Consider the following 72,089-nt stretch of genomic DNA (forward strand, 5'->3'; position numbering starts at 1 on the left):
CCGCCTCTACCTCAGTCGTGAGAGCCGAGACCACTACCCCTTTCTGGAGGATGGGTACCGGCTCTTCCCGAGGTTCTCCCCCCGGAAAACACCTAGACAAAGCATCCGCCTTGGTGTTTTTAGCCCCGGGACGGTACGTCACAAGAAAATTGAAACGAGTAAAAAACAATGCCCAGCGAGCCTGCCTAGGAGACAGACGCTTGGCCGACTCCAGGTAGAGCAGATTCTTATGGTCGGTGATAACTGTGACCTGGTGAGCCGCCCCCTCCAAGAAGTGTCGCCATTCCTCAAAAGCCAGTTTGATGGCCAACAACTCCCTGTTGCCGATATCATAATTCCGTTCGGCCGGCGACAACTTCTTGGAGAAGTAGGCGCATGGATGCATCTCGCTCAAGGACGAGCCTTGAGACAGTACTGCCCCCACTCCCACCTCCGACGCATCAACCTCTACCACAAAAGGTTTAGACACGTCTGGTTGCACCAGAATGGGGGCTGAAGCAAAACTATTCTTCAGACGCTCAAATGCACGTATAGCCACCTCAGGCCAGTTCGCCAGATCGGCACCCTTTTTTGTCATGTCCGTGAGCGGTTTGGCGACAGTCGAAAAGTGTTTTATAAATTTCCTATAATAATTCGCAAACCCCAGGAACCGCTGGAGTGCTTTCAGACTCTCCGGCCTCTCCCATTGCAACACCGCTTGCACCTTAGCGGTGTCCATTTTAAAACCAGCTGCGGACACAATATATCCCAAAAAGGGCAACTCCTGGACAAAAAATAAACATTTTTCCAGCTTAGCATAGAGCTGGTTCTCCCGGAGCAACTGTAACACCTGCCTAACATGCTGCAAATGAGTGTCCCGATCGCTAGAATAAATGAGGATATCATCCAGGTATACAATCACAAATCTCCCCAGGACATGAGCAAAGACATCATTAATAAAATGTTGGAAAACGGCAGGCGCGGTGGTCAACCCAAACGGCATAACCAGACTCTCAAAATGACCCTCAGGAGTGTTAAACGCCGTCTTCCACTCATCCCCCTGACGGACCCTTATGAGGTTATACGCTCCCCTGAGGTCCAGCTTGGAAAACCATTTTGCCCCCGCTACCTGGTTGAACAAATCCGGGATCAACGGCATTGGGTAGGGATCACGGATAGTAATCTGGTTTAACTCTCGGAAATCCAGACACGGGCGTAACCCCCCATCTTTCTTCTTAATGAAGAAAAACCCCGCTGCTACAGGCGAGGACGAAGGCCGGATGTGACCTTTGCTCAGACTCTCCGCGATGTAGTCTTTCAGAGCTTGTCTCTCAGGACCAGAAATATTAAACATCCTGGCCTTAGGTAATTTGGCCCCGGGTTTTAGCCTAATAGCACAGTCATAGGCTCTATGTGGAGGCAGTTCTGAGCAACCCTTCTCAGAGAAAACATCCGCGAAATCCTGCAAAGCCTCCGGCAGGCTGGGCGTCACGGCGGACACACATGTGGCCAAGCAATTGTCTTGGCAGAAACCACTCCATTGTACTATGTCCTGAGTTTTCCAATCAATTACCGGGTTGTGCCTGGACAGCCATGGAAAACCCAGGACCATTTGAGCTGGGAGATTACGGAGGACCCTACATGTAACCGACTCAGAATGTAGGACCCCAATGTGGAGTTTCACCTCTGCCACAAACTCAGTAATCTCCCCTTGAGGGAGGGGAACAGCATTAATGGTCACCACCTGTATGGGGTGAGGAAGTTTTTCAATCTTAAACCCGGCGGTGTGTGCAAACTCCTCATCTATGAGATTGGTGGCGGAACCGCTATCCACAAACACTGATATAGGTAGCTCTCTGCCGGCGACAATAACCTTGGCAGGGAGCATACAATGAGATACCATCATGGAGGATATGCATACGCTCAGTTGGGTCTCCTCCATACCCTCTGAGCTTAACAGTTTTCCGCCGGTGTGACCCTCTTAGGTAGTACCGGGCAAACGTTAACATAATGACCACCTTTACCACAGTAGAAACATGCTCCGGACTTCCGGACTCCCGGAGCGCGAGGCTGAACCTGTGCCACGCCAGCAATCTGCATAGGTTCAGGGGACTCATCTACTTCAACCACACCTGCACCTCTGTTTTCCCCCAGAGGTAGCGTCTCCTGTGCCCCCTGACGAAAACGGCGATCAATACGTATCACCAAACTCATGGCAGACTCCAATGATGCCGGAGTCTCATACATCAGGAGGGCTTGTTTCACCCTCCCTGATACCCCATGCATAAACTGGCTCCGCAGTGCTGGGTCATTCCACTGTGTGTCTACGGCCCAGCGGCGAAATTCCGAACAATAGTCCTCTGCCAAGCGCTCCCCCTGGCGGAGGGCGCGGATTTTAGATTCCGCTAGAGCCAGTCGGTCAGGGTCATCGTAAATGAGCCCGAGGGCAGAAAAAACATTATCGACCGAATGAAATGTAGCAGAGTCAGGTGGTAAGGAAAATGCCCATGCTTGGGGGTCACCACTCAGTAATGACAACACCAGCCCTACTCGCTGGGCCTCATTACCTGAGGATATTGGCCGCATGCGGAAGTATAATTTGCAGGCCTCCCGAAATACGACAAATTTGCTGCGATCGCCTGAAAATCGTTCTGGCAGCGGAAACTTCGGCTCTGCACCGATACCTGCAGATGCCGTTTGCACCTTTGCTACTACCAGGCCCTGCTGCTGAACTGCCCCATTCAACTCGGAGACCTGTATGGACAGCGCCGCCAACTGGCGGGTTATGGAATCTAATGGATCCATGGACTCCTGAAAAAATGTGGGCCGATTATAATGTCACGGGGGCTTAGTTCAACTAAGGCTGAAAGACCCGGGGCCCCTGTGGTGTCCCTTTACTAGGGGAAACCCTGTCTGACCCTCAACCCAGGGTTTTTGCTGAAGGTGCAAATGCCTGAGCCTCCGACCTTTCCTTATCTCCTGCTCAGCCCTGCACTTAACCCTCCACCCAGTGAGAAGTCACCACCAAAGCTCCCACACAAATAATGACAGACAGGGAGAACTTAAACTGCACTGCGCCGCACACACACAGGAATAAACAGTAATGTGAACAGGGCACAACTAAACACAAATATGGGAAGGAGAAAGGATAACGACGGATCATACGACACCAGATATGAATCTCTCTCTCTTGAACACCTCCACTCCAGACCGGAACCACTTGGTATGAAACACAAGCTATAATCGGCGACGCCCATAGGCCAGCATGACTATTTAAAGACCGTGGGCGTGACTAACCATCCAACCTGGTCTCCAGCAGGATTAACCCCCGAGAGCCTGAAGATCAGGCCGGCGCCACTGAGGCTATAGTGGCTGGAGGTGGAACTACCTCTGCCTGCCGGATGCTGTGGTGTGAACAGCGTCCGACATGACACCTCTTCATAAAAGCTTATCAGATTAGTCTGACAGGAACGGAACCTTGTAAACCCATGTTGACATTGGGTCATGAGGTTATTCTTCTCCAGATACTCCAGTATACTATCTCTTAGAAAACCCTCCAGGGTTTTACCCACAGTTGAGGTTAAACTTACTGGCCTATAATTTCCGAGTTCAGTTTTTGTCCCCTTTTTGAATATTGGCACCACATTTGCTATACGCCAGTCCTGTGGTACAGACCCTGTTATTATGGAATCTTTAAAGATTAAAAATAATGGTCTATCTATGACTCATCACTACCTACTTGCTTTAATTCTCTAAATGCTTTATTTTTATCTCTTATTGCTCCCCTTACAGCTCTATTTAGCCATAGTGGTTTCCTCCTATTTCTCGCATGTTTATTCCCATACGGTATATATTGTGCACAGGTCCTATTCAGGATGCTAATAAACGTCTCCCATTTTCTTTGTGTATTTTTATGTTTAAGGATATCGTCCCAGTTAATTGCACCAAGATCACCTCTCATCCGTTGGAAATTTGCCTTCCTGAAGTTTAGTGTCCTTGTAACCCCTCTACTACACATCTTATTAAAGGATACATGAAAACTTATTAATTTATGGCAAACACCGTAAGAGATGCCATGGGCACATTCCTTGAGGACTTTTTCTCCTAAGCCCTCCATACACAAGCATTATAATTGGATGAGGGGCTTTGTCTATGACGTTGGCTTAAATGTTCGGGAGATAAAATGTAATATGCCCAGTCCTCATACTCTGCAAGGGGATAATCGGGAGACCCCATATACATAAAACGGCCCCGTTGAGATTGGCGGGATCAGACGACCTTGCACTAATGTATATGGGGCCATAAGTTTTCTTACACTATCAATTAACTAAGACTCACAGCTGCTTTTTTATAATAATAATAATAATAATAAATTTTATTTCTATAGCGCCGACATATTCTGCAGCACTTTACATTTCAGAGGGGATTTGTACAGACAATAGACATTACAGCATAACAATAATCACATACAGTAGATTATAACAAAATACCAAGAGGAGTGAGGGCCCTGCTCGCAAGCTTACAGTCTATGAGGAAAGAGGTAGACACGAAAGGTGGGTGGTAACAGTTGCCCTGATTGTTTGGACCAGCCATAATGTTAAGTGTGTAACAGTACAGACACAGAGGGCTGATGGATGCATAAAGCATGTGGGAACATGATGCGGGGAACCTGGTTATGGTAAAACTTTTGGCTGTGCCACACAGGGATAGATTAGGTTAATGTGTTGAGGCGATAGGCCAGTCTGAATAAATGCGTTTTCAGGGCACGCTTAAAATTGTGAGGATTGGGGACTAATCGTATTGACCTGGGAAGTGCATTCCAAAGAATTGGCGCAGCACGTGTAAAGTCTTGGAGACGGGAGTGGGAGGTTCTGACTATTGAGGATGCTAACCTCAGGTTATCAGCAGAACGGAGGGCGCGGGCAGGGTGGTATACTGAAACAAGGGAGGAGATTTAAGGTGGTGCTGAGCTATGGAGGGCTTTGTGGGTGAGGGCAATAAGTTTGTACTGGATTCTGGAGTGGATGGGTAGCCAGTGTAATGACTGGCACAAGGTAGAGGCATCGGTGTAACGATTGGTGAGGAATATGATCCTGGCTGCAGCATTCAAGACAGATTGGAGAGGGGAGAGTTTGGTAAGAGGGAGACCAATTAGAAGAGAGTTACAATAGTCCAGACGAGAATGAATAAGAGAAACAGTAAGAGTTTTTGCAGAGTCAAAAGTAAGAAAAGGTTGGATTCTAGAAATGTTTTTGAGGTGCAGATGACAAGAGCGAGCCAGTGATCGAATGTGGGGGGCAAAGGAAAGCTCGGAATCAAGTATGACCCCAAGACAGTGGGCCTGTTGCTGGGGAGTAATAGTGGAACCACACACAGAAATGGCAATGTCGGGTATAGGTACATTAGAAGAGGGAGGAAACACCAGGAGTTCAGTCTTTGACAGGTTCAGTTTCAGATATAGTGAGGACATGATATTAGACACAGCGTTTAGACAATCGCCGGTGTTTTCTAGAAAGGCTGGCGTGATGTCAGGAGAAGAAGCGTATAATTGGGTGTCATCAGCATAGAGATGGTAGTGGAAACCAAATCTACTGATTGTTTGACCAATAGGGGCAGTGTACAAGGAGAAGAGGAGGGGGCCTAGAACCGGTCCTTGAGGAACCCCAACAGTAAGGGGAAGATGAGAGGAGGAGGGACCGGCAAAAGATACCGTAAAGGAGCGGTCGGAGAGATAGGAGAACCAGGAGAGAACGGTGTCCTTGGGGCCAATGGAACGGAGCATAGTGAGGAGGAGCTGAGGATCCACAGTGTCGAATGCTGCAGAGAGATCCAAGAGAATTAGCATGGAGTAATGACCATTTGATTTAACTGTTAGTAGATCATTAGAGACTTTAGTGAGGGCAGTTTCAGTGGAGTGTAAAGAGCGGAAACCAGATTGGAGAGGGTCGAGAAGAGAGTTATCAGAGAGATAGCGGATAAGATGGGAGTGGACCAGGCGTTCCAGGAGTTTAGAGATGAAGGGAAGATTAGAGACAGGTCTATAGTTAGCGGCACAGTTTTGGTCGAGGGATGGTTTTTTAAGTAGTGGATGTATGATGGCATGCTTAAATGATGAGGGAAAAATACCAGAAGAGAGAGGTTAAATATTTTAGTTAGGTGAAGGGTGACAGCAGGGGAAAGGGACTGGAGCAGATGTGACGGAAATGGGTCACTGGTGCAAGTGGTTGGGCGAGAAGATGCAAGGAGCCTGCTTACTTCTTCTTCTGTGACTGGTTCAAAATCAGAGAGTGAGTTAGATGCAGTGGGGGAGGGAGGACAGTGCATGGTATGAGGTGATTGGGAGATAATTTCCTGTCGAATCTGGTCAATTTTTTCTTTGAAGTAATTGGCCAGATTTTTAGATATAAAACTAATGAAGGGGGGGAATCAACACAGGTAAGCCTAGTTCTAGATTATTCATAGGATTAAGGGGTTATCGGGACCACAGAGATGAACATAGGGTGTGCCTAGAAACACCCTAATATAGTCCAACATAAGTCCTGTATGAGCAGAGGCAGCTCATTTCCTGGGTGCTCATCATCATCAAACACACCTATGCACACCTACGATCGGGATTATTGTTAGGTGACACTTCTGTGTTTCTTACCATTTTATTAGTACTGGGGAAATGTGCACGTCCGCTGCGTGCTTCTCTCAGTGCGGCAGAAAATGGGTAGAAAAACAGACCAAGTTCAATTCGACAATGCCCAATGCAGATGGTGCCCCATTTTTAAATGATGAATCTCCTGGTGCTGCCAGGCGGCAATGCAAACCACTGACTACAATATATGTGTGAGAGTGGCTGCACAAGATAAATGTGTCTGGTATGTGAGCAGCGTGTGCCCACCGGATGCCCGTCCATCAGCGCCAGCTCCACTGCGGATACGCACACTGTACTATTGCATTGTCAGGGGGTAAATGGATGTGTGCACCTCGCCATAACTCACAGGATGGTGTATACTTCCTGGCACTTTGTATAAAGTACTGATATAGATGTTCTTATTGATGCCAGTGAATAATGTCATCTCCCGCTAAGTGTTAGTGAGAGTTATAGGCGCAGCGCCACCTGCAGGATCAATTCCTAGAATAAAGAACTAACATACCTGCTCCAGAAAGAAATAAAATATCCTTCTCCCCATAAATCTCCTTTTAACCCTTATTTAAACTCCTTTTGTTTCCTCTCTCTAGTTACCTACCTATACCCAATATTGCCATTTTCGTGTGTGTTTTTACCATTATTCCCCGCCCGATGTGTTGGGGTCATATTGGACTTAGATTTTTCATTCAACCTTACATCCGATCACTAGCTCACTTTTGTCACCTACACCTCAAACAGATATCTAGAATTCTACCTTTTCTTACCTTTGACTCTGCAAAAACTCTTACTGTTTCTCTTATTCATTCTCATCTGGACTACTGCAACGCTCTACTAATTGGTCTCCCTCTTATCAAACTCTCCCCTCTCCTATCCATCCGTAATGCAGCATCCAAGGTCAAATTTCTGTCCAGCCGATACACCGATGCCTCTACCCTGTGCCAGCCATTGCACTGGTTACCCATTGTCACGCTCACGCCTTGGCTGAATGGCGCGAACCGGGGGGTTGTGGCCCCACTGTGCCACAAACCAGACTACCCTGGAAGGGGCGTGACTACGACAGCTACCTCGGTCTTCACTGGAGCCTCTGATGGTGAGGTCAGGCTTGTGCGGCAGATAGCTGTCGGGTGCCACTCCAGGGTGGTGTCTGGCTGTGGCTGCTGGTCCCACTCGGGGACAAGTCACTTTGACAGAGGCTAGACAGGCAGGCAGGTAGACACGACAGGCACGGCTGGGACACAGGGCAGGCGGGCACGGCTTGGAGACACAGGGCAGGCGGGCACGGCTTGGAGACACAGGGCAGGCGGGCACGGCTTGGAGACACAGGACAGGCGGGCACGGCTTGGAGACACAGGACAGGCGGGCACGGCTTGGAGACACAGGACAGATTGGCCTGGTATGAGAAGGAGCAGGTAGGGACCTGTTCACACAGCAGGTGTAGACAGGAGGGAGTGGTGTATGCTGAAACAGGATCTGGACCTGTTCACACATGAGGTGCAGGTATGGATATAGGCAGGAAGGAGTGGAATATGAAGGAACAGGTTTGGACCTGTTCACACAGGAGGTGCAGGTAGGCAGAGCCGCAGGAGTGTGGAGCAGGCAGAGCCGCAGGAGTGCGGAGCAGGCAGAGCGGCTAAGGAGCCGTGCAGACAGAGCGGCTAGAGTGCAGATGCACAGATAGAGCGGCTAGGGTGCAGATGCACAGATAGAGCGGCTAGAGTGCAGATGCACAGATAGAGCGGCTAGGGTGCAGATGCACAGATAAAGCGGCTAGGGTGCAGATGCACAGATAAAGCGGCTAGGGTGCAGATGCACAGATAAAGCTGCGAGGGTGCAGATGCACAGATAAAGCTGCGAGGGTGCAGATGCACAGATAAAGCTGCGAGGGTGCAGATGCACAGATAAAGCTGCGAGGGTGCAGATGCACAGACAGGGAGGACACAAGGAAAGACACGGCAGAGAAGGAACCACAAACAAGGAGACTGACAGACAGAGGTAAGACTGAGTTCAGACAGAGACACAGGGACAAAGACACAAGGACCAGGATATTCTGCCTCCTGGCAGGCGGACAGAGAACAGACAAGGCACTGGGAACAAGACTCAAGGGCCAGGATATTCTGCCTCCTGGCAGGCAGAGAAATGCTAGGCAAGGTACCAAGGCACAGGAATACGCAGTAAGAGCCTTCAGAGAAGGCAAGACATAGGACAGGGCCTGGCTGGCTCAGCAGCAAGGAGCTAACTAAGTTTAGACATTGCACAGGCCAAGGTCAGTGGGTGTGGCGAAACTAAATAGTCAAGGGCTCTAGGCGATTGGTCAGGGACATATTACACAGGTGCACCCTGACTGCATAAGAACCAGAGAGTTCAGGCGCCGCCCCCCTATACACACAGTCAGGAAACATGGAGAGCAAGCAGGAAAACAAGAGGCATAGCACATGGAGCTCAGGGCTGGCAACAGACAGAATTCACAGCATGGCTTGAAGCAGAAAGTAAGTTGGTGTGCGGGGGATGGGAGGCCATGCAGTGATACCAGCAGGGTTGTTACACCCATCCACTACAGAGTCCAATATAGAGTTATCACTCTCACCCACAAAGCACTCCACAGTTCTGCACCACCCTACATCTCCCTCGTCTCAGGCTACCACCCTACCTGTGCCCTCCATTCCGCTGATGACCTAAGAATAACATCTTCCATAATATGATCCTCCCACTCCTATCTCTAAGACTTCTTTTGTGTTGCTCCAGGGCTCTCAAATGCTCAGAACATGTCGGCACTATAGAAATAAAGATTATTATCATTATTATTTTTTTGAAGAACAGACTTTGGGGAATGGTATGATGGTTTCCAGAGACAATACTTTCTTAATAGACACTGCAGATTAAGATTGGTGGAGGCTCCGGGGTCCGAGCATCGTGTTATGACCCTCGTCCGAGTTATACTGCCGTCTGACTCTTCCCTTAGTGTCGGTGTTTCTTATTCCAGAAACGTTATTCCAGTCCACAAAAGGATTAACACTTCGGAGGGGATCTACTAATAAAATGCGTCAAATTCATAATGAATTGGGTCCATCTTATTCCGGCACGCCCCTCATTAAAACTAGAGTACGAAATGCCCGTCTTATTGGGGTCTATAAGTTTGTCTCTTGCCGTTATTTGCCATGTGATCCTGAAGAGTAATGTGTGAAGCGCGTTGGACAAAACTCTTTTGTAATTAGTGATGAGAACGTGCTGGGATAAGGTGTTAGCTGCCATGCTCGTGTGGCAACCGAGTGTCTTCGGAGTGCTCGAATAATATGTGCGAGACCCCACACCTAAAGATGGCACACGAGCATGTTCGGATAGCGCCTTATCGGGGAATGTTCGCTCATCACTATTAGCTACCATGCCTCCTTTTCGGGCCTTGACTGTAGCGCTTGGACGTTGAGGGCAGGGCTGCGGAGTCGGAGCCCATTTTGGTGGAGTCGGTGTCATGGAAATTGAGGACTCGGAGGTTTGGCTTACTGACTCCACAGGCCTGGTTGAGGGACCAAAATGCTACATAAAGAAAACCTCCTGAGGGCGCTCTGGAAATTTTCCAACTCTTCCCTTTTTTTCTGAAGGCCGCAAAGATGTGTCGGAAGAGTGGAGTCCATGGCCAGCCGCCTCCAACTTGTGGCTGATACGGACGCTCAGCGTTTTCTCACCGCCACAAGACGCTGCACTAATAATCTGCGTTATAGGATTGTTTGTCCTCTAAGCCTTGGTTCACACTGAGTTTTTCGGAGGCGGAAAAATCTGACAAGTTTTTTTTTTTTTAACCCATTTTTACTAGAATTGGTACGAATCGATTCGTAGGCGCCCGCCGGTAATTCGTGGCGGCTCGTCTTCTTTCGATTGGCGCGATGCCACCTGCGTCACACCGCGACGTCACTAATCAAAGAGCCACGGAGGCCACCCGGTAAGAGGCGGTTCTCAGGGGCTACCGTCCAGCGGCCACGGATTCCTGCCAATCGATTCGCCCCCAACTCTTCCTTGTAGCCTGAGACTTATTATTATCAACCTGTAATAAATATTCCAGCAGCACTTTCCTGTCTCTCGGGGAGACAAAGATCTTACAGACAGAGCCACAACAATCCCTTCCAGGCGCGAAAGGGTTAGCCCTCTCCCAGTGCGGCCGTACAATGCCGCCGCGCCCATCCCCCTCTCAGGCACGTTAGCAGTTCGACCCTCTCGGCGGCTGTCTGCTTTTGCCTGGCGCGGTCTGGAGGAGGGAGAAAGGCGCGGGTTGGGGGAGTGGGCGGGGCTACGGCTGGAGGAGGGCGTGGCCTGGCCGTGTAGGAGAAGGAGGCAGCTCGTGAATATTAATGAGCGGCATTGTGCAATTGGAGATGAGACGGTGAGGCTGGAGGAGACGGGGAGAGGAGAGAGGAGGTGGGTGATCGCACTGCAGCATGGGGCTCCTTATTGTCACTTGATTGCTCCGTCTATCTCTATATCTGGCTGGCACTTCCCTCTGCCCCTCCCCCACTCATCCTCCCTGCACTGCACCCTCTCACTGCATGCACTGCACCGTCCTCACTTCCCTGTGCACTGCACGCTCGGCACCTTCTTCTTTGTGCCAGGATTTACCCCCTTCTCTCTCCCAGTTCCTGATTTGGGATATTTTGGGGGCAGGACCCCCTCCCCAGCTCAGATCACTGAGTAGTATGGGGAGATGAGCTTGTATCCCAGCCTGGCACAGCTTCCTGGGCAGGTAAGTGCCCTCAGAGGGGCTCACATTGTGCTGTGCATGCTCTGGGGGGCTTGTAGGGACTGGGCACGAGCCGTGGGCTGCCCCATACGTGGGAAACGTGTAGGACGGCGTGTGGTGGTGTGATCTGCAGATCGCCCGGCATGCTACGTCCTAATGTTTTATGCCCTACCTGACCACACGAAAGTCCAAGCGGCGTGTGGTCAGTCCGGGGGTCTGGTTATGTCTCTTCCATGGGCAGCTGAAGGCTGAGACAACTGCACTTGTAAGGCGTGTGGCTGAAACGCGTGTGGTGTGTGATCAGTCGATGGGTGGCTTTTGGTTAGGCATGGTCAGATCTCATGGCTACTACAAGTCAGCGGGTATGCAGGCTTGGGGTATCGGACTAACACCACAGGCAGCAGACCCCATCCGTCCACGCGTTTTAGTCCCTTGATCCGGTGTGTGGTCAGGATATAGTTGGTTGTGTGTGCATTGTCAACAACAGGGGCCACTATGGATGGGTCAGTTAGATGGAGGGCTTGCTGAAGGATCTCTCGTAGAGGTGGATCTTATCGACGTGTTTTGTGAATTGACGACTTAAAGAGAAGTAATTATTGGTTCGTGTGTAGGAATTGTGAATGATTACGTTTCGTGCCATTGAGAAGTTTGGAAATCATTCATGGTGTATCTGTTGGAGGGTTGCGTTCTCCAAATGTGTCCATAGGGTTATGTGCAACAGATGAGTGCTGGAAGAGTCTCCTTTTATTGGCCAAATAGGCCCAATTGACTTATGATGGGGTACGTCTGGTCCCGCCGAGCTCCACAAAGCATTGACTTTTGTGATTGAGCATCCAACTTGGATGTGAACGTAACATTAGTGATGCCGAGCCCTCCAGAAGGGAATCTGTTTCTGACGGTTCTGGGCTTTGGCTAATTGGGAAGGAGCCCCCTCTATGACGTCTGTACGTCCTCATGGTACGAATGGAAGGCGCTGTCTTAGTAGGATGTCGCCATTGATTGATTTGCTCAATTACTTGGATGAATGATGTTGTCTCCTCCTTGTAGCTGGTAATTAGGAGGAAACACTCGGGTAAAATGTGCTGAGGTTGCCAATACATCCTTGCACTTCACAAGATGGCTGTGCCCGCCGGTGGTCGGGGCTGTGCCCTGCCGGTGGTCGGGGCTGCGCTCTGTGTCCTCGGTAGAAGAAAGGCTTGGAATACTCATGATGTTGGTGCTATTTGTGCCGCTCTTATACATCTAATGTGTGACCCATGTCAGTGAATCCTGCCCAAATCATTGGGGACTGTAAGAAATAATTTGTGTAGCTGCTCAGTTTACAAATTTTGGGGAGTTCACGTTGGTAAATCATTGTGGACAACTCTTCTAGGAATGAAAGGTTATCATGAACGAACGCTCTTGAGAAACATCGTTCACGATAACCTTTCTGTCTAAATAGGATACCCATCGGGGTGAAATGATCTTTTGTGCTGCACAAATAATCATCGTTCTTGGCGGCACATCTTCCTGTGTAAATGGGATCAGTGCTGCCGAGAGCAATGGCAGGTTAATAGAGATTATTCAGTGCACATTGACCATGGTCAGCCTGTGTAAACGACTATTAAACGTCGATTGGTAATTGTTCACCTGTTGGCGGTCATTTAGGGTCTCTGGTTGGTCTGCGAGAACGGACGTTCAATGATGCATCGAGGCCTATGTTCTCATGAACCTGGCGGAGGTGGGCGCTCTGTGTTTGGGGCTTCTGTACGTCACCACGTTGGGGAGAAATTCTTGACTGTGGAGCAATGATTGGGCGGAACCTGTCAACCATGGGTATGGGAGCAACTTGATTCTGTATGTCGGGGTCAAAAAGGTTGGACGTTTTGAATTGTAACTTTCAATCTTTCTCCACTGGAGGCGTCTTGCTTTCCTTTTTGAAAGTGTATTAACCCTGCGTTGATAATGATGGAAACTATAGTGTCGTACACCATTACCATACACACTTGGACCCTGTTAATGAATAGTAATTGATTGGAGACCCCCCCCCCCCCCCCCTTATTGCAGCCTTCTTGCAGGTTCTCGGGCCCCATAAAATCTCAGTGTTGGCTGCCGGTACTATCACTGGTTTTCATGGCCGCGTACCTGCAGTACGGAGCTGGCGGAAGCTCGGACTTGTATCTGTTATTTCCTTGTATCTCTTGCTGGAGTTGTACCTCTGTGACCTTTGTGATTCTTTTCTTTTTCCTTGTGATGTTTTTGTAAGTAGCTAAGGGGCAGGTCACAACAACCCTGTGACAAAGGTGATCAGCGGAGGCTTTCCTGAAGTCCGGTAGCGCCGGCGGTAAACATTAGCTAGAAATCTGCCTTTGCACAACACGGCCAATCAAATTCCAACTTTCTCAAATGTAGGTTTAATCAGTGTCCTGATTGGTTGTTGTGAGTGACTACTTTTTTATTTGTAGGTAAATTTACCGGTGTACCTTCCTTAAAGGGGGTTTCCAGTGCGTGACAAAACACTCACAAATGGTTAAAAGAAAAAGAGAAAATGAGTTTCTCACACATTTTCCTTCCACTTCAGCTTCTTACTCAGTGACGTGACCACTGCAGCCAGTCACTGGCTGAATAGTTGCCATTGTTTCTCAGGATGCTTAAGTTTCTTTCCTGGCCCACCCAGAAAGCCCATTTTTGGGCACTATCTACATCCAGTAACCCTCTTCTGGCCCAATAGTCACTGGAAATACCAGTTTGCTGCTACGATGGCATGAAAACCACAGAAAGAGGAAAAATCCTCCAAAAAATTCAGTTACAAACCAGACAGGCCCAAATGCATCTGCACTAATCCGGGGTGCAGCGGACCCAAGTAACATGGCAGCTGTACAGGTGCATAAATACCAAATGAAACAGCCAGTGCAGATGCATTTGCTACGATGGCAGTAGCGGCTGTGCATGGTTGATCGTCTGCAGGTGTATGAACGGCAGCCATATTGCCTCTGGGACACTTTTCTTCCAGGTGTGGCTGACATTTGTCGATTTCCTGTCAGTAATTGCAGAATACATCAGTCAGCTCTGCCCTGGCCTGAAATGACTGATAATCGCAGGAAAAAACAAAACAGATTTCATTGACTTTTTTTTTTTTTTTCCATTAAATGGAAAGTGAGATTTGAGGTGGAGCTTCCCTCACATTAATTATAGATGGTGGAGCGCCCTTCTGCCCCGTATACTCAACCATCTTCTGTTACCTCATAAAGCTTGCACAATCCAATCAGTCTCTGTGCCAAACTAGCTGCCAGAGCCACATGAGGACATGACAGTCTGCCGCCATGACCTACTTTATCTATAGAACCTCTGCTCTGAAACGCCACAATTAATAATTATACAATAGATATGTAATAATTCATCGGGCCCCATTTTCCTTGGTTTGTTCTAAATACACTGCTCCAACAAAAAATAAAGGGAACACTTAAACCACAGAATATAACTCCAAGTAAATCAAACTTCTTTGGAATCGAACTGTCCACTTAGGAAGCAACACTGATAGACAATCAATTTCACATGCTGTTGTGCAAATGGAATAGACAACAGATGGAAATTTTTGGCAATTATCAAGACGCCCTCAATAAAGGAGTGGTTCTGCAGGTGGGGACCACAGACCACATCCCAGTACCAATGCTTTCTGGCTGATGGTTTGGTCACTCTTGAATGTTGGTTGTGCTTTCACACTCGTGGTAGCATGAGACAGACTCTACAACACACAAGTGGCTCATTTAGTGCAGTTCATCCAGGATGGCACATCAGTGCGAGCTGTAGCAAGGTTTGCTGTGTCTGTCGGCGTAATGTCCAGAGGCTGGAGGCGCTACATACACCAGGAGGTGTGGAGGAGGCCGTAGGAGGGCTACAACCCAGCAGCAGGACCGGTACCTCAGCCTTTGCGCAAGGAGGATGAGGAGGAGCACTGCCAGAGCCCTGCAAAATGACCTCCAGTAGGCCACAAATGTGCATGTGTCTGCACAAACTGTTAGAAACCGACTCCATGAGGATGAACTGAATGCCAACGTCCACAGATGGGGGTTGTGCTCACAGCCCAACACCCTGCGGCCGTCCAAAGAAATGCCACCCCACACCATTACTGACCCACTGCCAAACCGGTCATGATGAATGAAGTTGCAGGCAGCAGATTGCTCTCCACAGCGTCTCCAGACTCTCACGCCTCACATGTGCTCCGTGTGAACCTGCTTTCATCTGTGAAGAGCACAGGGCGCCAGTGGCAAATTTGCCAATCCTGGTGTTCTGTGGCAAATGCCAAGCGTCCTGCACGGTGTTAGGGGTTGAGCTTACAGCCCATCTGTGGACGTCGGGCACTCAGACCATCCTCATGGAGTCGGTTTCTAACAGTTTGTGCAGACACATGCACATTTGTGGCCTGCTGGAGGTCATTTTGCAGGGCTCTGGCAGTGCTCCTCCTGTTCCTCCTTTCACAAAGTCTGAGGTAGCGGTCCTGCTGCTGGGTTGTTGCCCTCCTACAGCCCCCTCTGCATCTCCTGGTGTACTGGCCTGTCTCCTGGTAGTGCCTCTAGACACTACGCTGACAGACACAGCAAACCTTCTTGCCACAGCTCGCATTGATGTGCCATCCTGGATGAGCTGCACTAACTGAGCCACTTCTGTGGTTTGTAGAGTCCGTCTCATGCTACCGCAAGTGTGAATGCACAACCAACATTCAAGTGACCAAACCATCAGCCAGAAAGCATTGGTACTGAGATGTGGTCTCTGGTCCCCACCTGCAGAACCACTCCTTTATTGAGGGTGTCTTGATAATTGCCAATAATTTCCATCTGTTGTCTATTCCATTTGCACAACAGCATGTGATATTGATTGTCAATCAGTGTTATTCCTAAGTGGACAGTTTGATTTCACAGAAGCTTGATTTACTTGGAGTTATATTCTGTTGCTTAAGTGTTCCCTTTATTTTTTTGAGCAGTGTATATTTTGTTGCCCCCCCTCAGCATTATAAGAGTTTTTCAAGATTCTTCTTTTTACCTCATGATTTGTAAAAGAAATTGTAGTAATTTAAACGACTTTCTATAAAGTCGGCGACCCTGTTGATCAGCTGTTCCCTAGTTGGCGGCCAGGTGTGATCAGTTGCGATCTTGCTCCGCCAATTGTATAGCGGCCGGGTACTGAACATCTGTTCCCTAATGGATGTGCGGTACGCTGCTGTGCTGTTCCACTCTGCAACTGATCACATCTGTCTGGCCCCGGGAAAATCTGATCAGGTGTCGCACCACCACCGATCTGGTATTGATGACCTGTCCTCGGGATAGGCCATCAATATAAAAGTACTGACCAACCCCTTTATGAGACGTTTAGGCCTTATTCCGACATCCGTGTATCACAGTCTGAGGATGAACCATGATGCACGGACTTGGCCACAGGTTTTCTTACCTATACTTGACAAGGTCATGGATGTCTGAATTCAGCCTAGTATTCATTTTATATACTTTTTAAAATGGACCCTACACCTTAAAGTGAACCAAACCTTTTGGTTTGACCAGCCAGCATCTAGGATGTCTCAACTCTTCCCCCAATTGCACTTGATGGAGAAAATGAAGGGCTAGACATGTTGGCTTTCAGCATGCCCAGTCTTTTCCTTTTCACTGGACCAAAGCCACTGCTAAAGGTCACCGGCAGTGGCTTACTCCTCTTGACCAAGTCAAGGGTGCAAGGTAATTTGGGGGGTATAGCAGTCAGTGGAATGTGTTTTGCTAGATACTTTTTTACCTGTTTGGATCCAATTAAAAGCTGACAACTTACAACCTGGCATATAGCTTGTTGTTCTGACACTATAGAGTGTTATCTATCGTCAGACTTGTGTGCAACAAATAAGAACCCCCCCAATGAATGTGGCGTAGGGCCTAGGGAACATTAGGGTCAATGGCTTTAATACTCAGCACGCTTCTGTCCATTAGTTATCTTTTGGTACGTGCTGTAATTCTGAGTGGTCCTCTAGTTCTTCGGCCTTCTTATATGAGAAGTGTGGCCGGGAGCATGTATGTCTTCTGCTGATTTGCATCTGGAAATATGAGTAAGTCCCGTCTTTTTCTGTCAGGAGCCTAAAACTGAGCAGCTGACCATACCTGTCATAATGATTTAGCATTTTTCAGTTCTGTATCTGTAATGCGATATATTGTCATTGTTTTTGTTTTTTTTGTTTTGTTTTTTTTTTTTTGGTACTTTTGAGTTGCGGTACAGTGGTCCATCCTACTAGTTCAATTTTTAGGGAGTTGGTCACAGCCTTCAGGCAATGTAGCGTAAAAATAGTTGGGGTCCATTGATTAGACCCCCCCCCCCTCAGTTGTAACTAGGGAAATGGGCCATGTCTATGGAGACCCCTTGGTTCTCGAGAACTAGCACCTCAATTGGAAAGCATGGATGCCGTTGGAAGCTTTGGAAATGAGAATTCGATTTCTGCTCCCAAAAAAATATATACAGCCTCTCTAACTGTACTTCCAAATAAATGTAATACGGCGTTTGAGGCCTCTATAATGTCTGCAGCCACCAAGCCCTACGTATATTGGAAAGGAATGACTTCTCTGTTGAACATTGAAGTCCATTTCATGGGCATAATGTAGTAAACTGCAGTAGCACAAATGCTCTGTCATAGTGACCTTCCCTTGGAAGCCGTAAGAATGTCCATTGTCTGTTTCAAGCCTGGCTCTTAGGCCTCATCAATATGGCCGAATCATAACTGTGTTTTGTACGTGCACCATATATGACCTTCATGTGCAATGAGAATGTTAGTTTTTCTTCTCTTCGACTCTATACGCTTCCTAAATATATAAAAAAAAAAAAAAAAAAAAAAAAAAAAGTGGTGTATTATAGCGTTCTGTTTAGATGGGAATCTCTTCATACATGGGGTCCTTTGGTGTTGACCGGTCACAGTTGAGCCTTGTTGTCCAGGATTTGTACACGGGCCTTGTTCTGTGTGATTCAGTTGCAGGAAATGACAGACTCGTTAACACTCACAATTAGAACATTTTTTTTTTTTTTTACTGTCAGACTATGGCCTGACTTACTTTCTGTGAGATTTGTCATAAATTACATAGTGTTCATAGTTTGACTGGTTTGGGTGGTGTTCGTCAACTGTATTTCTTGGAAAGTCTTCCACCTTTGTTATTAGAGAGGGCACGTCCCAATATACGGTACTCGCTATGTACTATCTGGAAAGAGCCATAACTCCCTGTACTCTTGGGGTCCTGGAGATTAGTCACTTGATAGGTCCTCTGACACTGAGTAATATCTGTTCTTTTCCCCATGAGGGTCAGCATGAAGGATCTCTAGAGATGAACTTGTGGTATGAATCTTCAGGTCCTTATTTACCATAACTTCCTGCCTTATTGATCTCCTATTAGGTCAGGGCTGGAGAAATCCCAGGAGCCTTAGTGCAGAGTAATATATTATTGGGGTCTGTTTTGGCTTTTCTTCTATTCATTAGTCTGCTGTAGAAGACATGTTTGCTCATGCATGGGTTGTACCTGGCTACAGAGGTCTTATGGAGTCTTTCCCCGACCTTTGAAGGACTGTATGATTTGGGTGGTAGAAGAACCATCAATCATTGTGATGGTAATAACCATCAGATTCCCCTTATTATACCAGAGTTCGTTTTGGGGTCATTTGATATGTTGTCCAAGGAAGATGGACCTCTTGTGCTTTTATGACTCTATGATCGACACATTTGTGGTTCTGTATCTACCATATCAGAATTTTTAGAGGCAAGTTTGTTCTCCAGATTTCACCAACTTTTTGGCATTGCTTTTTTAACGGGGTTTGTAATTTCTCCCTCCTGCATGGAAGAACTTCTAAACTTGAGAATACTCAAGGCAGGCAGGTATCAGAGATCTTCTTTATATGGAAATGAGGAGACTATCAGGAGGAATACCTGCTTGGTTTCAATGGGTAGAGATCACAAAATCCCTTTTGTTTGAGGAAGGATTGAGAAATGTCTGTCCAGGTAAATAGTAGCTACAGATTAGGAGCTTGTGGGGGGCAAGACTTCTTGTTGTGCTCTCTGATATATACAACTTCTTCTAGGTTGGTGTAGATCATAAAAATGTTCTACAAAAACTGACGTTGAACTAAATCCCAATTACAGCTCTTAAATTGAGGTCCTTGGTCAGTAATTTATTTTTTGCGTTTGGCCCCTTTTCGCATTAACAAGACTGCTAAAGTTCAGCGATGGGGACATGCGATTGTCCACAGAGCACCTTGTCTACATGGCCTTTTGGCTATTGACGTCATCCCAGCTGTTGAGTCATGACCTCTAGTTACCTTTTTGTTGACTTGCTCTGCAGCAATGTTAATTACTGCTTGTTTGCTGCCAGGTATACGGCTTTATTAGAACATGACATCTTATATTACAGATGGCTAATTTGTTCTTGGTGGCAGTGTTTCTAGAAGTCCGTGGATGTGGTGCTGGTCGTGTCGGTATGGATCATATTCTCGTATAATGTTGCCGTTTTTTTGCTATCGTAGTCGCTTGTAAATGTTTATCAGGTGACTCCTCTCTAAATATTTATCAGCAATCACTGGCCTCCATGCAGGTTTACTCCTCACCTCCTGTGGAGGGCAAATGTTTGCTAAATCCCCCCTCCAAGACCCTCTGTGCATGCATAAATGATTACCAGGTAGGCTAACATTTACCCACGTCCTGTACTTTTTCACACTGCTACCGATTGAGAGTTTATCATGTGGACCGTTTTTATTTCACAGAATCTGCTCCTCAAATATCACATTTATGGAAGAGGTCTTGAAAAGTTACACGCAGTAGCGCCACCTGGTGCTCATGGTGCATAGCAACGTGCGCGTCCATCACCGTATGTGCTGCAGGACACGTATGCTCAATCACTCTCCCCACGGCAAGGTCCTGACAAAATATTATCACTACACATGCAGACGCAGTCTGTTTTGTTTTTCTTTTAAAGGTCACATTAGATTATTTCCAACCAGATTCTTCAATTTTGACTGTACCAGCAACTAATTTTATGTATATTTGGACCTTTTAGCAGATGTGTAGTGGGGAGAGAGAAGGTAAAACTGTTGGCCAAATGTGCATCGTTGACTACACACTTGCACTCTTTTGGCCTCTTTTAAGGTGTGTGTTTTTGTTTTTTCCAGGATACATGTAAAATATACTTCACAAAGGTAGTTGAGCTTGGCCTTTTGTACCTTCAGGGGAAGGAAGGAAGACTGTGTTGTCAGCTGCCAGAGGGAGAAGGAGATTGATTACGCTCATAAGCCGCAACCTGCGGCAGTGATCAGCAGCAGCACCAAAAAAATGAGATATATTATATAATAATATTTTTTCCACTTTTGGCTAAGAATGAAATTTTCAATAATTCCTTGCAAACCATGCTTAAAGGGGGTTGTCCTGTTTCAGTGCCTAATCAACAGACATGGTGGAGCAGGATCCCCCTGCTGGTTCCTTGATTTGGACTATTTTGTATTGGATGGCATTCAGTGTACATAAGTAGAGACGATTAGTAAGGGTACCCATTAATTGGTGCACCAAATAAATGAGGCACTAAAGAGATCTAGTACATGTGGAGAAAGGTAACTCTTTGAAGGTCTGTCCCCTGGACTGTGCAGTAGGCTTTCAGGCCTTTCGCACATATATGCATGGCTGGCGTTAGGTGAGCAGACATGTTATATTTGCGGATTCGTAGTATTACCACATAGCTTTATAAAGCACACATAATAGATGCGTACTTCAGGCCTTAAAAGGGAAACGCTGCTGCTAGGAATAAAAATAACCTACACTTCGAGCCCCTTCTATATCACGGATAGGACTCGTGGATTTTTGTTGTCTTCGGGGAAATAATGTGGGCGGTCATCATTCTGCAAATAGCTATAGATTCTTAGATAGGAGTCTTTTCATGTGAATTCCACCGGCTTGGAAACGCTGTAGCGGCTGCTCTTTATATTTTGTTCCCTATATGGATTGACTTCTTGTATCGCAGCAGCAGGATCCCACACTTTGCCTTGCTGCCCCTATATAAAGCAAGGAATACCCCAGTGTGCCCACCGCGCCTAATTCCCATACATGCGGAATGTAGAATTCCGCGCACAAGTCTAAATCTTGCGTTCCGTTGCCTTTCTTGGGGACATATTTCCTAAATTGCTTCCCACTGCCTTGTTACTGGGACTTAGCTAGTGAAAAATCGCTATTTTTGATTAGTATTATCTACATTTTTCTTTTTACAAAAAAATTGCCTTTGGATGCAGTTTATTTATTTTTTTTATTTTACGTTCCTAAAAGATGAGACCATGATGCTGAGCAGCTGGCAACGCATTCCAGATTCTTTTGGGAAGGGCTTGAAGGACTCCCGTATTCCCCACCAGTGACCATTTTTGACATGGAGATAAACCATTGCTGACGTGTGTCACGAGGTTGAACACCATGAACTTCCACATTTGTTACAAGAAAATCCTGTGTTCTCACCACTTGAAATAAAAGGGGATTTCCAGGCGGAGTGGGTTATTTTGAGTTTTTTTTTTTTTACGTTGATGTAATGGAAGCAGAATCTATGGGCGAGTGGAAAGGTGGCTCTGCGCATTGGGGTCACTGCCCGCTTAAACCCCTATGTCAGAAAGACCAGTTGCACCTTTTATTGTGTGGTTGGTGGTGGGGTAACCCTAGCCTTCCTCTCAACATTAGAGGTCCGAGGTGGAAGGGTGGTAATGGGATCAGACATGTTTAAACCAGCCCAATCTTTTGATCCCAGGGATTGTGGCAAGAGGTGCCTGGAAGTGGCTTATTTCCCCTTTCCCAAGTGTGCATGTACATGGGGAAAAGGTCAGATGAGCGAAAATTTTCGTCGAATGAGTGTTAAGACTGTCTGATAGCCAGCTCCTTTAATGTCGTGTCTGGTGGTACACCGGGTAAAAAACTTGAACGACTACAGATTTCTGCTGGCTCCCATATGCAGGCAGAAGATATATCGGACCTATACTATTCATTTACCCCTCTAGTTACCACAATTTGGTTTTAATCTATTGGGTTAGTGCATCTCCAGAATGGCAGGTCTTGTGGGATGCTTCCACTATGCAGTGGTTAGCGCCTAATAAGTCATTCAAGGAAGGACAACAGGAGAACCAGTAATGGGGTGATGGGCACTCAAGGCTCATTGATTGGAAGCTACAAGGTTAGTGCCCCCTGCCACTTTGTCATGTCTCTCAGTTCCTTAGTTAACAACTTCGGCTCCAAATTCCCAAGATCTTGGACTACTTGGTGTTTGTCCAAGTAGTCATGAGTGGAACAGGGCCCCATTGGGGGGAAAAAAAACCCAAACAGCTGATACTCCCCTCTCAGACCGGTGACGTTTTGGTGATGTTGGCACCACTTGGTCTCCCATAGCAGTCGTGTGCCGGCCATCACTCCTCCTGAGAACAAGGATTGGCTGCAGCGGTCATGTGCACGTGGTTGGAAGGTCACTTTCAGAGAGTTGAGTGACTGGTGATCTAGTCCTTTTTACAAACTTTCAATAAATATTAGACAATCCCTGTAGCGCTCCACCATACCTCCAGATGGGATCCTTGCCAGCAGCATAATGCCCCTCTACCCTTATTCCCAGTTTTGTTTTGTTTCTATGATTTGTGCTTTATCTTATATACAGTATATATGTGTCGCTTGATCACTGCTTAGGTGCCAGCAGGTTTATGACCTGTTCTAAAAATCAGATCAGCAGGAAGCCAACTTCTGAGACCCCCCCCCACCCCCTGCCCCAGGGTTTTAGAAAGGTGGAGTTCCTGTTCCCCTGCTTTCTGTGGAGGGGGTTGCAACATTTGTGTGTGGTCCCTTTATGTTGGTAATTGCCTTTTTTGCATTCCTAATTTTTTTTTTCACTGTTCTCTAAATTGCCAGGAAATAGAATTCCTTTTGTACCACAACAGTCGGAGCAGCAAAGTTAGCTGAATGTTTCTTAGTGGCCGTAGAGAGGTTGGATTTTGGGCCCAATTTGAGATGTTAGGCACAAAACGGGTAAAGTGATTTCTTTTTTTTTTTTTTTTTTTTTTTAAATAACCTGAAGAGGAAATGTTGAGGACTCTTGCAGCGTAACGGGCCTGACCATGGTGAGAGTTCATGAAACCTGCAGAACACTTTTATGTAGGTTACTAAAGGAAACCACATCTTCAGATTAGGAAGGTGTACCATCTGTGATGTTGGCCTCGTCCTCCTCGACTACAATTTGAGTCTTAGTGGAAGACCTGAACAAAATTGGAATTCGACAGATTCACTTAAATTCGGATGGGAAATTCGATTCCAACGTAACTAACACCACCAAATGTTCATTGATTGCTGTTTTAAATTAAAAAAAATATATATTATAGTACAAAGAAAATGAAGGCAGCAGTCCTCATCCTTAGAAAAAATATAGTTCTTTATTAGCCCATAAGGGCTCCTGTGACGTTTCGGCTCAAGGTGTGAGATTTTCTCAAGCCTCGCCCATCTGCTGTCTTGCTGCAGCAGCTGCATGCCCGGTCTTCTTGTTAACGTTGTTACTTATGACTTATGTTTGGAACTCTTAAACTGGTAAGCGCTGCGGAATATGTTGGCGCTATATAAAGATTATTATTATTCTACTGCCTCTCCCTTTGGCCTTCACTAGGTGACTTTGTGTACAGTCAAATCTGCAACAGAAGGAGACCAGAGCCGGTGGGGAACTGTGGTATAGCTTTTTTTTTTTTTTTTTTTAAATTCCTTGTCAGCCCTAAAAAGAATCCGGCAAAGTGGCGGCCATCGGCCATTTTACTTAGTTCAATCAATTCACAGAAAAAATGTTTGTTTTTTTTCTTGTGTGTATGAAATTGGAAGAGCTTGTAATCGATTGGCTCATTTTTACCCAATTGTGATAGAGGCTAACTTCTTTATAAATCAAATGATCCATCATTGTTGTTTTCTGTTGGCGTTCCCAGGAGGCCATATTGTCATTCGTGAAGGGGTTTCCTTAAGATTTTGAGTCACTCTCACACCAGTGTCCACATGTGGACAATTACTTGGGTTCAAGTATTTCCAGGGAACCTGTTACTCGATTTCACGCAGCCCAAGCCACGGGAAGCACGAATTCGAAACTAGCTGCATAATTGGAGCCAGGTTTTTGTTTTTTTTCTCAAACTCTCTGGAGGTTTCTGAGAACAGTTTGAAGATCCAGCTGGGCACCATGGGGAGAGATGAGACTACTCCGGCACCACCCCGGCTGGCTTCTCCCAGTGCTGGGGGGTGGTAGAGGGGGTTGTTGACTAGTCTCTACCATGTGTGTGTTTACCAAGATGCCTATCAACCATGAGATATGGGGAGAATCCAGCCAGTGGGGGCTGTACCAGACTAGTCTCGTCTTTCCCTATGGTCCTTCAAACTTTGTTTTTTTTTTCATTAACACTGGAGTGTTTTGAGGGGAAAACCTACTTGGATGGAATCGTGCAGCTCAGGTCTATGGCTACCCGTGGTTTGGGCACCATGAATCGGGCGAATGGTTCTCTGTAAACACATGGATATTTATTTTGCTTCAAATTTGGGAATTTGAAGCAATTTTTAAGTTTTAATTAGTCAGGGACCTTTCATGGCAATGGAGATATACTACTCCCAAACACATCCAGTAGGCCTTCATTTTCCTGCCATGCCAGTATGGCATGTATCAGTAAACCGTATAGTTTGCAGTGACAAATGGCGCGTGTGAGACCAGTGCAGGTGAAGCGCTTTCTTGCTGATTTTTATGCCATAAAACTGTTCCCTCCAGGACCCGCACTCGGTCATTAATATGGTACATTGGTAAAAAGTAGAAATGTCCGTGTGCCACCTCTCCATCTTGTGTCTTGTACAAAACGCCCTGTCACAGCGTACGGCTCTCCTGCTCCGAGTCACAAACTGTGGCCTCCTCCTGTGCCCATGTCGCCATGATATGATGGACTACCGCCTTTCCTCATGATACTACATGTTTGCCCTGTGGCACTGACTGACTACAAAGCTCCTCATCCTGCTCCTGTAGTGCCTGTGTGACACAGATAGGGCTGAGACGGGGGAGGTGTGACAGGCTACCTCAGGCAAAGGCTTTGCACAGCAGGTTGGACGGGGAGGGGGCAGGGAGAGAATTGGCAGAAATCTTGTGGATTTAAATAATTGGGAGAATTCCAAGTATCTCGTGTGACAAGCAAGAGAATCGTTGAAGGAGGGAAAGATGGGGGAGCAAAGGGGAGAAGCGGGACTGAGGGAGCGGAGATGAGAATGAGCTTGGAGGAGCATAATGGGACAAGTGTGGATATTGGGGGTGGTAGTCTTGATATAGATATATTACGTTAATGACATTACATGCGTAACTTTTTTATTGTGGAAAACAAATTATATAATTTTTTTTCCGCCACAAATAATACAAATTATGCATGTATTGTAATGTAATTTCTGTGCTTTTTTTTTTTTTTTTTATAGGACAATCTTAGTCTTGGTGTCCGGGAGAGCTCCAGGATATGCAGTGTGCCGGTTTGGCTTGGGGATTTTGACACCAGTTGCTTATAATGTCTGCATATTCATGACTACTGCTTCCATTTCTCACCCTACCGCTATGGAGGCACAGAGTGTTTATTTCTGACCCTATAACAACGTGGTTTCCTTCCATATTCCGGCTCCTGGCTAAATTGTCCCGAACGGTTGGACGTGTGTGTGATGGTGCCGCTTATCACCAGGACTGGGGAGATGAAATGAATATTTACCTAGCCCTAATGTGGTATTATATCTATCTGCACCATGAAAGATAACGTGTTCTCGGAAAGCATGGGATCACAAGGTGCGGGGCAAAATGGTGGCCCGCTGTGTAGTATATGTCTATAATCTATGGGGTGGGGGCATTAGTTCTAGATGTGCTGTCTGAAATGGCAGAAAATAGATGTGTTCCATCTATTGACAAACCATTTGCACACTATGCATGGAAAAGGTCACAAAAGCTTAAAGGGGTTGTTCAGTACCGGCCATCCCCTTAGTAATGTGCCTAAGTGGGAAATGTGTCTACGGTATGTATGTACCTACTAGACCGGCCTCATTCCTCCAAATTCTGCATTGCGTTCCCCTTGGTATTACCATCCAACACACAGGCTGCAGTCAAAGGGCCTGTCAATTATTCCGTGAATGAAGTATATTCATTGTTTAGTGAATTTTTGCCACTTTCTATTTGTTTTTCACCATTTTCAAGATCTCTGCCTGTTGAATGGAAGCTTCCTACCTTGCAGTCCTGTTTACTTAGTGTCTTTCGATCACCAAATTAAGGTTTTGTAAGGTGTTCAATTTGGGACATGTTTCATTCGTGCAACTGGTAATATACTAGAAATACTGGAAGTTTGAGATTCCCAAGCACCATTCTGGCTAGGGTTGTGTTCACACAGGGTTATTTCACGGTCTGTACAGACAGCGTAATGCCTGGTCTAACTGTGGGGTTCTGAATTACACACATGCGGTTGTAAGTTCGGGCCTGAAGCCCTGAGGTCAAGCCAGGACCATAAAGTCTTGTTTTGGGAAAGTGGTGGTCCCAGCGATCCTGCTAGTATTTATTGAAGGGTCACAAATTACTGTGTTGGGAAAGCGTTAGTAGGACACCCACCCCGATCAGATAGACTTTAGGCCTCTATATACAGCTTTCCATTCATTGACAGCAAGTATAAGACTTCTGCAGATGGATGTGGATGATGTGTGAGCTGTAATAATACAGAATGTACCTAGAACAATTGTCAGCATTGGACAATCCCTTTTCTGTCCTCTCCTAAGCTCGTAACAGGATGTCCTGCTGCAGGAAAATCCAGCGGTCAAAGGCTTGATCTCCTGCTAGCGCCACCGCAGGGGAAATTATGTATTACGCAGATGTCATTGAATTCACTGGGACCTGAGTCAGTGTGATGGATGAAAATATCAGGTCCCTCGGCACGATGGATTCAGAACTTATTAGCTGGATATTTAAAAGGTTCTCTCTCTTTTTGAAATAAGGTTATATAGTTTGAATCCCTGTATGATCTAGATCCTAGTGGTCTGACTGGGAGTGAAGAGGTGGCAGCACTGGTGTAGTGGGACATATAGGCGGGCTGATCTCACCCAAGTGCTCGTTTTCTGGCCTGTGACGGAAACAGAACGACGCTGTTGGTAATACGATAGTTCTGTCCCCATACAGCATGGTGTCGGCAGCACGTCCGCTGTATACTGCGGGCGATGTATGTGGCTGCGCCCATCCTCTCCCAAGGCTTCAAACGGAGGCAGCTTGATCTCTGCAGCATCGGAGGAGCACAGGGGCGCTGAGCTGCTTCAGAGCTTCCCTTGCAAGCGTGGCCGCCGCTGGTAACTACAGAGGTGGCCGAATGAGCAGTGACCCTCTGTCCTTAGAATCGGAGACTTTGTAATCAGAGGGACGTTGCTTGTTTTTACACATTGCAATTTTACCGTGTGTACAGATATATTCACATCTGTATGTATACGTTTTCTCTTTTTTTTTTTTTTTGTTAGTGTTTCTGCATGAATCATTAATGTACCGTATCTATTCTAGGAAGTCTTTTTGCGTTATAGCTGCTCGTGGCGCTGAGATCCAGCCTGACACCCACACTAGAAAGTCATGACGCCGCAACGGGGTCATATGTCCATGAGTCACTTGAACTTCAGAGCTGGTGGAGTGGTTGTGACAGCGCACAATCCAGGTTGTGTCACACTATGTATGGCGAGTACAATCATATATTGTATTGCGGTCACTGCTCTGTATGTTCAGGGGCTTCAAAGTCCCAGTGTGCTCTCTCCCCCCCCCCCCCCCCCCCCCCCCTCTTTTAAGCTTCTGTTCAGCTGTACCCATCTTTTTCTTGGAAAGCTGGGTGATCTTTATGGTTGTCATAATCACTGCTTCCAAAATTCGTTGCTGTTTCCCATTATTCTCATCTGCAAGTAAAATTCTCATTATCTTAGCAGGATGACTGTATTAGTTGAACACAGTCAAATTACGGTAGTTGTCATCCAGTTTTTTTTTTTTTTAGTAAGTGAACCCTGCCCCAACATGTCTTTCTATTCCCATAGAGGGACAGAGAGAAGCCGCTGCTCTTATTCGGTGACAGTAATGGAAGCTGGAATCCTCCGGAGGACCTCCTTATCGTTGGGTGCAAATAAAATATCTGTCGCATGCAGTAGGGGGCAGAGCTTGTATCCGTGCCAAATCCAGAATCCCCCCCCCCCCCAATAAGTCTGTTGCGTTTTACTTTGCTTAAAAAAAGCAGCAAAAAAAACGCAGTGTGTGAACATATACTCTATTGTAAAAGAGAGGAAAGGGTTATAATATCTAACTATACATATAAGTTGTATTTTTTAAGTCATTTATTTTTTGCTTTTTTTTTTTTTTTCATGGTGGCCTCTTGGTGTGAGGATTGGATGAGGTGGTAGTTCTCGATTTGCAGATGTGATGTGTAAAACAGATGCCGCTCTGGATGTGTGGGGTATGGTGAGGATGCTGCGGCACAGGAGAGAATACACATTGTATTCATTGTGGATTGCAGCATTTTTATATATATATATATATATATATATATATATATATAATAATTTTTTATTTTTTTTAAGTAAGCATTTGGTTTGTGTGAAGTGTAGGGAGGGGTTGTGAGGGATGAAGGGGTACTGTGCTTTGAAGGGGGGGGGGGTGCTCGTACATTTTTGTGTTTGGGTTGGACAGCGAGATCCTGGTGAGAGAGAACAAGACAGAACCCGATGTTCCAGGGACATGACGGCGAGGAGGAGGAGGGAGGGGGAGCATCATGAGGATTTGTGTAGAGATGCCAGCCCTACATACTGCAATACAGCTATTAACCCTGTCTTACTTGTCTTTGGAGACTTTTCGCGATTGGTTCTTTGGCCCAAACTTCAAGACTTCTTAGAATTCTTCTTCATAATAATCTTTATTTTTATATAGCGCTAACATATTCCGCAGCGCTTTACAGTTTGCACACATTATCATCACTGTCCCCGATGGGGCTCACAATCTAAATTCCCTATCAGTATGTCTTCATTGTCTCCTTTTCCAGGAAACGATGAGGGAATTGTTTCACCGATCTTGTACCTATTCTCTTATTCTATAATTTGATCTGTCACGTGGAATGTCCTGCCGTGCAATCCATAAATGACCATCATGTCAAGTGCATAAGGATTCTGGGGTCTACTCTGCCTTTAGGAATCCATTGGGATTTATGTTGGATAAAGAAATCGCGTTGACAACCGATACGGCCCTTCATATCCACTCCCAAAGAACATTCATGATGGCTAAAAGGACAATTTTTCTAGATCTGTATCTCAGTTCTGAAAAAAACTGGGTGACAACCACTCAAGAAGCGTAAAGGTGGCCATACACAAGATAGCTGCCAGCCGAGCGTTTTGTTTATCTGACAATTATCTCGCCCAATCCCCCGATTCATATGAATCCTCGGACTGACTGAGCGTTCATCTGTAGTCGAGGAAAGGGTAGGGTGCCACTGCAAAAGTCCCCTGAAAACGCATGGAAAATGAAGTCCTACTCCAGTGAATAAAGCTGAACTGCAATGCTAGACTGAAACCATGGAGAAAAGTGGCGCTGTTTCTAGAAAATATTCACATGTGCAAATAATTATGTGCGGTCATCACAGGAATTGTAGGTCGTAAGCGCATTCAGCCATATCAGCCCCCACCAACTTTGGTGGTGTTCTCATGTATGGCTAGATGCGTCTACCGTATGGTCGACAACATTGACCATGGTGGATCCATAGTGGTGGAGTGGTTTTTTTATGAAGTCTCCCTCAGACATTCTCTCGTATTTACTCTCTGAATAGGACTCTATTGACGTAAAATTGGCTGTAGACTTGAGGAGAATTCTGCTGACCCAACTGAATGTCAGAAAATATCCTTGCAAACGTACCAATATTGCATAAATATACCTCTGACGGGAAATGTCTGCTTTGATACCCAGCACACACACACAAAAAGGGAACGGTGGGGTGGGGAAAGGTAATCCATAAAAGTGATTGATCTCTTAGTAGCTGAGCGTTTGTGCACAGCAACGCTACAGAAGATGGATCTCATGGGGAAGATAGAGGGAAAGTGGAGCATGTCCATCTTCTCCATGAAGGTCTATCTTTATTAATGTCCTTATCTTGATCGTGATTAGTGATCTATCCATTCCCTGCTGTCAAAAATACAAGAGAGGAGGAGTGCGTTAAGGTTTAGAAAGGATTCTTCTTTTTTTTTTTTTTTTTTTTTTTTTCCTTCCCCTCCTTATTACTACCAGTCATGTTGTAAAGAGGCAGACAGCAATGTTCTTCAAGAGGATGACTGGCAGGAAGTGTGGGGGAAACAAAAAAAAAAAAAAAAAAAAAAAAAAAAAGTGCTGCCATGATCACTCAATCCCATGTGTCTGCAGTTCTGAGAACCTTACACAAGATGTACCTCTGCATACAAGACCAAAAACTAAATGTGCCGACCCAGTATGTGACTGGAACTTTATTTGGCGAGGGAAACCCTAAAGATGCTCTCGAATTTAAAAAAAATAATGAAAGGGCATTTGTAACGTGCTGAACGTGCATTGCCGCACCACTATCTTGGGATTTCTGTGCTTCAGAAATATTCACACGCAGAGTCATAACTAATATGGTTTAGGGTTGGAGCCTTTCATGATCCAAAATATTTACTTGTCCCATTTGAGAATATCAATACTATTCAAGTCCTGTGACAGTTCGGAGCCCTGTAGGACGTTTTGCATTTGAGCCTACGTGCTTCAAGTGAAGCCACTGGTCACACTTTTGTGGCCAATACATTTCCCAAATCTGGTAGTAGGGAAATTGCTTCATTAGTCAGGCTGTAAGACTTTTATTTGTTAACTCCTGATGGTGGCCAAATTATGTTTCTTGTGCTTTCTGGTGAGACAAACCTCTGGAGATGTCCAGCAGTTGCTTATTCCCCTTGTCCTATTTAGAACCTGATGGTTGGCCAAGCTGAACGTCGATGTAGAGGTCGGCTGAATGAGCATTGGCCTGATGGCCATCTAAAGCTCATGGCCAACTTAAAGGCCGCCATACATGGAACAATGAACACTCTCAATCCGCATCAACTGTGTAGGAATTTTTGGGAACCAATGATGTAGCCAGTGCTCTTCATCAGTCGAAAAAATGCCAACATGCTAGACCAATGTCTTGACCGATAACAAGTGTTTGTTAGCCAGTTTGTTTAAATGAGACAATCATTTGTTATAATTGACATCAGCCATTTTGGCCAACTATCTGTGCCGAGTCCTTTAATTCCCTCACATTTACCCCACTAAAGATCAAACTTGCTGTTTTGTAAGTTTTCTTGTACCGGAGACTATCTCAACTTGAGTTCCCTTTATAATGACTAACCGCTTCTTCTTGAACCATCATTGTTTTAAGTGTGGACTGGGATTACTGACCAAGATGGTCCATACCAGCTGTGGGTCTCCTAACCTGAACTAGTCCGCCTCATGTAACTTGGAATTGGAGTTCGAATCGGGAGACCCGCGGCCAGTATGGACCTCTGTCTGCACTTGAAAGTGTGGAATCAAATCCACCACTTTTGTATACTTAGGTTAGGTGGTTGATTAACGCCATGTTTCACAATCAGTCGATGACCACTTTCTTTCCCCATATTCCTCAGTGTTGCCCACAGGTTTGATGTGCACCAGAACTTTTTACACCCAAACTGTGGTTTTCGGAACAGTCCATGTTGGTTCCTATAACTCTATTGTTACTATGTGTATCTTTTGAAGTGGTAAAAAGGCACAGGGGAGAAATGTGTTCACGCCCCTGGTGCATCACATGAGGACTGATTGGTGGTATCTCTTCCTCCCTTCTCTCCTGGCGAAACTATCCAGGCAATAGATAACCGTGTAAGGCCGTGACCGATAATACATGAAGAGAAAGTGATGACTTTGAGGAGAAGTATTCCAGGAATCACTATGGCATCTGTCAATAAAATGATTATATCTGTCAGCGCTCAGACCATTTTTTTTTTTTCTTTAGAAGGCTGATTTATCTGTCATCTGAAGGTGGACACCTATTGACCACCATGAATGAAGATAAAAGGTCTTCACTGTCTCATTGACAGTATCAGATTAAATATGGCTGACTCTAATAGCTCTTCAAGGAGTCTTCTGCAATGAGTTCTGTAAGTGTTGTTCATATACTGCCTACATGGCTTTCATTTTGGTTTTTGCCGTATATATAAAGTTTGTGACGCATGAATAGTTGAAAAAGACCTATCAATGGAGATAAATATGTAACTTATGTGGTGTAATTGCTGCTGTTCCTCTGAATCCAGCGCGGTTTTTCTTTTGTTCCTGAGATATGGCCTCCTCTTCTCTGTATGGAAATTTGTCGTGTTTTTTTTTTTTTTTTTTTTTTTTTTTTTCCCAAGAGGGTGTGGTTTTCAGGAATCTACCCATAGTGTAGAGTTGGGAACCAGCCCACATGGCTAAAGAAACTGAGATTTAAATACAGGAATAAGGGGTCAATATTTCAGGAATGAAGAGGCGCAGAAACAAAAGAAAAAAACCATCTCGGATTTGGGAGAACAGCGGTAAAGTAAGAAAATTACACATTTATGGCAAGTAACAGGTCCCCTTTAAAAAGTTTCAGCTGTTTCTCAAAACATGACGTTGATTCCCACGGGTCGTGAATAGGGTTTTATGAAAATTCTTTCACACATGTAATGGATGGCTACTACTGCAAATTGCCACAAAAACCGGGCCTGAAGAGAGCCTTAAAGAGGTTGTCTTTTTACATCTAAAAATGTGCTATTCAGTAGTAGAATCCCCAATAAAGGTAACGGCGCATACTCTCCTCCCTGACCAGCGCCGTTCCATCATTATCACCGCTATCTTCTTGGGTGGTCCCGTGACCTAATCGATAGCCGTTGATCAGCTGCAGTGTTAACTGTTGTCAGATGGAACGGTTTCTCGTGACTGAAGTATGACTACTGCATGCAATCTGTGGCTGCTGATTGGTTGCAGAGCTCACGTGACATTGTCATGTGACAGGCACATGGCGCCAACATTGCAGAAACTCCGCCAGTTCTAGAGGTAGGTATTTTTTGCTTTTATTTTTCTATTGGGGCCACTATAGTATGTAAGAAGGTGTGGTCCAGAAGTGGGCAAACCCTTTAAAGGATTTGGCTTTGGCTCTCACAAACAGTAAATCACGATTGTCTTCTGCCCTGGTAGTTGTTCGCTACTTGCCTTCCATCGCAGAGACACGAGGCAGGATATTCCTCATGAGTCACAGATGACACCGATGTCTAGTGAGCTGATATTTCCCAGAATGTTCTGCCTACAAAATGGCTGCAATGAGTGCACTGTAACCACAAACCGTTATCTCCTCCTCACAGACTGACTTCCTCTGGTAATGATCAGTGGATTGTTACTGTTCTCCCTTTACCCTCAGATTATATTGTTCCTTAGGTCCCGTCCACATGGGACTGATAACGTCCCATCCACAATGTATATACAGCAGATTTTCTGCACACAAGGAACAGTCGCTGTTCACACAGGCAGATTTTGCCACAGATTCATGGCAAGTCTGTATTTTATTTTTGCTTTTGCATAGTATGTGAATCATCTATCTTCCATCGCTTATTTCATACCCCAGAATCTGAATGGAGATTCTACAGCAGATCTACCCCCTGTGTGAGCTTTTATTCCCATCTTCTGAATTGGGAGTGCACTGCTCCACGCCCTTTTAGCATCTTGTTAGTTTGGGGGAAAGTGCACTCCTGCTTGACAGTCAGGACCTGCGGTATTAAAGTGGCGCAGGGGCATTGAAGCTGGCCTGGATGAGGAGCTGCTGGCATGTTCCAGCGATTCGGCCAGCCTCTGCGCAGCACTTGTAAGCAGTGCACGTGCTCAGCCACCACTACTGCACCGCAGTGGTGGCCGGTAGCCTAAGCAACAAGCGGTAAACAAAAAAAAAAAAATACGATGCTGGAATTTTAATAAACAGTAAATTTAGAAATTTCTTTGTTTTTACAAAGCATTACCTAAATGCGACCATAAAAGTCAGTAGAAATAGACGACTTGGGTCATTTCCGCTGACCGCCCTTTTTGTAAATGTTATGCGCAATGGCGGACTTGGCCTGGTGGATTGTGCCTTTTGATCTGCCGGTTCACCCTGGCATGTTGATTGTTACATTGAATGATCTGAGCGGCGATCGATCGGCCACATTGTAGACTTGTGTATGGGCCACCATAGAACTGCCCCGTGCAGGGAGAATCGGGCCGAGGTTTGTGCACCTGTCGCCGCAGGCTATGTGTCCTCCATGCATGGTTTAGTTGCGACTTCCAGCTCTGCACTTTGCTGACTCCCACCCGCTATGCGCTGTTTTCCGTTCCCTCCTCTGCTTGTTTCCTTCCTGCCCTGTCTCCCTCACCCGGTGCAGCTGGCACCCCACGTTTATTATGCCAGCTGTCCTCACCCACCTCCGTTGCCTGGAATTTCCTTTTTGTGGTCGTCTTCTTGCACCTGCACCATGGCGGCTCAGACTCAGTTATTGGCTTCTGACACACGAATCTCAGAATATCGCTGCTGATAAAGTATAATTACATAATTTTTGTGGTTTCCATATCTCGTCCTACCCAAGGAGGAGACGCCATTGTGGACAGCTGCCCAGGTCATGTCTTTTCTGTGCCCGATGATCATGGTTGGCTGTCCGTGGCAGCACCAGGGTTAACCAAGAGTTGTCTATAGAATGAGTGCCAACTGCCGGCATGGTGCCAACCTCCACGTCCTGTGTGCAGGATGCACAGTGATCATGTGATCAGAGGGAAGGCCGGGGGCAGATGGGCACCACGTTAACCCTTTGCGGCAGGTGAAAAATGCTTAGCAATGCAACATCTGTTCTGTGCTGCACAGAGGTCTTGAGAAAGGAAAAGCTGCGAGTCTTGCAGGGCAATTTAAAGGTGCGCGGTGACAAGCCTCCGGGGAATGAGACATAATAGATGACTGAGGTTGGTTGTTTCTTTCTTCTCTCTGCAGCCACTGACAAAACAGTCGCCTGCAAATGAATTCAATGAACCCCATGAAACCATCTCATCCAGGCACAGGACACAGGTAAGCGCCAGATGGGCACCACCCCAGCGAAGTGCGCATCAGTGCGTTCATCCATTGCCTCTGGGCGTTATTAAAATTTTTTATTTTTTCCTTCCCCATTTTGGTGGTGTGCTGTTTTTCTTTTGTCATTTCATTATTTTTTTTTTTTTTCTATGTATATTTACTGCATGCTGTATGGTGTATGTTTAAGTAATTTTTTTAATGCAGTTTTTTTCTTAAAGTGTATTTTTATATATATATATATATATATATATATATATATATATATATATATATATTTTTTTTTTTTTTTGTTATATATTTCTATTTTTTGCATACTTAATCTGACGATAATAGAAGGCGCGTTTTGGTTTGGCGCGTCGATTCCTGAATTAATAGGTGCATAGAATTTTTCCCGCATCGGTTAAGGTGTAAATGCTATCTGCATAATCTCCCATTTCTGTACCTCCCATATCCAATGTATCTAAACATTTCTCATATGGTTCGTGCACACGCCGCTAACTCCCGCCTCTGTCCCCCCCCCAAACAGTGATGGTTCATTTGCATACGACTCTGTTCCCTGGCAACCAAACACCAACCAGCCTGCAGGATCGCTCTCCGTAGTAACCACCGTCTGGGGTTTGAGCAACACGTCGCAGAGCCAGGTAATGTGCATGACGTCACTCCTCCTGCTATACGCCCGTCCGGCATTGCTTCGGTTAACCCTTTCCACACCCACCCCTTTTATTCCATCTCCTCCCCGTCTTTTTATATATTTTTTTTTTAAATTTTTATTTATTGATTTATTTTGGATTAACACAAACGACACTTGAATTTATTGACTATTTTTTTTTTTTTTTTTGTGTAGGAGGGTCTTGGAAATCCCATGGTGCCCAGCGGTGGCCCCACAGGAGGCGGCGTCATGCCAGGTCTGGCTGGCAACGGTGGAGGGATGGGAAGCCCTCAGTTTATTAGTCAGCAAGGGTTTCCAGAAAGTGGAGCCGGAAAGGGTTATCTGCCACAAAACATGTATGGACGTGGGGGGTATCCGGGAGGCTCTGCCTATAGCAACAGGTAACAGATCTATGCATCTACAATTAAAGGGGGAGGGGGGTGCAACCGTCCAAATTATTATAGTAATTATTTAAAAAAAAAATAAAAATGTTTTTTTATTTCAACCTACGGTAGTTACCCCGGCGGCCCAACAGCTGGCGGTGGAATGGGCATGGCTCAGCATACAGGACGCAGTCCCGCAGATTTCACTCAGGCAGCAGCTGCTGCAGCCGTGGCTGCCGCAACGGCCACAGCGACTGCGACAGCGACAGTGGCTGCACTTCAGGAGAAGCAGACCCAGGAGATGAATCAGTATGGTGGGGTAAGTTGTCAGGCTAGAAGTCAAATTGCTTCTAAAATGCAGAAAGCATTTTTCAATACCGTTTAAGTTTTATTGATCCTTTTTTAAAAGATTGTCATGTTCTTTAATTGCATAGCGCTTGTAAAAAGCCAACAATTTTGCAACATGTTTGTTATATTGTTTATTGGCCACCGCTGCTAGACTGTGTATGTGCTGTGCTTACAAGCTCTGTTTAAAAGGGCTCGTAAGCGCTGCTCTGAAGCCGATCAGATCGTTGCAACAAGTGCACTGTTAGTACACAATCTTTTCCAATTCAACTGCGCTTCTTTTGAAGCTTTGTAGGCAAAGCTGCCTCTGCTTGCAGCATCAGAAAGCACACCGTGTAGCCCAGCGACACCACAATGCCTATGGTCTGGATGATCAGTCAAGCGAGAAACTGGCAGGCAGGGAAGCGGTGCGCTCAAGACAAGTTGAGACAGCCTCTCTAAAGGGGAAAAGCAATCAAAATGATCCTCTGACGTGATTAGTTTCATGTGAGAATATTAAACTGGTGATACCAAATTTCTAGAAATGACACTGTACTTTAAACGGCTTTCTTTGGTGCTGCTTGGAGATTTGTTAGTCAGTGACCCTTCAATTAGGAGGTGCAGAAATCTCCGTGCGGTACCAAAGGGACTTTTCAAGCTATAGAGCTCTTTTTAATCTGGAAAATCTGTGATGTTCTGATGTATAATTTTTTTTTTTTTTTTTTTTTTAATGTAGGTGGGGCCTACTCATAATTTTGGTGGCCAGTTCATGCCTCATTCTGGTCCCCGGGGACCCTCTATTCAGGGTGGAATGACCTCTGCAGGTATGGGGTCAGTCATGGGACCTGCAGGAATGGCTCAGATGAGTATGAATTCAGCCAGAGCTCCAAGTATGAACCCGGTGTATACTGGTCAAAGGATACCACCTCATGGCTACCCTGGACAGCTCCAAGGCCAGCAGATGCCACGTCAAGGAGTAAAAAGGACATACTCCAATGAGGTGAGTACCCAGCGCTAATGTGTGACAGACGTAGACAAGGTCCCTTGTATTGCGGAACTTGTGAAGGTTGTGTGAATTGTATCTAGCATTGACGTTTGGTGCACAATATCAGAAATTGGGTCCTGCTGATTTACAATTTTGTGATAAATTTACTGAAACGTTTTATTAATTTTGGGTTTTGCATCAAACAGATTATTCTGTTATTTGAGCAGCATTTTTGTAAGTATTCCTTTTTTTTATTCCCCTCTCCTTAGGGTTATGCACCTCAACAGTACATTCAAGGTGGCCAGTATCCACCCCACGGGGGTCAGTATGCTCCATCTGCACCTCAACAATCCGCCCCATCCCCTTCCTATCCTGGGCATCGTGTACAGCAGAATATGTCGCAGTACCTAACCCAGGCAGGTCCTGGAGGCCATTTTTATAAGGTGGGTGATATTCTATATAATTTTTTTTTTTTTTTTCTAGAAAGCATTTCTCTAACTGCAGTTATTTGTTTTCTTATTTTCTATTTTTATCTTGGTGGTTTTATTTTTTATATATTGAAACTAGAAAATTCAGCTTCTAAGTACATGAATGTTTTATGGGGGCTATATGTCTAGTAAGAAGTATTTAGTCCAATGTCTTGGGTTTGAGCCAACGTACTGTTGATTGAGATATGATCAAGACGTCACAGAACTGCATAAAATATTGTTTTTTCTTGCACGGGATCCCCATAGAGGATAGATTTATGTGACTTTCTGAATCTGCAGTTGGAGTGTCCACCATAATCCCAATTAATGTTGGCGGGTGCCTCATTGTTGGGTTCAGATCCCTGGAAAGGTTGCAATTTCCAGCCTATATGGGCAAAATTGTGGGTTTTTTTTTTTTTTTTTCTTTTCTTTTCTTTTTTTTTCTCTTCCTCCATTACATGTCAGGGGGGGAAAAAAACACACATGCCATTCAAAATCTGTATAACCATTCTGGAACTTGTTAGCCAGTATGCATTTCATGAGTTTTTCCAAATTAAAAAACTATAGTTTGTTTAAAAAAAAAAAAAAGCTGACGATTGTCAACTATTAGGCTGTGTTCACACGTAGCGTTTTTTTTGCGTTTTCGCGGCGATTTTAAACGCGCAATTTTGCCGCGAAAACTCGAAAAAAAAAAAAAAAGCATCCCATGCAATCCTATGGGATTCCGCAATGCTGTGCTAATGCTGCGGATTTTTCCGTGGCGGAATTGCATCGTGGAAAAATAGGCAGCATGCTCATTCTTTGTGCGGAATCATGGGAAAATCCGCACACACAGGAATGCATTGTTCTGCTTACTTTCCGCATGTGGCTGTGCCCACCATGCAAAAAGTAAGCAGAACATTTGCGGATGGTACCCACGGTCTGGAGGAGAGGAGAGAGGCAGACGATGCTACAGATCGCTTGGAAAACGCTAGCATTCTGCAAGTTAATTGCACTTGCAAATCGCTATTTTTTTTCCGCGGGAATTAAAATGCGGTTTTCTCGCATATTTCCCGCAGAATGGAATTCCCTCGGAAATTTCTGTGGCAATTCCGCAACGTGTTCCCATAGCCTTAGGCATGTTAGATTATGGTCGTCTTTAAAGACTTGCCCATTTCCATTTTCTCTGGTTTCGGCGATGTTCCAATCTCCTTCTCGACCAAGTGACAGTGCTTCGCGATCACACAGTGATTTTTGTGTAGACCTGTAGATGCTTTCCCAATATTGCCCTCACATCGAGATTGGTTTACATTGAGAAAGTAACTTTGGTCTACCCTGAAAATACTGTGTGAGCCAGCTAAGCCAAACCGTGGTCACCTGCTCCAGAAGAGGATCAGAACATCGCCGTAAACTGGAGAAGACGGCGATCGATTTGTAATTCTACACTTGCGCTTCACTGCAAATGTATTGATAAGGGATTTTAGCGTCAACTGCTTCGTTTAATTCAATTGTGATATAGGGTCAAAGGATTTGTCCGTTACTTTGGAAATCCCCCTTCTTAAATACTAGGTTTCCTTATGTGAAATAAAATGTGCAAATTGCTTGTTCAGCGAGGAAGAGGACTAGAACTGTAGTGCCACGTAATAGGTAGGGCTAGAGTTCTAGTCCATGTCCCCTCTGAAGAGGCAATTTTAAATATTTATTTTCCCAGAGGAGCATGCATTGCCTATAAGTCTCCTTAAACTTTGTCAGGCCTGGCTTGTCACTCTCCACAAGGAGAAACGTTACCCCTTAAATTAAAATGACATATATTCCGCACAGTTCCAAGTATGTTGCAGCTGGGTCTCCTGATACTCTCATGACTTACGCCATGTCAGCACTGCAGCCAATTAGCAGGCACTAATGGGTAGCATTTTTCACATAATCCGAGGTTCGTCCGAAATAAGTGAGAACTGCAGCAAATTAGTGGCCGTGGAAAGGCTACAGGGCTTGGGAGCCTCGTGAGACCCGCCACCAACCATCACTGGTGTGGGTGGTGGTGTGTGTGTGTTTTTTTTTTTTTTTTTTTTTTTTTTTTTTTTGGTTTTTTTTTTTAACACTGGAACATTTAAAATTTAGAAATGGATGGTCACTAGTGATGAGCAAACGTGCTCGGATAAGGTGCTATCCATGCGCTTGTGTTCCAACAGTGTATTCGGGGTGCTCGAATACTATGTTCTAGTCCCCACGGCTGTATGTCTCGTGACTGTTCGACAGCTGCAACACATGCAGGGATTGGCTGTTAGGCAATTCCTGCAAGTGTTGTCAAACAGCTGCGAGACATGCAGCCACGGGGACTCAAACATATTATTCAAGCACCCCGAAGACACTGTTAGCACACGGGCATGCTGAGATAACGCCTTATCCGAACACAATTGCTCATCACTATATTGAAACTCTATAATAGAAAACACTACCACATGTTGCCAATGGCAACCAATCACAATGCAGCTTTCATTTTGCCAAAGCAGTTTAAGAAATGTAAGGTGAGCTCTGATTTGTGGCTACGTGTGAGAAGAATGGCGTCTCTGTGAAACAGTTTTGCTCAATGAGACTCAAAATATCAAGCGTTCTTTGTAATAGAACTGCATTGATGATGGCAAATGGTACAAGAAACCATGTTGGAGGAGATTTATGAATGTCTGTAAAAGAAAAGTCCAAACCAGAGTCCGACTTTCAGTTCTGATATTAGTGTCGTGAAATGAAATCTGTGCTGTGTTTGGTTGCAGTGGCCAACAAAATCGGGTTTACTCAATCTCCACTCTGGATTCTGGTACCATTTTACTTCATAAATGCAGACATTTTACAGAGGACAGCATATAATATGGGATTGATTGAGTGAAACGGAGTAACAGGGAAGCGGGCCTCGTTGCCTATAGCAACCAATCACTGCACAGCTTTCTCTTCCTATACTGCTTTTGAGAAATTAAATCTGCACGGTGATTGGTTGCTGTGACCGACAGCCCATTTTTGTTTTATAGATTGGTGCCATGTACCTATTTGTAATCTACTAGATACGGTTTTGCAGCAGGAAGGTGTTCCTTGCTATTCTCCTTACTAATTCCTTCAAGGACATCAGAGCTCTATAGTCGTATACTGTGAGGAACAGAGTTGGTTAACGAAAAAGGAAGTGGCCCTTGTAACACCGACTTACACGTTTATTATTAGTCGTCTTGTTTCCTACAGTGGAAAGTTCCTATACATGGCCCCTCACAGAAGCCGTCCTCTTGCTCCGATCTTACGAGGCCTAAACAATGGCGCAAGAGTGCTACATAGGGGCGGCCATATATTGGTACCTTCGTTGTGGTGGGGGGTATGGCCCCTGTAGCGCTACCGTCACTTTAAGATTAGTTGATGTTTTCTATCATTTGTTTTAAGGTTCTGATTTTTTTTTTTTTTTTTTTTTTCCTTTTTTAGCTCACAGATCAATACAATGGACAGAGCAATAACTTCAATGGTGGAAACTTTGCATATAATCAGACTATGAGTGGGGTAAGTATAAAGCAGAAACTGAGTGGAAAGATGACAGGGTAGAGTGTTTCGGGCATGCCCCATCCAAAGGAAGCAATCTAGCAAACCGATCTATATGGCTCCTTCCCATATCTCCTCCTGAAGTAGCGATAAAATCATAGAACGGTAGAGTTGGAAGGGACCTCCTGAGTCATCGTGTCCAACCCCCTGCTCAATGCAGGATTCACTAAACCATCCCAGACAGATGTCTGTCCAGCCTCTGTTTGAAGACTTCCATTCAAGGAGAACTCGCCACCTCTCATGACATCCTGTTTCACTCATTGATCACCCTTAACTTTCTAAAAAAAAAAAAAAAACTTGTATGACTCGTAAAATTGTATGACCCATCAGAAACCTCTTAATATTTCCTTTTTAAAGGTAGTCAGAACAAATTGACTGTTCAAACGAAGCTCAGGGACTCGTCGCACCGTGGGCTCATGCAGACGTACGATTTTTGCGTACCAGTGCGATAAGTGATTTTCACAGATAACACTTGTACCTGTGATGGTCAATGGGGCCATGCACATGTGTTTTTTTTTGCAGACCAATCAGTACGTGGAAAATCATAGGTGTGTCTGATCTGAGGGTCGGATCAAAATCTGCAGTGTAGATCAATGGGTCCGAGAAATTAAATCAGACCACACTCTGATGGCATCCAATTGCAGTTGGATTTTCACGGACTGTCAGAACGGAGGAATTTTATTTTTATTCTGTGTACTCATTTCACACGATCAGAATATTGGGTCCGATTTTTTTTTTTTTTTTTTTCTTCTTATGCGCAAGAAAATCTGACATCTGAATGAGTACTTAGCGTGGATGGACAATTTTGGTGCACCTTCCCACCTGCTTGTTTTCCATCCAGCTCCTCGCCCATAAAGGCAGAGCTGTCCATCATGGAAGAGGCGGCAGAGATTGTCAAAATAAATATGATTACGCCGAACCGTGGCCAAGGGTGCACTGAGCGCCTGTGATTCATCAGTCATTTTGTGTTGACAGACTCCCTTTAAAATGTGGCTTATGTGCACAACTGACAACCATTGTGGAAATTTTTTTGTGGCTGCTGTGCAATTCTTCTCACCATACGGAAAAATGGAAGTCGCTTATGAATTGTGGTAATGCTGCAACTTTACCATAACTCTGACACCTGTTGTCCTGTGGAGCCATTGCCAAAGGATGGCATACACACGACTGTTTTTGATCCTTATATTAGTATAGTAGACTCAGTATGTCTGGGAAATACGGAAATTGAACCTCAGAGAACCTCTTTAACGGTTATTCCATATCCAGAGCGATCCGTCCACCGTGACCTCCAGCGATCCCAAGTATTAGGCTTGTATCCTGGATATTGGGTTCTGGAATAGAGGTGACCATGTTTCACCTCCAGTCTGTTCATTGTCTATGGGACTGACTGAGAAAGATGAGCAGTGTGCTCGGCTGGTTTTTAAATTGCCCTTCAATTGTGAATTTATAGGAGATTAGCCTCTGAGGACCACTCGTGTCCCTATACTAGGGCATATGGATCTCTTGAAAGGGGTCCTATTCTGGTGGACTTGAGCGGTCCTATTCTGGTGGACTCGAGAGGTTTTTTTGTGTTACAAGGAGCTCTGTTTATCTCGTACTTCCCGCACAATCATTAGCTGTTTGGAGGTACCCAGGGTGATCACAAATCGCCTTTTAAGCAATTGTTTTGTCTTACAGCCAGGACGCCCCATGCCTGGATATCCCAGCTCTCCCTTACCAGGAAATCCTACCCCGCCAATGACTCCTGGGAGCAGTGCTCCACCCTATATGTCACCTGGTCAAGATGTCAAGTCCCCTTTCCTGCCGGATGTCAAACCTTCACACGCCTCTTTGCACCTGTCCCCCACAGGTTAGTCCTTGACTCACAATTGCCACTATTGAGAACTGTTTTGAAGGTAATATGCATACATGACTTTGATCCTTTTTCTTTAGGTGCCTCCAATGATGAGCTGAGACTGACCTTCCCAGTACGGGATGGGATCGTTCTTGAACCGTTTAGATTGCAGCACAACTTAGCAGTCAGTAACCATGTCTATCACTTGCGGGAATCTGTGTATAAGACCCTCATGATGAGGTATGCTCAAGCCACTTCGTACAGTATGGGGGGATATGAGACTTGTACTGGTACTCACACGTTTTTCTCTTGCTTCCAGGCCTGATCTTGAGCTGCAATTTAAGTGTTACCACCACGAGGATCGACAGATGAACACAAACTGGCCTTGTTCAGTACAAGTCAGCGTGAACTCCACACCACTGAGCATTGAGCGGGGGGACAACAAAACTTCCCATAAACCCCTTTACCTGAAGCAGGTGTGCCAGGCTGGCCGCAACAGCATACAGATCACCGTCAGTGCATGCTGCTGTGTAAGTACAGTCTGGAGATGGCAGGAGCAAGAGATCATTCTACCTGAATGTGAAGCCCAACGAATGTTGATGAGCGCGCAAGCCCCATGAATGTAGATGAGCGAGCAAGCACCACTAATGGTGATGAGCGAGCATGTGCATTATTCGAGTTTGCATCCGGTACGTACCCAGTATCGCGGGTGCTTGAGTGAAGTGTTTGGTTCCCTGCATGTTTTGCATGCGTCCTTTTGACAGTGCGCCGACCTGCGCCAAACGCAACCTGCTGCAGTTTGGTTGCGCCGGCGCACCGTCAAAAAGGCGCATGCGCCGCCAAACGCATACTGCGCACGGCCTGCGCCCCCAGTGATAAAGATAGGGGGCGCATGCAGCGTCATGCGCCGGTAGGCGGAGCTACCGGCGGAGGCGGGACTTAGCGGCGGCCGTACGCAGGCCGTCGCTGCGCTCATAAACGCTAGTGTGAAACTAGCCTTACAGTCACAAAACATGCAAAGATTGCCTCCTGACATACATGGGCAATCCCCACATGTTTTGTGCTGCGAAACATTCAGGTGCTGGGACTCGTTAACACTTCACACGAGCACCCACGATACTGGGTATGCACTCGAGGAACGAGCACACTTGCTCATCACTGCCCACTAACCTAATCTAATATCTTATGCCAGCAGCTATAATAAAGTATATCCTGTGCAGATATACCCATGTAGACCCCAAATTTGCCTACATCATTCCTACACCTTTTCTGATCTACGCACTCCTTTTTCGATATCGTATTACCGACTGTTCTTGCATTGCCAAAGACGTAAAATCCAGTGCTATGATAAATTGATAGTAACATTACTCTATACATTCGGATTGTGCAGTGACGTTTACTGACCCCCAGCCCAGCAGACCTCTCACACATGCATTCTTGGATAGTGGTCTCCTGGGACCCACATACTTAGAAGTTATAAAAGCTATGCAGTTCATTTGCCAGAAACTCTTGTGGTAACTTAATAAACACGCTCAAAACCACTCGTAGCAGCTGGACACGACTCCAATAAGGTGTTGTCTCACCGACCCACTCCCATAATTAAAGGATTATACTCCAACCTGAAAACTAGGATGCGTTCAAGAGGGTTTACAACAAATGAAAGCTGTTTACCTGTGGTTCCGGCTGTAGCTTGTGACTCTTCAGTTGTCTACGTGACTATATCATCCTATAGCCACTCGTTTTGTTTTTTTTCTCTGAGCAAAATGGTTGCTTTTCAGGGCTTAGGAACTATGCACTGGTTTTACTAGTCGGGTTAGAAGATGCATGGTGATAACCTGTGATTGGGGTGGGGGGGGACCCTTCAAATGCTCACATGTCTCTGCTTCATGTACGTGTGATTGTGACGAGGACGTGTAGAAATATATAGACATTTTCTGCAAACTTGTTTTTGGTGATTTGTATAACTTGTGTTTTTTTTTTTTTTTTTTTTTTCAGTCTCATCTTTTTGTCCTCCAACTGGTGCACCGACCATCTGTCAGATCTGTCCTCCAGGGTTTGATAAAGAAGAGGCTGCTCCCCGCTGAACATTGCATCACGAAAAGTAATCTCATGGCTCCATGTCGAGCCTCTGTTTAAACCCTTTGCTCCTTGATCCTGCTTCTATATTCACGTGGATGAGTGGAAAAATGAAAATATATTTTCACTGGAATCCAAATCTGAGGCTGGTCCTCAATTCTCCTGCCCTGAAAATGCAGATTAAGTGGTCTCAGACCCGCATTGGCCCCATTCAATGAGGTTAATCCACGTGTAGCTGCTTGCTGCAGTCGACTTGTCACTTCTCGGCTGCATGAACAGCAAATCAGATCTTCAATGTAAAGTAATTTGAGAAGTTTTGTCGGCTGTTTTCATATGGATTTCAGAGCAGAATAGTTACCCAAATCCACATACACATTCCTTCATTTTTTTTTTTTTTTACCCTGTGTTATCCCTCCTTTGCTCACATATTTCATTCTTCCACAGTTAAAAGGAACTTCAGCAATGGCAGCATCCCCGGGACACCAGGGCCCAACGGTGAGGATGGGGTGGAGCAGACTGCTATTAAGGTGTCCCTAAAATGTCCGATTACCTTCCGAAGAATTCAACTTCCTGCCAGGGGCCACGATTGTAGACACATTCAGGTAATAAGGGTTTGACAACCTGAGCTAAGTTCCCTCTCCCTTTATATTTCTTCTTAATCTCACCAGATTTTTGGGATATAATTGTAAGGGTAGAGTCACACCTGTTTGCTGCAGTATTTTATGGTCAATGTCGTGGCTGCAATTCTTGCACGACCGCAAGTCATCTGAACAGCCAGACATCTTCCTGTGAAGTTGTGCATTCAGGGCCAGAGATGTCCAGCTGGCCCCAGAGTCTTGTGAATCTAGCCTTACTAATAGATCTCTACATGCAGCATTTTACTCACCACCTATATATATTTTTATTAATTTTTTTTGCTCTTTTCTGCAGTGTTTTGATCTGGAATCATACCTGCAGCTGAACTGTGAACGTGGGACATGGAGATGTCCTGTGTGCAAGTAAGTGGAACCGACACTGCTTTTCTTTTCTCGACTTTCACAAAACGGTCTATTCTGTATGAAGAGTTTCGATTCCTTTTTATGCCATTGATTACCAATTGTTGCTTTTAAAAGTTGTGTGCAAGGATCTGATGGACATTTCCATTATGCGAATCTTCGCAGCCATCATGGTGGCGTTTTCTCCGGCCATGTGAAGTGCATCACCAACGGAGCTCTTAAGGTACTGTCACACTTAGCGATATCGCTAGCAATATCGCTATAACTTGTGACGTTATAGCGATATTGCTAGCGATATCGCTGTGTCTGATACTTGCCTACAACCCGCTCCCCCGCTGGTTATCGCTGATCGCGTGAGAACGTCCAGGACCGTTTCTCGTCATCAGCTTCCTGCGGCTTTTCCTGTGGAGAGACGAGCGACGCGTGGAGCCGGGCGGGAGGACGTCAAGATCGCCTAGTGTGACAGGTAAGTAGCGACCCCCCGACCCCTGCGATGTCGCTGGTGAGATCTGCCTGTGTGGCAGCTCACTAGCAACCACTTAGCGATGCACCAGCGATCCTGACCGTGTCATATCGCTGGTCGGGATCGCTGGTGCATCGCCAAGTGTGACAGTACCTTTAAGGTGGCCATACACCTCGGATAGCTGGTGGATGAGCGTTCACGTGTCTGTATTAGGAAGAACTGTCATGAAGGATTGGTCGCTTACTTGTGTTGACCGAACGTGCTTGGATAAGGTGTTGTCTGAGCATGCTCGGGTGCCAACAGAGTATGTTCGGCGTGCATTAATACTATGTTAGAGATGCTGCGGCTGTTTGACTGCTGCAACACATGCAGGTATTGCCTAATAAATGGGCTATACCTGCATGTGTTGCGGCTTTCCAACAGCCGCGGCGACTCTAAAATAGTATTCGATTAGGCCAAAGATGCTGTTGGCACCCGAGCATGCTCAGATAACACTTTATCCGAGCACGTTCGCTCAACACGATCGCTTAACTGACCCAGAGCAATGGAAAAGTAGTTCTGCATTATCGTCCAATTGTGGCCGCTGTCCTCTCACCAAATGGAGAGAGAAGTTAATAAGTAAAAGAGAGGAATGCGGTGGATCCCGAGCGCTGCTGCTGACAAAGGTTAATCCAGGTCATAAGTATAAAAAAAAAAACTTATTGCAACGCTTTTTGTACTAGAACCTACTCCTTCCTCTGTCATTAAGAGTAGGAATCCCCTTCTCCCTCAGGGATTCTTTCTGTTATACCTGACTAAGGTGTAGGTTTTACACCGACACGCGTTGCAATAAACTGGAGATTAGATATATATCTAATTTACTGATATTACTGTGGCACAATGAATTGAGATTGATAATTTTTTTTTATTGATTTTCTTTCTGATTCTTTGCTGTCCAATTTATGCTATGATTTCTCAGAAACTAGGGAATTGTAGACAAAACTGGTTAGGGATAGATATGCTCAGTAATGTTCTTTAGAGGGTATTATTGATGTCCAAAACGGGGCCCAGGAGCCAATAATAGAGTCCTCATGCTGCACCTTAAGGCTGTGTACACGGTGCGATTTTGAAGTGTTGAGCACACAATCAGTAATTTTCCTTTTGAGTATTTGCTGTGCGTTTAAATCTGCATCATGTCCATTCTTTGTACGTTTTGCCCCATTGACTGCACAGGGGAAAAAAAATACACCAAAAAAAAAGCTGCAGCATTTTTGCTGCCAAGAGATGCAGAAGTTTCTGCAAGCAAATATTCAACGTTTGCACATACCCTAAAGTGCACGTAATGGCAGACAGCAGTAATGAAAGCTTCAGGTAGGAGTTCCTTGGCTGTAGTACCTCCTGTCAGACAGTAGATGGCGCTAGATGATCACGAGGGACATTTCATACCTGCTATTGCAGTTTCATTGTTGTCGCGCTGTAAAGCAATATCATAAAATCCATAGGCTGCGATCACTAGAAAGTACATTTGAACAACGCGATTTATATCTTTGTTTTGCAGTAAAACTGCCCTGTTAGAGGGATTAGAAGTTGACCAGTACATGCTGGGAACATTGCTGTATATCCAGAAGTGAGTATAAGGCATATGTCGGAGATCGGCCATAGTTGTTACAGGCTCCTCTATAATGATGGTTCTGTTCCTAATTCTGGACTCTCGTTTTAAGATGTTATTCTGTTCTGTGTCTTAGCTCTGATTATGAAGAGATTACTATTGATCCTTCCTGTTGCTGGAAGCCAGTCCCTGTGAAGCCGGACACCCATGTGAAGGAAGAGGCAGATGGACCGGTACTGAAGCGCTGTCGCAGTCTGAGCCCAGCACACATGGTTATGCCAAATGTTATGGAAATGATCGCGGCACTGGGACCAAATTCTTCTCCCTTCAATAGTATGCAGCCAGGTGGTGGAGTGCGGCCCGACTATGGCGGCCAACAGGGTGGGTAATTAGATGTCGTCATGCAGCTTTAATGTGTTTTTCCTCCATAATTGGTAATATTGAGCTGAGGATTTCCACGCTGGTGGGACAGGAGCAAGATTTGCAGACAAGGAAAAGGGAAGAAGTAATACTGAATAGTAACATGCAGGTTTAGTGACCCAGAGACCATACTTGCCACCAGTAGCAACCAAAATGGCAAGTGTAGGGATAACCTGCCCTTGGTAGGAAACCCATGCTGCTTTTCCGAACAGTGAATATAAACATATATAGAAAAATTTTTAATGCATGGCTGATCTCGGACATTTGACACATCCTGAGAATATAGCCAGCAGATGGTTATGCCAAGATTTTAATCAACCATTATATCCAATCAATTGAAATATTAATCAGGTCACAATAAGGGTAGGTTGTAAACCTGTCAATGAACCCGGAAATGGCAGCCAAGAATTACGGGTGTGAACAGTGAGAAGTTTAGACGCAAAGTACTTGACACACCTTGCATGTAAATGTATTGCTGGTGATACAACCTCCTCACGTGGTTCTTTATCCCTTCCAGGTCCGACTTTCCAGAACCAGGGTGGATTTCCCGAGGCCGGCTTCCCATCCTCCAACCCCAGCACACCAACAATGAATGACTTCACCCCCAGTGGTCCCCCACCCATCTCCTATCAGTCTGACATTCCAAATACCATGATGGAAAAGAGCGGAGGTCCACCCTTAGCTGGCCAGGTGAGGAGGACATTGTTGTGTTTTTTTTTTGTTTTGTTTTTTTTTTTCTTTTTTTTTCATCTTGCCAATGCCGCAAACAGGACAATTTATTGAAGTTGGTGCACAGGAAGAAGTGACAGTGTCCCTTACAAGATTATACGGGCTTGCAGCCATATGTACTGATGGGCACTTATACATGTGATTGTCACAGACCACCTGGGAGCCGGCAGCAGACTGTCCTACTCTGTATGCAGAAGGCTCAGGTTATACAATAGACTAGTTTCCAGTGTATTGCATTAATCAGTAAGGGGTTGCCTGATTTAAAATGTTGAAAATGGCAAAGCGATTTAATTGGCTGTCTCCAAGGCTTGGGTCACACAATCTTATAATTTGATCTGAGTGCAATCCAATGAAACATCGTATCGCTCTCAGACCAATGTTATTCTGCATGTCCAAAATTCCCCCCCCCCCCCCACTCCTTGGAATGAGTATGTCAGATAAAAAAATCGCAGCATACAGTTTGCATCTGTGAATCGGATCACACTCTGCCATGCAAGTCCCATGGGTTTGCATAGAAAATTGGACCACAGTCAGATGACATTGGGCTTATTTTCACACTGGCGGAAGTGAGGAGGTCGTTTCCCCCCCCCACCCTAGAAAATTGGATCACACTAAGAAGTGATTAGCATAATGAGATCGACTTTTTTTTCTTTAGTTTTTTTCATAACCAAAACTAAAGTCGTCTCACCCTAGCCTGAATCAGAAATAGCCTGTGGCTCGGGAGTCACACATGACTTGCAGGACCATTCTGTAACTTGCAGCTATTTGCCAACATGTCTAGCAAATGGCTCTGGAGTTTGGGTCTCAAGATGGTGACTGTGAGTGGACCCAAACAGGTCGGGATACATACTGGCCTTATAATTGGAAAGATGAAGGAAGTGCTAGGCTGGACCTAGGAAGATACGGCCAGGTAGAGGGGGTGCTTGATGCTGGAAGTGATAGCGTGGTTGGATTGCTAGATTCAGCAATGCTCAATGAAGGTAAGGTAGTAACCCCTAGGCGCAAGTATACAGTCTTTATGTGATATCTGGTGTCACTACGGTGGGGGAGGCAGATTGCCCCTCGAGCAGTGCACTCTGGATGTGGCTCGTGTCTGTCTCAGAGCTGAATGGTGGCACTCATGGTAAGAAAGGTTGAGGGTTACTGCTCGGTCATCACTATCACATAGGACTGGACTTTTCCTCTGCAGGTTATTTGGCAATCATTTAAATGAATGTATGTGCCAGGTATGTCACATTGGCTCGTAGATGTCCCCTCTGTGATGTTCTTGCACCAAAACTGAGTATATGGGAATGGGATACCATTTTGTGACTACCTCTTTTTAATATTTGTGGGAGACTCGAGTGAAAAAATAGTTTGAACTCTGAAGCTGAGTTGATTATTGCAATTTTTCTTGCGATTCAGCGTTTATCACTGGGTATAAAATCTCATCATTTCTATTCTTTGACTGTTTTTTTGTAAACTCTCGAGTACTACTTATTTTTCCACTTTGTATCTTTTATAGGTTGCTCCTACGGGGCGGATAGAAGCGTCGCACAATCCCTCCCAATCTCTTCATGTCTCCAGTCTCAGCAATCAGTCACCGCAGCAGCAGCTTCACCATCGGAGTCAGCAGCGGCAGCAAATGGCCCAGCCCGGGAACGAACTGACATTTAACCCGTCTGTGGGGATCCCCTCTGCAGGAGACGCAACAGAACCCTCTCTTGATGTAAGATTTTTCTCTATTTTTTTTAATCTGACATTGCCCTATCTGTTCTGTCTTCTAATACGTCCCCCATCATCTCTACTTTCCAGCTTCTCCCTGAACTGACAAATCCAGATGAGCTGCTCTCATACCTCGGCCCTCCGGACCTTCCAAGCAGCGGAAATGACGACCTTCTGTCCTTGTTCGAAAACAACTGATTCAAGATTTTAATTTTTTTTTCTCTTTTTTTTTGTTTTTTTTTTGTTTTGAGTTTTTATTCTTCATGCCCAACTTGTAATAAAAATAGATGATGGGAGCAGTGCTGAGCACAAGACTTGATCTGGATACGAACAATTCGCCTCCACAGATGAATCCAGACTCTTCAGATCATTGCACTATAATGTAAGCCTACAGCGCTGCTCCCCCGGAAGCTTTAGAGAGACTCTCTGCAGATCAGAAGTTTTGTGAAATTGTTGACTATGTTAAATGATATCTGCAGATCTCCATTTCAAAGAAACCAGCAATGTTCCTCTTGTTAATACCTCCGCTACCCGGCGTCGTGTATGTCGGCTTTGTCTGCTGACTTGTGTATATGCCCGTTCTTCCCCTTTTATTTTTGGTGCCCTATTATGTCACAAAGTACAAGCCTGAGAAGAAAAACAAAAGTCTGGTTTGTTGCAGGGTTGGCGGCCCATATAATGATAGGGTGACCCCCCCCCCCCACCAACACCAATCCAGAGGAGACAGAAGCAAAGAGCACAACGCAGGTGTGTGTACGAGACTACACATGATTTTTTTTTTTTTTTTTTTTCCCCCCCCCCCCCTCTTTTTGTAATGTAAAGATACACACTTTGTGTGTATACTTGTATAATATTGCCGATCCATTAGTCATAACTCATTCCTTTTGTGGGGGTGGGAGGGTGGTTTGGTTATAATGGACACTATAAGATCTTAGTGATACACTTCATTATCTTTCCTACAATCTCGGCCATCGTCTGAGGCAACTTTGCTACATATATCTATATTATTATACAGGAAGTTACCCCCTGTAGTAATGTGTCCTTGTCGTTGTATGTTATTTCCAATATGAAAGCTTCAGTAGCCCGGGCAGCGCCACCCACTGTACATGCAATAAACATGGGCCTGCAGCCTTGCAACCCCTGCATTATTTGCTCTGCAGCAGAGCAGGGATCTGTGTACAGTATATAAATATATATTTATATATATGTTTTTGTCTGATACGATCACATAACCGCGAGAAAAATGAAGCATGTACAAAACCTACTTGCGTCTACCGGCACCGCGATGGGGGCAGTCTTGGAGCCCTATGTCGGAGAAATGAGGCACAATATACATGATGCTTTGATTATGAGCAATGTTTGAAGGGGACTGATATAGGTGTATGCCTCTTTGATTTGCATAGACCATATACAATGCTGCAGAGACCCACCACCGATCAGCCATAGTTATGTTTTATTTATTGTTTTAGTTTATTTCTGGACTTTTTATGTTTCTGGATTTTAAAGGAAAAAAAATAAATAAGAATCCCACAAATTGTTTTCAAATAAGCCGTGAAGGAGTGGGGTGCGGCCAAAAAAAAGGGACCACCAGTTGTAAATGAGGTCCGCAGCCTTGCTCCTCAGCGACTGAAGTAGATTTATTGCAAAGCCAAATAAATAAAAAAAATTACTGTTTTTCCAGACACATGCAAACAGGCCAGGGATATATCATACTGGTGAGTGTGGTGAAATGTCGGGGTTTCTATTTAAATATCTAGGGTTTGTGCTACGTGCTGGAAAAAAAATGTGCGTTTTGCATAAATAAAAAATATATATCTCTATATATTGAAACAATGGCCTTGTGTGGTTGTTTAGTATGTTTGTGTAGGTTAGGTAGTGTCCAAAAGTTTTAGGCCGGTGTGGATATCCAAGAAGTATCGTTTCTCCTTGCGGAGATTGACATGCTAAGCATGCCGAGATGAGGAGACTCTTAGAGGCACAGTGCTCCTCTGGGGAAATATGCAAATTGTCTCTTCAGAGAGGAAGAGGACTAGAACTCTAGTGCCACCTATTGGAAGTAGCAATGGAAAAATATTGTAAAATAAGAACGCTTTAAAAAAAAATTAAGTATTAATATTTTTGTTCATTGATAAAAATAAAAAAGTTAAGTTGGAAAAGATCCCATCAATATTTAGTTTGACCACCATTTGCCTTTACAACAGTATTAATTCATCTTGGTCCACTTGTACAAAGTTTTTGAAGGATCTCAGCAGAGAGGTTGTTCCAAACATCTTGGAGAACAAACCACAGATCTTTTGTGGATGTCACTTGTGCAAATCAATCACCTCCAGGACTTCTCTTTCTTCTTAAAGCTGAAGACAGTTCTTTGTAACACTGGTTCCAAATATGTTCTGCAGCATCAATGACCCCAAACATACATCTTATTTGTCATTGCATGATGAATGAGTATCCGCCTGTATTTCTCAGCATCGAGGACACCATTAATCCTGACCAAATCCCTGACCTAATTGGCTGAAATGCAGCCTCAAGTTTGCCAGGACCTTCCACCATGCGTCACTGTTCCTGCGGACACTCATTATTGTACCACTCTCCAGCCCTTTGGAGAACAGCCCGCCTTCTGTTACAGCCAAATATTTCACATTATGACTCATCAGTCCAGATCACCTACTGGCATTTTTCTGCAATTCATTTCATGAATACTTGAGGATCTTTGCCTTTTTTCCACGCTGCAGGTATAGCTTTTTTTTTTTTTGGCTGGAATTCTTCCATGAAGACTACTTTTGGCCAGCCTTCTCTAAAACAAGAGATGAGAATAGCTAGGTCCCACTGTCTGATGCAAGTTCTGAGCTGATGACACTGCTGGACATCTTTCAGATTTTAAAAGGAAGTAATCAGGATGTGTCTTTCATCTTCTGTACAAAGTTTCAAACGCCGATGTCCTATATGATCTTCAACGTTGACAATTTCTTAATTCTTCTATAAAAGAGCTTGAACAGCTCATTTTAAGATCCCAGTCTGCTTTGGAAACTTTAGGTGAGACCTTGCTGATGCTGTATAACTAGTTTATTGCTGCAATCATTCTCTGCTATGGTTTATGACCTGGTGTGAAACTGTCTTCCACAACCTCACCTTTTGTCACAGTTCTTGACTGTTCCTTCCCCAGTTTAAAGGGACTCTGATGAAACTAAGCAACGCTGCTCAATGCTACACGGTGGGGGCTGAACATTTAAATTCATGTTCCCACCTGCTTGCTTATCCCCCTCTCAACCTATCCTTGACTATGAACAAGTGTACCTAGAAGAATGAATGCAGCTTTGAAAGCACACCAAATATTGATATGATTTAGAGTTCTCTCTTGTTAATTCACTTTTCATTTTAATTGATAAACTACACATCTGTATAGTATCTGGTTTTTATACATCCATAGTTAAATTAGGCAAAATAGTTTGCTATGTTAATAATTGCAGTGGACATCCGGTTTTGTTTTTTGTTTTGGCATCAATGGAAAGGTGAGTCTCATCTGCTAAAATGGATGAGACTGATGCATGCTATAATTTACAGTTGTGGCCATAAGTATTGACACCCCTGCAATTCTGTCAGCTAATACTCCGGTTCTTCCTGAAAATGATTGCAAACACAAATTCTTTGGTATTATTATCTTCATTTAATTTGTCTTAAATGAAAAAACACAAAAAGAATTGTCCAAAAGCCAAACTGGATATAATTCCACACCAAACAAAAAAAGAGGGTGGACAAAAGTATTGGCACTGTTTGAAAAATCATGTGATGCTTCTCTAATTTGTGTAATTAACAGCACCTGTAACTTACCTGTGGCACCTAACAGGTGTTGGCAATAACTAAATCACACTTGCAGCCAGTTGACATGAATTAAAGTTGACTCAACCTCTGTCCTGTGTCCTTGTGTGTACCACATTGAGCATGGAGAAAAGAAAGAAGACCAAAGAACTGTCTGAGGACTTGAGAAACCAAAGACCTGAATGTTACTGTGTCTACCGTGCGCAGTGTCATCAAGAAGTTTAAAGCCCATGGCACTGTGGCTAACCTCCCTAGATGTGGACGGAAAAGAAAAATTGACAAGAGATTTCAACGCAAGATTGTGCAGATGTTGGATAAAGAACCTCGACTAACATCCAAACAAGTTCAAGCTGCCCTGCAGTCCGAGGGTACAACAGTGTCAACCCGTACTATCCGTCGGCGTCTGAATGAAAAGGGACTGTATGGTAGGAGACCCAGGAAGACCCCACTTCTTACCCCGAGACATAAAAAAGCCAGGCTGGAGTTTGCCAAAACTTACCTGAAAAAGCCTAAAACGTTTTGGAAGAATGTTCTCTGGTCAGATGAGACAAAAGTAGAGCTTTTTGGGTAAAGGCATCAACATAGAGTTTACAGGAGAAAAAAAGAGGCGTTCAAAGAAAAGAACACTGTCCCTACAGTCAAACATGGTGGAGGTTCTCTGATGTTTTGGGGTTGCTTTGCTGCCTCTGGCACTGGACTGCTTGACCGTGCGCATGGCATTATGAAGTCAGAAGACTACCAACAAATTTTGCAGCATAATGTAGGGCCCAGTGTGAGAAAGCTGGGTCTCCCTCAGAGGTCATGGGTCTTCCAGCAGGACAATGACCCAAAACACACTTCAAAAAGCACTAGAAAATGGTTTGAGAGAAAGCACTGGAGACTTCTAAAGGTGGCCAGCAATGAGTCCAGACCTGAATCCCATACAACACCTGTGGAGAGGTCTAAAAATGGCAGTTTGGAGAAGGCACCCTTCAAATATCGGGGACCTGGAGCAGTTTGCCAAAGAAGAATGGTCTAAAATTCCAGCAGAGCATTGTAAGAAACTCATTGATGGTTACCGGAAGCGGTTGGTCGCAGTTATTTTGGCTAAAGGTTGTGCAACCAAGTATTAGGCTAAGGGTGCCAATACTTTTGTCTGGCCCATTTTTGGAGTTTTGTGTGAAATGATTAATGTTTTGCTTTTCATTTAAGACAAATTAAATGAAGATAATAATACCAAAGAATTTGTGTTTGCAATCATTTTCAGGAAGAAACTGAGTATCTGACAGAATTGCCGGGGTGGCAATACTTTTGGCCACAACCTGTAATTATTATTATTTTTTTTATTTTTTTTTCAGAAGTCCGAGATTACATCTTTGAATTCCTTATTCTCTCAGATGATCGCAACGTGCCTAGGAACTGGGTAAGGAGAGTGACTCCAAATCTTGGTGTTCTCTCCACCATACTTTACAGTTCCACGTCTGTCTCGCCTGTCAAAAGACCATCTCTCTTAAAAAAAAAAAAAAAAAAAAAAAGGCCCTGGCAAACTTGAGACGGGCTGCAAATTTTGGGGGACAGCGGCAACTCATTTTCATTTTGCCCTTCCATGAACGCTATTCTTGTTCAGTGTTTTCCAAGAGTAGGTGCACATGGAGTTGACCATCACCTTTAGGTTCTTGCTCGCCCCTTTTCAGGGTTGCCCCTTATGCTCTTAAAACGATGTGAGCAGGATCCACGGTCCTGGATTCTCTCACTAGATAATTTGCCCATGGCTTCATTTAGATGCCGATTTATTTTTTTTTTCCTCGTGCACGTAAAAAAAAGGTATGATTTTCTTCCATTTTTGTCCATGTGTCCGTTTTCACAAACCCAACTCTTGGATCAAAATTGGACCTGTGTCTGCGATTTTCCGTGTTCGTCTTCGTCGTGGCCTTGTGAATGGCCCCGTAGACGATCACAAGTACGAGTGCTATCCATCGTACATGAAAATTGGATGTCTGAATGAGCCCTAAGGATAATAAAGACAATGTTTAATTGTGCGTTTAGGCAGGAAAAACCTAGTGCCGCGGTGTCCAGAGCCCTAAGAGGCTTCTGCGCAGTGACTGGTGCACTGTGGTTCCTCCAAGATCGCAGAATATATACAAGTAGACGCTCAGACGACAGAGGCCTGGAGGGCGAATCCATGTCCATATAGGGCCAAGATGTCGACAGGTTTTTTTCCCTCCATGTTTACATCTATCTGGCATGGATAAGGTGGGGATCCGCTCACCGCCAGCATGGCTGCTGTTACTGGGCTTATGATAGCTCTTTCCTGGAGAACGTCGTAGGCTTCAGTTTATATACCATGTTGACTGGATTTGTCAAAGATTGGAAAAACATGGCTGCTTGCTTCAAAAAGGAGCAGAACATTAATTCAGACGTTGTACATGAATACGATTCGATTGAAGTGATTGGGATCCCCAGATAAAAAATGAGCCGAGTGTTGTCCTGCTGTGAGCTGATTCTGAGAGAGCACAGGTGTGGAGAAGATGGAGATCTTAATTTCTCCTTTGCCTGTGTGCGCGTACATCAGACTGCACTCGGATGAAGTCTGAGTGCAGTCTGATGATTCACACGCACCCATAAACTTGTATGGGTGCATGTGCTCCGATTTGGGGAGACAAATAACATGCACGATGGGTTTCTTGGGGGGCGGACAACTGATAGTGTTGGGCCTGTGTGCACACAAGCGTATAGAAGATATTAGGGCATGTTTCCACGGTTCGGAAACATTCAGGAATAGCTGCGGATTGAACGCTTCGTCCTGCCGCAGCGTTTAATCCGCAGTGTCCAGATGTTCCTGCATAGTGGAGGGGATGAAATCCCATCTCCACTATGCGTCCTTATACGTGGGTGACACACCCACTAAACCGGACATGCGTCACGTCTTTTTAGACCACAGCATGTCGGTTTACTGCAAAGTAAACTGCCTACTCTATCGCTACCTTGCGGTAATTCCGGATGTGTTCACTGAGCACATCCGGACTCACTGCGTGGACAGAAGGGGGTGGGGATTTGGGTGGAGCGGGGTTTCCGCTCTGACCAAAGTGCAAGTGATACTTTATGTGGAAACGTACCCTTATAGTATTGATTGTTCTGCTTCCATTTTTGTGCCCAACTCTGTGAACAGGGCCAAAAAATGAGCGTCTGTCTCCTTCTGTAAAGTCTCGCACTTCATTATCAAATGATCTAAGCACAATAAAAAGTGGTGCAAAAAATGTCATAAAGATGGAATAATAAGTTCCAATATATATTTAGTCTCTTTATCAAATTTTTAGCAGAGCTGATTCTATGTATTGACCGAAAGTCCATAAAGAACTCCACAATATATAGAATAAAAAAGCAAATTTCTCTATCGCTTCATTGGGGGACACAGAGACCATGGGTGTATGCTGCTGCCACTAGGAGGCTGACACTATGCAGAAAAAAAGTTAGCTCCTCCTCCGCAGTGTACACCCCACCGGCCGGAAGTAGGATGTTCAGTTTAGCGTACTGTCAGTAGGAGGTGGACACGGGTCTTTCATTAGACCCATATCTACCTCAGTGTGTGTCGTTTCCTTTTAGGTTTTCCGGAGGGATACAGAGTGAATAGTCACATCTGTAGTCCCACAAAGAGACTATGAGTACGGCGTGTACTGCCACCCCGTATCCTCACAGCTCTCCTCAGCAGGACCAAGAGCCCCTAACATTGATGTGTGTCAGGCGATCCAGAATGGTCCTGGTCCCCCATCTCCCATCCACTCGCCCACCTGAGCCTGTCGGTTTGCAGGACGTGTGGACGTCCAACGAAAATTCACGAACGTCTTTACTTCACCTGGACAATGAGATACCTCTCTTTCCCCAGGTTCACTCTTCAGAAAAGGGCGAGGAATCACCGATCAGTATTCAGCTCTCTGTGGCAGCCTCCCTTTAGGTGTACGGCCTCCATGCTGGCAACCCCCCCTCCTCTCCCCGCGCCTTTCCTTACTAAGGGCTTCTTCCTCCGGCTGCACCTATCTTATTCATCTCTGCAGCCGGGCTTCATGCAGGGATCCATGTCGGGAGCGGTCGCCACGGCACCGCCCCACGTTCCCGGCGGCCGCCGCAATTACTCCAGGCCCTGGCTTCAATTTGGGTCTTGTTCGGCGTCGCGGCCACTCCCCCCACCTTCATCCTCGAGCGGGTTTCTCTCCCGCCCGTTTCGGGCCTGCCCACCGCTCTCTCCCTCTCTGTCCCTCTGTTATGCGCCCCTGAGACGGCGCACAGACCCGCCCACTCACCCTAGCCTGCCTATTGTCATCGGACAGCGCCATCTTGGGCCTTCTAACAGTGCGGTTAATTCCGCCCATTCCTCCGCCCTTGGCCTCCCAGTGAAAGTGCGTGTTTTTCTGCCCTGCTTCCCTCAGGCTGCCTCCATTTTCTCAGTCCCCCGACCTTCTGGCACTGCTTAAGGGGCGGTCGTTTGCTCCCAGCATGGGACCTGTTAGTGCCTTCACCTGGCAGGACCAGCCTTTTCCTGCCCATCTCCGCTCGACCTAAACAGGTACGGTGCGGAGTATATTCCATGTATAGTAAAATCAAGCAGGGCCACACTATCCGCAGGTCCAGTGATGGGGCATTGAATCCACCCTTCCTATGGAGACTGATGGGAATTGCGCTATAGCGGTGCAGTCTCGTATGCAGGCAGCGCAGTCATTAGTGTAATAAGTACTCCTCAGCCGCACAATCATTAGTAGCAATATGACCGGGCAGTCACTGGCGTAAGGGTGCTCTGGAAACGTGTTCCCCAACGCAACAGTGCTCCAGAGCCGTACAGTCGCTAACGTAATGTACCTGGGCGTCGTGTAGTCACTGGTGTTATAGTGACTTACAGCCGGTAGTACTCTAGAGCCGTGCAGCCCTAGTGCAATGTAACCTACAGCCGTCCATTCACTGGCGTAATAGTAAGGTTCTGCCGCTCAGTCTCTAGTGGAATAGTACGTCCGGTGTCATAGCACACAAGAGCCATGCAGTCGATGGTGTAATAGTTACCCCTTGTGGCTGTCTTCTGTGACAGATCCACTCTACGTCCGCCCACGTACATTGGACATGATAAAACTTGCCATATGGCGCTTGCCTGGTAGAAGTTTTCACTTGCACGTTTGCCTTGGAGATCTGATTTTGTCACACTGCGGTTGTGGTTTCTGCTATCGCAGATCTGTACCTTGATTCTCGGCGGTGCAGCACTCGATACATAATGATGCGGGAGCCTCGGCATAGCAAATGCTTCCATATCTCCTGCTCACAAGCACTTGCCCTTCATTTTCCTGCAGCCTCCCTCCGGACGCTGGCATCACACTGCTCTAAGCAGAATAATGAGCTGCTTCTGTCCCTTCACGTCTGCAGTGTTTGGGCCGGATTTCCAGCTGGATAGAAGTCAAGTCTGTGTGACCCGACAGTTTTCTGCTGTGGCTCAGTGGATAAAGAAGCTGACCACAACTCGCAGATCCAGTAGTTGGAACCCTGTCGCACAACAGAGAATAGAGTTTAGTCTCCCTCTGATTCCAGGCCTACTGTCCTACTGTCAAAACAATTGACTGGTCAGAATGATCTTTAATACAGGCCTACTGTCCTACTGTCAAAACAATTGACTGGTCAGAATGATCTTTAATACAGACTGCGTGGTACGGCTTACTACACGTGAAGCCTAATGTCTTCAGGTATCCAGACCCAGACAGCAACAAAGAAGCCGTTATGCTGCCTAATGTCGTCAGGTATCCAGGCATAGCCCGCACCGCAACACAGAAACGGCTGTCTCCTATATCCTTCTCCGGGTTCTCTCCACGCTGATTTGTTCACAGGATACTTAGAGCCCATTGCAGCCATACTAGATCCGCCATTCAGGCATCAGACGCACCACCTACCAGGTACAGTAGTGGAGATGGCCGTATTACTGTGGAGACGAGTCTGGGGTTGACTGATTCAGTGGTACTGGTGCTCAGTACCGTATTCAGGTGAGTCAGACGCCCTCGTATTCAGGTTCCTCGCTTCCTATTGCAGCAGTATTCTATCCCCTATTGAGCACTTGGATAGTCCTCTACGCCATCTTTCCGGTAACTCAACCGTCCCCGAGGTCCATCGACTACACCGGCCCGGCTCTACTGTCCCATTGTCAGATGAGTCAGGAGCGCCCTCTCTCACGTTCCTCAGGGTCCTTTGCAGCGTTTGCCTAACTCCCGTATAATCACTACTCGAGATGAGGTGATGGCATTCCTTACCTCTAGCGGACTGCAGCTGCAATTTCAAGCCTCTTTCATGTGAGTCTAGGACATCTTTCAGCTGCATATTTCATAGTCAATAACATCTGTGGTTTGTTAACAGCTAAACGTAAAAGGCTACCATGTCCAAACGGAGGGGATCTCTGTACCACAGGGCGGATCTCAGTAGCAACATAACTGTATCTCCACCTTCAGGTAGGTCAGACACTCTCGTGTCAGGTACGGATGGTCGAGGTTACTGTGGCATGATCTGGACACTAAGTGTGAGTTACTCCAGAAGAGTTTTGTCCCACCTTCTGATCAGTTTGCAGCTCCGTCCGCAGGCTAACTTTACTGCCCGGTGTGTTACGCCTATCATTAAGGTTTGGCGAATAGTAGTTTATAGGTTCTAGTTTGTCCTAAGGGCCTTCAAGCTACCACAATACCTAAGCTCCTTATTTGTCGGAACTTACCTATTCTTTCTTGCAGACACCGAATAAAGCCTCTGTCAGCTCACAGATGTGACTTCTGACCGTGACTGGGACAAGTATCTCACCTCAGACAGGAGTGGGATCTCACGCTGCGCACGTATCGACCAGGGTAGAAAGCTGCTCCAGTCTTGGATCTAAGGATGAGTCTGGTTATAACATGTTTCTTATTTCAGCTAGAATTGTATTTTTTTCACTGTTATTCGCGTGCGTGTTGTATTTGATTTATGCACGCGGTTCTACACACTGCAATTCCCTCCCTACTCCAGAGGGTCTGGGATGGATTCGGCAGTTTACATCGTCATGAGGATTGGCCTTTCATCAGCCTAGTTGTCTTTCTGGGGTCTATCTGATCTACCTAGAGCCAACTTTCTTTCAGTTGACATACTTCATGTTTTACCGTGGACTTTCCTTGCTTGACTATTCGGTTTTAATTTTTTCCCATATTCACCCTCATCCATGTATGTTGGGTTTATCTTCCTCTTGATCTCAGTCTGAAGGGTCATCCAGTAGACTTCAGTCTACCTGCCTATCGAGCAATCAGTTGTCTATTCATAGCCAACCTGTGCCTACATCGCAGCGATGAGATCCAGGTCATCCCCAGGTTCCATTCAGTATGTTTTTCAGTGTTCGGTTCTTTAGCAGGTTCTTAGAGCCTGCTCTCAGGGCTTGTCATATTCTCATGGAACGGACTTCAGCCGTTTCCAAACAAAGGAGGCGCCTCGGTATATCCTTTTTTTCTCCTGAGCGCTTCGCAAATTAGACTACTTCTGCGACTACGGACCCTCCAGTTCCAAGTTCTCTGCTACGGTCTTTCCTCGCCCAGACTTTCATCCCTCAAGGATACCAACGTCGAAGTCACACAGTAGTTAGCAGGGTCAACCTTCAAAGGACCCGCCGCTATAGCGTGTCCTGCCTTAGCCCCCACTCGTGTTGCGAAGTTCTTTAGACGCGTGGCCTAGCTTGCTCAGAGCATTCCTTCTGGAGACCGGTTGGAAGTTTTGACCGTCCTTACTGTCCAAAAAATTTTCTTGTAGGGAGACATGGATTTTCGCCTAATCGTTCCCATCTACTGGTCCATTTGGCTTTCTGTTTCATGAGCGAAATTATGCCCAACGAGGTCCCTCACCAACTTTCCGTTCCTTCCGTGTGGCTCCAATAGGCCCAATTATTAAGAGCTCACAGGACGGACAAGCGCTCCCCTTCCTCAGGCTCAGCCTCGTTGTTCTTCAGTACTTCTTCCTCAGCATGACGTTTGGGGATCTAGGTTTGAGTCCATCTTTGGTTTTTTTTTTCACGAAGGAAATCTCTTTGTTCAACGTTTACCTTCTGTGAATTGCATGATTTTTTCCTTGTTCAATGAAGCTCTTATCGAGGTCTTGATTCTTCACGGCTTTGGCGGTGTCTGCTTCGGCAACGAACGGGTTTATTTCCCTTTTTAGTTGGTATCTTTCTCTTTCAGACTCTCAACCACTCCTTGGGTCTTACAGAGTCTGTAGCAGCCGTGGTGCACTTCCTGTGGATCAACGGTCCACTCTCTGTCATTCTGAATTCCCTTTCCTTCATCCGCATCGGACTTTTCCTTCGTGACACCCTCTCATCAGGCTACTTGGCCACGGCAACGGTACTTCTCAAGCTCAGGCTTGAAGTGTAGAGTTCCTCTGGCCTTCAGGTTAGAGTTCTGTTCGAGAAAACTGGTCGGCATTAGTAGGGTTGCCGGCTCAGGAAGGACTGCGTTCCTTGAGTACGACGCACTCTGCCCGAACATTATGTGTCCTCCTGTCGGTACTCTTGGGGCCTTCGCCGGGCACCTTTTCAGTGCGATGGTGTGTCATCCACAGGTCCATAAGGTTTTCAAAGCCCATGCCTAGCTTCAGCAAGTGCCGATCGGGGTAAAAAAGACCTCGCAGGTTATTTGCTGTTCCCTCCCCTTGAGAACTGCTTTGGGACGTCCCATGGATTCTGTATCCCCCAATGAAGCGATAGAGAAAACAGGATTTTTAGTTGCTTACCGTAAAATCTGTTTCTCTGAGCCTTCATTGGGGGACACAGCACCCTCCCAAGTTGAACAGCTCGGCTTACTGTATAATATTGTTACAGTTTGGATTTGTTTTTGTGGTTTTTATCTCGTTTACAGATTGCTTCTCCTACTGCTTTCTCACTAACTGAACATCCTACTTCCTGTCGGTGGGGTGTACACTGTGGAGGAGGAGCTAACTTTTTTTCTGCATAGTGTCAGCCTCCTAGTGGCAGCAGCATACACCCATTTTTTCTGTGTCCCCCAATGAAGGCTCAGAGAAACAGATTTTACGGTAAGCAACTAAAAATCCTGTTTTATGGCCACTCAATGCTATCTGAATGGTGTTATAAAAAAAAAAAACTCAGACAACAGGCTTTTGTATTAAAGGGAACCAGTCACCCGAAAAAAATGCTATCATGCAGATATGAGGATAATAAAATTCAGGTTAATAGTGTAGAGTGTAGACCCACGGTACCAGGAGGAAATGAACTTTATTCCCCCCAGCAGCATTTAGGTTCCAATCTTGGGCCACATGCACAGAATCTGGTCATTTATTTTCCCTCCGTATGTGTAAGCCAAAAACCAGGAGTGGGTGATAAATCCAGAAGTGGTGACGGGTTTCTATTATACTTTTCCTGTGATTGCTCCTCTCCTGGATTTGGCTTACAAATACTGAGGTAAGAAACTCACCAAATACTGAATGTGTGAATGTGGCCTAATGCTTGAGTCACACTAGCGATTTTAAAATCGGTCCGATTTTGATGCAGGAGAGTTGGACGAGTGTAATGCAAGTGTCATGCATTTTTTATGCGAGTAAAATCCGATTTTTCCACACCTAGCGTCCGATTTACATGAGTGCAGAAAAATTCTCAGACATTTACACATCATTTTCAAGGGAGGATGTAGAATAAAAGCCGGCAATTCAAGTGCTGCCTACTGTTACATCACAAAGTGACAGGTTAGAATAGAATACATACAGTATATACACATAGATATATAGATGTCAGTGACTAATATATATATATATATATATATATATATATATATATATATATATATATATATATATATATATATATAACTAGCTGAAGAGCCCGGCACTGCCCGGGCATAGTAACTAACTGTGGTTAGTTATAACAAATTATAATTATCCTCCATCTCATAGGCCCGTGCCCATATACCCATCATACATATCCACCATCCCATAGTCCCGTGCCCATATACCCATCATACATATCCTCCATCCCATAGTCCAGTGCCCATATACCCATCACACATCCTCCATCCCATAGTCCCGTGCCCATATACCCATCATACATATCCTCCATCCCATAGTCCTGTGCCCATATACCCATCATACATATCCACCATCCCATAGTCCCGTGCACATATACCCATCATATATCCTCCATCCCATAGTCCAGTGCCCATATACCCATCACACATCCTCCATCCCATAGTCCCGTGCCCATATACCCATCATACATATCCACCATCCCATAGTCCCGTGCCCATATACCCGTCATATATCCTCCATCCCATAGTCCAGTGCCCATATACCCATCACACATCCTCCATCCCATAGTCCCGTGCCCATATACCCGTCATATATATCCTCCATCCCATAGTCCGGTGCCCATATACCCATCACACATCCTCCATCCCATAGGCAACCATTATGACACCATAATGAGCGGCGGGGCTTGCAACCTATGATGACATCAGCGTCGCCATGGCAACCATTATGACATCATAATGAGGGGCGGGGCTTGACGCACACACACACACTTTTTCCCCATTATGTAAATAGGGGCAAAATTGTTTGGTGAATTGGAACGCGCGAGGTTAAAATTTAGCCTCACAACATAGCCTAGGAAACTCTCGGGGTCCAGACGTCTGACTGTGCCAAATTTTGTGGCTGTAGCTGCGACGGTGCGGATACCAATCCCGGACATACACACATACACACATACATACACACACTTGAGCTTTATATATTAGATTGCCTTAAATTGTCTGTCATCCACTTCCGTCTGGATGTCCCCGAATCCATAGCTCCCAAGTGTCCCGGATATGGCGGGACAGTCCCGTTTTTGACTGCCTGTCCCGCTGTCCCGAGCGGGATTCTTTTTTTCCCTCACTGCACTGAGCCGCCACACCCCCCCACAGCCTGCGATAACTTGCTAGGCTGTTGCTTCTGTCAGCACAGGACCTGTGAGAGGTCACAGGAGGGGAAGAGTCAGGGGTCACATGATCAGGGACCTTGTCTATGCAGGACTCTGCTGTGCTGGTTGTCATGATGCTGGTGAGAGGAAGTTTGCGTGGGGTCAGGAGGGGTTTACAGGGTGGATGTAGCAGACCCGTGTGTGTATGGGGTATGCAGAGCGGAGCCGTGTGTATACGGGATGCACGGAGCGGAGCCGTGTGTGTACGAGGTGTACGGAGTGGAGCTGTGTGTGTACGGAGTGGGGCTGTGTGTGTATGGAGCGGTGCCTTGTGTGTGTACGAGGTGTATGGAGCGGAGCCTTGTGTGTGTACGAAGTATGCGGTATGCGGAGCCACGTGTGTACAAGGTATACGGAGTGGAGCCACGTGTGTACGGAGCGGAGCCGTGTGTACGAGGCGTACGGAGCGGAGCCGTGTGAACGAGGCGTACGGAGCGGAGCCGGGTGTACGAGGCGTGCGGAGCGGAGCCGTGTGTGTGTACGAGGAGTGCGGAGCGGAGCCGTGTGTGTGTACGAGGCGTGCGGAGCGGAGCCGTGTGTGTGTACGAGGCGTACGGAGCGGAGCCGTGTGTGTGTACGAGGCGTACGGAGCGGAGCCGTGTGTGTGTACGAGGCGTATGGAGCGGAGCCGTGTGTGTGTACGAGGCGTATGGCGCTGAACCGTGCGTGTACAAGGTGGATGGAGCAGTGATGTGTACAGAGCGGAGCCGTGTGTGTGTACAAGGTGTGCGGAGTGGAGCCGTGTGTGTACGAGGTGTGCGGAGCAAAGCCCTGTGTGTACAAAGGGTATGAAGCTGAGCCATGTGTGTACGGGGTGGAGCCACGTGTGTACAAGGTGTGTGGCGCAAAGCCACATGTGTACAAGGTTTATGGAGCGGAGCCACGTGTGTACAGAGCGTGGCCGCATGTGTACGAGGTTTACAGAGTGGAGCCATGTGTGTACTGAGTGGATCCATGTGTGTGCGAGGTGTACGGAGCGGAGCCGTGTGTGTATGAGGCATACAAAGCGGAACCATGTATGTATGAGGTGTGCGGAGCTATGCGTGTACAAGGTGTATGGTGGGGAGCATTTCTTCCCAGGAAACGCGCTTTTTGCACGGTGTATGGAGCGGAGCCTTGTGTACAGAGCGGAGCCGTGTGTGTATGGGGTATGCAGAGCGGAGCCGTGTGTATACGGGATGCACGGAGCGGAGCCGTGTGTGTACGAGGTGTACGGAGTGGAGCTGTGTGTGTACGGAGTGGGGCTGTGTGTGTATGGAGCGGTGCCTTGTGTGTGTACGAGGTGTATGGAGCGGAGCCTTGTGTGTGTACGAAGTATGCGGTATGCGGAGCCACGTGTGTATGGAGCGGAGCCACGTGTGTACGGAGCGGAGCCGGGTGTATGAGGCGTACGGATCGGAGCCGGGTGTGCAGGAGGGGTACGGAGCGGAGTCGGGTGTGCAGGAGGCGTACGGAGCGGAGCCGTGTGTGCAGGAGGCGTACGGAGCGGAGCCGTGTGTGCAGGAGGCGTACGGAGCGGAGCCGGGTGTGCAGGAAGCGTACGGAGCGGAGCCGTGTGTGTGTACGAGGCGTGCGGAGCGGAGCCGTGTGTGTGTACGAGGCGTGCGGAGCGGAGCCGTGTGTGTGTACGAGGCGTGCGGAGCGGAGCCGTGTGTGTGTACGAGGCGTACGGAGCGGAGCCGTGTGTGTGTACGAGGCGTACGGAGCGGAGCCGTGTGTGTGTACGAGGCGTACGGAGCGGAGCCGTGTGTGTGTACGAGGCGTACGGAGCGGAGCCGTGTGTGTGTACGAGGCGTATGGAGCGGTGATGTGTACAGAGCGGAGCCGTGTGTGTGTACAAGGTGTGCGGAGTGGAGCCGTGTGTGTACGAGGTGTGCGGAGCAAAGCACTGTGTGTACAAAGGGTATGAAGCTGAGCCATGTGTGTACGGGGTGGAGCCACGTGTGTACAAGGTGTGTGGAGCAAAGCCACATGTGTACAAGGTTTATGGAGCGGAGCCATGTGTGTACAGAGCGTGGCCGCATGTGTACAAGGTTTACAGAGTGGAGCCATGTGTGTACTGAGTGGATCCATGTGTGTGCGAGGTGTACGGAGCGGAGCCGTGTGTGTATGAGGCATACAAAGCGGAACCGTGTATGTATGAGGTGTGCGGAGCTATGCGTGTACAAGGTGTATGGTGGGGAGCATTTCTTCCCAGGAAACGCGCTTTTTGCACGGTGTATGGAGCGGAGCCTTGTGTACAGAGCGGAGCCGTGTGTGTATGGGGTATGCAGAGCGGAGCCGTGTGTATACGGGATGCACGGAGCGGAGCCGTGTGTGTACGAGGTGTACGGAGTGGAGCTGTGTGTGTACGGAGTGGGGCTGTGTGTGTATGGAGCGGTGCCTTGTGTGTGTACGAGGTGTATGGAGCGGAGCCTTGTGTGTGTACGAAGTATGCGGTATGCGGAGTCACGTGTGTATGGAGCGGAGCCACGTGTGTACGGAGCGGAGCCGGGTGTAGGAGGCGTACGGATCGGAGCCGGGTGTGCAGGAGGCGTACAGAGCGGAGTCGGGTGTGCAGGAGGCGTACGGAGCGGAGCCGGGTGTGCAGGAGGCGTACGGAGCGGAGCCAGGTGTGCAGGAGGCGTACGGAGCGGAGCCGTGTGTGCAGGAGGCGTACGGAGCGGAGCCGGGTGTGCAGGAAGCGTACGGAGCGGAGCCGTGTGTGTACGAGGCGTACGGAGCGGAGCCGTGTGTGTACGAGGCGTACGGAGCGGAGCCGTGTGTGTACGAGGCATACGGAGCGGAGCCGTGTGTGTACGAGGCGTACGGAGCGGTGATGTGTACAGAGCGGAGCCGTGTGTGTACGAGGTGTGCGGAGCAAAGCCACATGTGTACAAGGTTTATGGAGTGGAGCCATGTGTGTACAGAGCGTGGCCGCATGTGTACGAGGTTTACAGAGTGGAGCCTTGTGTGTACTGAGTGGATCCATGTGTGTGCGAGGTGTACGGAGCGGAGCCGTGTGTGTAAGAGGCATACAAAGCGGAACCGTGTATGTATGAGGTGTGCGGAGCTATGCGTGTACAAGGTGTATGGTGGGGAGCATTCCTTCCCAGGAAACGCGCTTTTTGCGCGGTGTATGGAGCGGAGCCTTGTGTACAGAGCGGAGCCGTGTGTGTACGAGGTGTATAGAGCGGAGCCGTGTGTGTACGGAGCCGAGCCACGTGTGTGTACGAGGTATATGGAGCGGAGCCACATGTGTACTAGGTGTATGGAGCTGAGCCGTGTCTGTGTACAAGGTGTATGGAGCTGAGCCGTGTGTGTGTACAAGGTGTATGGAGCTGAGCCTTGTGTGTGTTTACGAGGTGTATGGAGCGGAGCCGTGTGTCTGTACGAGGTGTATGGAGCGGAGCCGTGTGTGTGTACGAGGTGTATGGAGCGGAGTTGCGTGTGTGTACGAGGTGTATGGAGCGGAGCCGCGCGTGTGTGTACGAGGTGTATGGAGCGGAGCCGCGCGTGTGTGTACGAGGTGTATGGAGCGGAGCCGCGCGCGTGTGTGTACGAGGTGTATGGAGCAGAGCCGCGTGTGTGTACGAGGTGTATGGAGAGGAGCCGCGTGTGTGTGTACGAGGTGTATATAGAGGAGGCGCGTGTGTGTGTACGAGGTGTATATAGAGGAGGCGCGTGTGTGTGTACGAGGTGTATATAGAGGAGGCGCGTGTGTACGAGGTGTATGGAGCAGAGCGGAGATGTGTGTGTATGAGGTGTGCGGAGCGGAGCCGTGTGTGTACAAGGTGTATGGAGCGGAGCCACGTGTGTATGAGGTGTACAGAGCGGAGCCATGTGTGTGTACGAGGTGAGCGGAGCTGTTATGAATGGGTCACCGAGGAGGAGAGCGCAATAGGCTATACCACCAGAACACCAGAGAGGTTGGTCGCTCAGCGGATTGTAGACCCCTGATCTTAACAACACAACTAGAGGTAGCCGTGGAGCGTTCCTACGTTGCCCTAGATGCTTCATCACAGCCGGAGGACTAACTAAGCCTAAAGACAGAAAGGTGAAATCTAAACTGCCCCGGAGCAGATCCCCAAAGGAATAGACAGCCCCCAAATATATTGTCGGTGAGACAAGATGAAGCACAAACACAGACAGAAAATAGACTGAGCAAATGATGGGGCCCATACTGACTAGATAGGACAGGACAGAAAAGGCACTGTCTGCAATCACGCAAAAACCCTAACAATTCCAACACGACTGATGTACAAAAATACTGCGGTTTGCACAAACCTCGCCCCCACTATATCAGCACTCAGAACTGGTGGCTAGCAACAGGCTAATACAGCAGGGGACTGAGCAAACAAACACAAGATACAAAAATACAGGGCAGGGGTCAGCAGCCCCTGGGGGAGCAAGCTGACCCCTGACAGCAAGGCAAAATCAGATGCAAAGGGATTAGCAAATGACACTTAGCTGAAAAATGCAGGATCAGGCAAGAGACAGAAATCCTCAATAAGCAAAGAGAGGAGTATCACAGGCAGCCACTGAGAGAAGTCTGCTCGCTTATATAGTCCCAGTCACTACCCCCACTCCTCCAATTATCTTCTGCAGCTGTTATGTTAGCATCATGTTGACCAGCTCCACTACCAGCAGTATCCACCAGAGGGAGCCTTGCCTCAAAAGTCGGATTAAGAGAGTTCACAACAGTACCCCCCCTGGAGGAGGGGTCACCGAACCCTCATCCACACCACCAGGCTGATCAGGATGGGCCCGGTGAAAAGCACGAACCAATCTCTCGGCATGAATATCGGAAGCAGAGACCCAAGAATTATCCTCCTGGCCATAACCTTTCCACTTGACCATGTACTGGAGTCTCCGTCTAGCCAGACGAGAGTCCAATATTTTCTCTATCTCATACTCCAAATTACCCTCAACCAATACAGGGTTAGGGGGCGCCGCCACAGGAACTACTGGCTCCACAAACCTTTTCAACAATGATTTGTGAAAAACATTATGAATCTTGAACGTACCTGAAGAGTCAAACGGAAAGAAGCAGGGTTAAGGATTTCCAAAATCTTATAAGGTCCAATGAACCTTGGTTTGAATTTTGGAGACGCAATCTTCATCGGAATATTTTTTGAGGACAACCAAACCATATCACTCACTTTGAACCGGGGACCAAAGGTCCTATGCCGGTTGGAAAATAGTTGGGCCTTTTCCTGAGGGTGGGACTTGTCCACTACTTGGTCCCAAATCTGCTGCAATCTGTCCACCACAGAATCCACACTTGGGCAAGCAGAAGCCTCCACCTGCCCCAAAGAAAATCGAGGATGAAAACCAAAATTACAGAAAAACGGAGACATCAAAGTGGCGGAACCAGCTCTATTGTTTAGAGCGAATTCCGCCAATGGCAGAAATGAGACCCAGTCATCCTGATCAGCAGCTATGAGACATCTCAAATAGGATTCCAAAGTCTGGTTTGTTCTCTCAGTTTGTCCATTGGTCTGAGGATGAAATGCAGAGGAGAAAGATAACTGAATTCCCAGTTTAGAACAAAAGGCCCTCCAAAATCTGGAAACAAACTGGACTCCTCTGTCTGACACAATGTTCTCAGGAATCCCGTGCAAACGAACCACCTGTTGTAAAAACAGGGGCACCAACTCAGAAGAAGATGGCAACTTCGGGAGTGGTACAAGATGGACC

At 46.3% G+C, this 72,089-nt stretch overlaps 1 protein-coding gene across 2 annotated transcripts; it reads left to right on the forward strand.

Annotated features, from left to right (window-relative positions):
- The first annotated feature begins 10,919 nt into the window (after positions 1-10,919).
- ZMIZ2 (zinc finger MIZ-type containing 2) lies at positions 10,920-53,461 on the forward strand. Of its 2 annotated transcripts, none has more exons than XM_073588642.1 (19): positions 10,920-11,023; positions 35,385-35,459; positions 35,989-36,103; positions 36,307-36,512; positions 36,627-36,813; positions 37,555-37,818; positions 38,073-38,246; positions 41,706-41,780; positions 43,497-43,668; positions 43,752-43,893; positions 43,973-44,183; positions 45,649-45,754; positions 46,174-46,331; positions 46,660-46,727; positions 48,725-48,793; positions 48,912-49,156; positions 49,713-49,885; positions 51,429-51,632; positions 51,719-53,461. In XM_073588642.1, exons 2-19 carry the CDS (start codon positions 35,410-35,412, stop codon positions 51,824-51,826), a joined length of 2,727 nt encoding a protein of 908 aa, XP_073444743.1. In that variant the 5' UTR covers positions 10,920-11,023; positions 35,385-35,409; the 3' UTR covers positions 51,827-53,461. The 2 variants fall into 2 exon arrangements, with proteins under 2 accessions (XP_073444743.1, XP_073444742.1); XM_073588641.1 differs by lacking the exon at positions 10,920-11,023 and adding an exon at positions 11,031-11,345.
- The last annotated feature ends 18,628 nt before the right edge of the window (positions 53,462-72,089 follow it).

This window comes from Dendrobates tinctorius, unplaced genomic scaffold (assembly GCF_039654945.1).
Source record: "Dendrobates tinctorius isolate UK_male_01 unplaced genomic scaffold, ASM3965494v1 ptg000104l, whole genome shotgun sequence".
Lineage (NCBI taxonomy): Eukaryota > Metazoa > Chordata > Amphibia > Anura > Dendrobatidae > Dendrobates > Dendrobates tinctorius.

What these genes read in the sequence shown, in the direction of transcription:
- ZMIZ2 (XM_073588642.1), top strand. Translation starts at nt 35,410, where the DNA reads ATGAATTCAATGAACCCCATGAAACCATCTCATCCAGGCACAGGACAC. An exon ending in GCAACACGTCGCAGAGCCAG is followed by an intron (nt 36,104 to 36,306) that starts GTAATGTGCATG and finishes TTTTTTGTGTAG; the next exon opens with GAGGGTCTTGGAAATCCCAT. An exon ending in ACATTGCTGTATATCCAGAA is followed by an intron (nt 48,794 to 48,911) that starts GTGAGTATAAGG and finishes TCTGTGTCTTAG; the next exon opens with CTCTGATTATGAAGAGATTA.